This window comes from Aulonocara stuartgranti (assembly GCF_965226115.1).
Source record: "Aulonocara stuartgranti genome assembly, chromosome: 23".
Taxonomy (NCBI): domain Eukaryota; kingdom Metazoa; phylum Chordata; class Actinopteri; order Cichliformes; family Cichlidae; genus Aulonocara; species Aulonocara stuartgranti.
The window spans coordinates 25,057,796-25,118,743 of NC_138958.1; the positions used below are offsets into that span (position 1 = coordinate 25,057,796).

At 41.2% G+C, this 60,948-nt stretch overlaps 2 protein-coding genes across 9 annotated transcripts; both read right to left on the bottom strand.

Annotated features, from left to right (window-relative positions):
• Nucleotides 1–10,110: 10,110 nt before the first annotated feature.
• Nucleotides 10,111–20,596, bottom strand: LOC309700013 (leucine-rich repeat-containing protein 3-like). 3 transcript variants are annotated; one of them, XM_082523347.1, is made up of 3 exons: nucleotides 20,039–20,596; nucleotides 15,869–15,944; nucleotides 10,111–14,857 (listed from the first exon to the last, which is right to left on the bottom strand). In XM_082523347.1, the coding sequence occupies exon 3, from the start codon at nucleotides 14,557–14,559 to the stop codon at nucleotides 13,771–13,773; it is 789 nt and encodes a 262-aa protein (XP_082379473.1). In that variant the 5' UTR covers nucleotides 14,560–14,857; nucleotides 15,869–15,944; nucleotides 20,039–20,596; the 3' UTR covers nucleotides 10,111–13,770. The 3 variants fall into 3 exon arrangements, with proteins under 3 accessions (XP_082379473.1, XP_082379475.1, XP_082379474.1); XM_082523349.1 differs by having other exon boundaries at nucleotides 20,102–20,139; XM_082523348.1 differs by lacking the exon at nucleotides 20,039–20,596 and adding an exon at nucleotides 19,519–19,782.
• An 11,301-nt stretch (nucleotides 20,597–31,897) lies between these two features.
• LOC309700709 (poly(rC)-binding protein 3-like) lies at nucleotides 31,898–59,841 on the bottom strand. Of its 6 annotated transcripts, none has more exons than XM_082524460.1 (13): nucleotides 59,735–59,841; nucleotides 49,746–49,914; nucleotides 49,586–49,609; nucleotides 49,453–49,485; nucleotides 49,246–49,362; nucleotides 45,262–45,393; nucleotides 44,822–44,950; nucleotides 41,675–41,818; nucleotides 39,347–39,388; nucleotides 37,336–37,411; nucleotides 36,784–36,839; nucleotides 35,944–36,113; nucleotides 31,898–35,196 (listed from the first exon to the last, which is right to left on the bottom strand). In XM_082524460.1, exons 2-13 carry the CDS (start codon nucleotides 49,818–49,820, stop codon nucleotides 35,142–35,144), a joined length of 1,053 nt encoding a protein of 350 aa, XP_082380586.1. In that variant the 5' UTR covers nucleotides 49,821–49,914; nucleotides 59,735–59,841; the 3' UTR covers nucleotides 31,898–35,141. The 6 variants fall into 6 exon arrangements, with proteins under 6 accessions (XP_082380586.1, XP_082380582.1, XP_082380585.1 ...); XM_082524456.1 differs by having other exon boundaries at nucleotides 36,784–36,842; XM_082524459.1 differs by having other exon boundaries at nucleotides 37,336–37,414.
• Between the last annotated feature and the right edge of the window lie 1,107 nt (nucleotides 59,842–60,948).

Genomic DNA, 60,948 nt, shown 5'->3' on the forward strand with positions numbered 1-60,948 from the left:
TGTGGATGGGACTAGGATCCACATTCCCTGGTTTAGGAGGGCAGCGCCTTAACTATTAGGTCACTGGTAATGTATGAGCATCAGACACCCAGTCACAGATTTAAAAACTTCAGAAGTTCAAATTCATTCATTCAGAGTTTTTTCTTTATCTTACTCTGCCTCATCGCTCTCTCACCTCACAAAGCACATTTCCACTGTTTCATAGCTTTCAGCCTTCACCCCAAACCGAGCATGTTTGTGCAACACAATGAAAATAAATGATTTTTCCTCCCATTCCCCCTCCATTCCAAATCCAAACATCGAAACACTAAATCTTCTTTTTTCACAACTTTCTGTTGCAATGTGAATGTTTTTTTGGATTTTTTTTGGGTCTTCCTTAATTGCTTCCTAACTAATTAAAAACACTGAAATGTGCCCAGGAAATGCAGTCTGAATGGACGGGAAAACAAACATGTCATTAATCTTTGCTTTAACGCTCCTCTCATTAGCATGCGCTTCCTGTGCTCTATGGAAGAACAGACATCACCGTGACACATTATGCACTCCATGAATAGCCTGACAACAGGAGTTTGTATTCACTGAGGCACATTGTTTGTGTCTGTGCATGTGCTGTTGTAGGTCTACTAGTTTGCCCACACCATTTGTCCATCTTCAGAAACAACATGAACAAAAATAAATGCTGCTGGGAGGCCGAGTAGTATCTCTGCATGTGTGTGTTTTTATATATGTGTGACGAGAATTTCAAATGTTCAAAAGGAAAAAGCCAAAGTGCATACATTAAATGTGCATCAAGTGTAGCTGTTAAGCAGCTACACTAATTAAAGGAAACATTTTTTTTAAGGATGCAATTGAATAACGTGTGGGAGCAGAGCACTCTTGTGGGAAGCACTACGTGAACCCTGGTAAATGTCTTCAATGACAAGATAATTAAATGATGTTTCCTGTGGCTGTTTAAAGGTACTTAATGCAATTTTGGCAACCAGAAGGCAACGTATAAGATCCACCTTCTAGTAATTAAGCCCGCCGCCGCCGCCGCCTTCTTCTTCTTCTTCTTCTTCTTCTTCTTCTTCTTCTTCTTCTTCTTCTTCTTCTTCTTCTTCTTCGCCGCATCCAATATATCCATTCTTCTTCTTCTTCTTCTTCGCCGCATCCAATATATCCATTCTTCTTCTTCTTCTTCTTCGCCGCATCCAATATATCCACTCTCCTTCTTCTTCTTCTTCTTCGCCGCATCCAATATATCCACTCTCCTTCTTCTTCTTCTTCTTCTTCGCCGCATCCAATATATCCACTCTCCTTCTTCTTCTTCTTCTTCTTCGCCGCATCCAATATATCCACTCTCCTTCTTCTTCTTCTTCTTCGCCGCATCCAATATATCCACTCTCCTTCTTCTTCTTCGCCGCATCCAATATATCCACTCTCCTTCTTCTTCTTCTTCTTCTTCGCCGCATCCAATATATCCACTCTCCTTCTTCTTCTTCTTCTTCGCCGCATCCAATATATCCACTCTCCTTCTTCTTCTTCTTCTTCGCCGCATCCAATATATCCACTCTCCTTCTTCTTCTTCGCCGCATCCAATATATCCACTCTCCTTCTTCTTCTTCGCCGCATCCAATATATCCACTCTCCTTCTTCTTCTTCTTCTTCTTCGCCGCATCCAATATATCCACTCTCCTTCTTCTTCTTCTTCTTCTTCGCCGCATCCAATATATCCACTCTCCTTCTTCTTCTTCTTCTTCGCCGCATCCAATATATCCACTCTCCTTCTTCTTCTTCGCCGCATCCAATATATCCACTCTCCTTCTTCTTCTTCTTCTTCTTCGCCGCATCCAATATATCCACTCTCCTTCTTCTTCTTCTTCTTCGCCGCATCCAATATATCCACTCTCCTTCTTCTTCTTCTTCTTCGCCGCATCCAATATATCCACTCTCCTTCTTCTTCTTCGCCGCATCCAATATATCCACTCTCCTTCTTCTTCTTCGCCGCATCCAATATATCCACTCTCCTTCTTCTTCTTCGCCGCATCCAATATATCCACTCTCCTTCTTCTTCTTCTTCTTCGCCGCATCCAATATATCCACTCTCCTTCTTCTTCTTCTTCTTCGCCGCATCCAATATATCCACTCTCCTTCTTCTTCTTCTTCTTCGCCGCATCCAATATATCCACTCTCCTTCTTCTTCTTCTTCTTCGCCGCATCCAATATATCCACTCTTCTTCTTCTTCTTCTTCTTCGCCGCATCCAATATATCCACTCTTCTTCTTCTTCGCCGCATCCAATATATCCACTCTTCTTCTTCTTCGCCGCATCCAATATATCCACTCTCCTTCTTCGCCGCATCCAATATATCCACTCTCCTTCTTCGCCGCATCCAATATATCCACTCTTCTTCTTCGCCGCATCCAATATATCCACTCTTCTTCTTCGCCGCATCCAATATATCCACTCTTCTTCTTCGCCGCATCCAATATATCCACTCTTCTTCTTCGCCGCATCCAATATATCCACTCTCCTTCTTCTTCTTCGCCGCATCCAATATATCCACTCTTCTTCTTCTTCTTCTTCTTCTTCGCCGCATCCAATATATCCACTCTTCTTCTTCTTCTTCTTCTTCGCCGCATCCAATATATCCACTCTTCTTCTTCTTCGCCGCATCCAATATATCCACTCTTCTTCTTCTTCGCCGCATCCAATATATCCACTCTCCTTCTTCGCCGCATCCAATATATCCACTCTCCTTCTTCGCCGCATCCAATATATCCACTCTTCTTCTTCGCCGCATCCAATATATCCACTCTTCTTCTTCGCCGCATCCAATATATCCACTCTTCTTCTTCGCCGCATCCAATATATCCACTCTTCTTCTTCGCCGCATCCAATATATCCACTCTCCTTCTTCTTCTTCGCCGCATCCAATATATCCACTCTTCTTCTTCGCCGCATCCAATATATCCACTCTTCTTCTTCGCCGCATCCAATATATCCACTCTCCTTCTTCTTCTTCTTCTTCTTCTTCTTCTTCTTCTTCTTCTTCTTCTTCTTCGCCGCATCCAATATATCCACTCTCCTTCTTCTTCTTCTTCTTCTTCTTCTTCTTCTTCTTCTTCTTCGCCGCATCCAATATATCCACTCTCCCTCTGTGAATCTCCAAATCATCTCAGCCTTGCCTCTCTAACTTTGTCTCCAACCTGCTCAGTGCTCATGTACTTATTTCTAATCTTGTCCACTCAAAAAATCAAATCCAGCTCCTGTTTTTTTTTTTTTTTGTCAGCGCCACCATTTCCAAACCTCACAGCATAGCGTTCCTTTCACTTTCACTTCTTACCTTGTAAGCTTGCCGCTGACTTTTATATAACTGCCTCCAGACTGTTACATTCAAAATGCACATACAGATATTTGTATATATCGTTTTTATTTATTTTATTTACTTATACAGTATAATACAATCTTTGTGCTCTGTGTAAAACACTACAGTCTTTTCTTGTCTGATTTATATACTGAATGAAAGTATAAGAAATCTGATCAGTCAATCTAATAACAATCTTAAACAGCTTGAAGAAATTCCTGAAGGAATTATCTCAGCCTGTGTTCGAGTCTTTGTGTGTGTTCATCTCCTGTGTCATCCCAGTCAGTGTATGATGACACAGTTGTGGACCTCCCACTACAACCTTTTTTAGTGGCATATCATCTCTCAGCATTAGTGACATGCTTCACCTTGTCCCATTAAAACATGCTGTCTTGGTCCCGGTTTTTGTATTGACATTTTTGGATTTTGGTTTCACTTGTTCGATTGGCTATTCCTTTTATTTAAAAAGTCAGCCTTCTTTATTATTCTCACATTCAACCTGTCTGGCTTTAATTTCACTTTAAAGAATCTTAAAAATGAAAGCAACACAAACTTCAGTTCCTCTACTGGTCATTTGAGGCTACTGTCCAACTTTACAGCAGAAATGAACAGCTTTAAAACTTGATGAAAATTGAGATATGACTGTGGAGTTATGGCTGTGGCCATGATTGGCACATGCACAGGCAGCTTGAGCCAATCAAATCAATTTCAATTCAATTTTATTTATGTAGCACTAAATCACAACACCACTCACCTCAAGGCCCTTTATATTGTATGTTAAAGACCCCCTTTCGGCAAGCACTTGGCGACAGTGGGGAGGAAAAACTCCCTTTTTTAAAGGAAGAAACCTCCAGCAGAACCAGGCTCGGGGAGGGGCGCCCATTTCCTGCAACTGGTTGGGCGTGAGGGGAGGAAGACAGAATCAGAAGAGTATGCTCGACCTTATCCACTACTTCAAGTCAAAACTGGACATGAGTTAGATTATGTGGTTATTAATTTTATCACTAATTTATACCTGTGCATTACATTTATACAGTTTATGAGCTCACCAAAATTAGCTGGTCAATTATCCATATAAGGCAAGTCTTGTTGAAAAAACCCCGAGATGGTATGGGTTAAACTTATCCATGGAGGTACTTCGGATGTCACAAAATTACCTGGATAATTCAGTTTCCTCACTTCATCAGCCCTCAGGTTGTTCTGTTGCCATCTGGCTGCAGTTGTGTTATGGGAGCCTGTGCTACTATCACAGTGGTTTCTGAGTGTCTGTCCCTCTTTCACACTGCCATTAAGGAGATACTGTGCAACTCTCCATATATTTAAACATGTTTTTTACACAGATGAAAGTGAGAGTTTCTCTGTTGTCCTTTACAGTAGTTTGAAAAAATGTTTTCTTGATCAAGTTCGACTGTCAATCCATCAAAATCTAAACGCCTCTCGGTCACACTGACTTTTTGAAGTGCTCATTTACACACAGATGCACACACAAACAGATACTCGTTTGCAGGCTTCACCTTTATCGGTCAGAGCTGATGCGTGACGCTGCACTTTCACGGATCACTGTTCAAGGTTTATCTGCAGGGGTTTGTACTGGGGCGCCCTTGGGCTGCCTATCAAAACGTGTTTGAACGATACTCAATGTTTATTTTACTTGTCGTGAATGAACAATATGATGTTGTGCTTTTTTACTAGAAGGTTTTAAAATTTCTGTACTTTTAGGTGACAGGAGACATGTGGCCTGGTCAAAACACAGAGAGCTGCACTCTAAAAGATCTTTAAACATAGTAAACATACCTTGTGTGCCACAGACTGCTCCCAAACACGAGGGGACAAGTAATACCTCTAAAACACTTAAGTTGGCTTTATTAAACATTAGATCTCTAGCTGGGAAAACATTTTTAATTAATGATTTAATCACTGAGCATAGCCTTGATTTTATGTTTTTAACTGAAACTTGGTTGGACCAAAGTAACAGTGGAGCTGTTCTCATCGAGACGACCCCTCCTAACTACAGTTTTATCAGTGAGGTCAGGGCGAGCAGGAGAGGAGGAGGGGTTGCTGTCTTATTTAATGAATCATTTCAATGTAAGCAGCTATCTCCTGGAAGTTTTCAGTCTTTTGAATATGTGGCTTTACAGCTGAAGGCCCCATCCAAAGTTGTGTTTCTTAATGTTTACAGGCCTCCCAAATACTGCACAGACTTTTTTAATGACCTCAGTGAACTGCTGTCTGTGATCTGTGTTGATTTTGACTGTGTAATTATTGCTGGGGATTTTAACATTCATGTGGACAACCCTCAGGACAAAGGGACTAAAGACCTGAGTAACACTCTGGGCAACTTTGGGCTGACTCAGCATGTAACAGAGGCCACACATAATAGAGGACACACTCTTGACCTACTGATCTCCAAAGGCCTGAGCATTTCAAAGGTTACTGTGTCTGATGTGGGCCTGTCTGATCATTACTGTGTTTTCTTTGAAAGTAAAATCTCAGCCCACACAAATATATCAACAACAGTGATCACAAAACGGTGTATAACTGAACACAGTAGTGAGATCTTTAACCAGGTCTTCCCATTAACACCTGACCTGTCCAGAGGGTCAGTCAATGAGCTCGTCAATGCTAACATGTTAAATGTAATGGACACTATTGCTCCCATTAAGGTGAAGGTTATCTCTGGAAGGAAAAAGTCTCCATGGAGAAACTCCACACTGGTGAAAAATGAAAAAAGAGAGTGTAGGAAAGCTGAGCGCAGATGGAGAAAAACAAACCTCCAGGTTCACTATGACATCTATAAAGAGAAACTTCACAATTATAATTTACAACTGAGGAATGCAAGGAGGTCCTACTTCTCTGACATCATCACTAAAAACAGCCATAATGCTCGGGTCTTATTTTCTACAGTTGACAGGCTAACAAACCCCCCTGTGTCAGTGGCAGCTGAACTTCATTCGACCATGGCCTGCAATGACTTTGCCAAATTCTTCACTGAAAAAATCCAAAAAATTAGACAAGCAATTGGTACATCAACAGCAGATCCAGGATATGTACTGTGTCCACCAAAAAACCGTTTAAACACCATGAAACAGTTTCAACCTATTAACAGCAAAGACCTGGAGGACATCTTAGGTCAACTGAACTCCTCCTCCTGCTGTTTAGATGTCCTGCCAACAAGTTTTTTCAAAAAGGTCTCAAAGACTTTAGAGTCAGACCTGTTACAGATCGTCAACTTTTCTTTATTATCAGGTGTGTTTCCAGAATCACTAAAAACTGCTGTAATCAAACCTATACTGAAAAAGGACAATCTTGACAAGACACAAATGAACAACTACAGGCCGATCTCAAATCTCCCGTTTTTAAGTAAGATCATTGAAAAAGCAGTTTCTCAACAGCTCAGTTACTTCTTAAAACAGAATAATTGCTACGATGCCTTCCAGTCAGGTTTTAGACAGAACCACAGCACTGAAACCGCTCTGACCAAAGTGTTTAATGACATATGTCTGAATACAGACAGTGGAAAAATGTCAGTCCTAGTTTTACTGGATCTCAGTGCAGCATTTGATACAGTTGACCACAACATATTACTCAAACGACTGGAGAACTGGACAGGTCTTTCAGGAACTGTACTAAACTGGTTCAAAACATACGTAGAAAACAGGAAATACTTTGTATCAATAGGTAACTTCACATCTGAGCAGACAAGTATCACATGTGGAGTTCCCCAAGGTTCCATCTTGGGACCCCTTCTGTTTAACATCTACATGCTCCCACTGGCACAGATTATAAACAACAACAAAATAAACTATCACAGCTATGCAGATGACACACAAATATATATCACAATGTCACCAGGAGACCGAGGCCCTGTACAGGCTCTTGGTAAATGCATTGAGGAAATCAATGACTGGTTGTGCCACAATTTTCTCCAGCTAAACAAAAACAAAACTGAGGTAATAGTCTTTGGCGCCAAAGAAAAACGATTACAGGTCACCAGAGAACTTCAATCTATACATCTAAAAACCACAAACCAGGCGAGAAATTTGGGTGTAGTGATGGATGCAGACCTAAACTTAGAAAAACACATTAAGACAATAACAAAGTCAGCTTACTATCACCTCAAGAATATATCAAGGATAAAAGATCTGATGTCTCAACAGGACCTGGAAAAACTAGTCCATGCATTCATCTTTAGTAGGCTTGATTACTGTAACAGCATCTTTACAGGTCTACCTAAAAAATCTGTCAGACAACTACAGCTCATTCAGAACTCTGCTGCTCGAGTCCTCACTAAGACCAAAAAAGTGGACCACATCAGTCCAGCTCTGAGGTCTTTACACTGGCTGCCTGTCCGTCAGAGGATAGACTTTAAAGTTCTGATGCTGGCCTATAAAGCTCTGAATGGTTTAGGACCAAAATACATCAATGACCTCCTGACCCAGTATGAACCATCCAGATCCCTCAGGTCATCTGGATCCGGTCTTTTATCAGTTCCCAGAGTCAGAACCAGACACGGAGAAGCTGCATTCAGCTTTTATGCTCCTTATATCTGGAACAAACTCCCAGAAAGCCTCAGATCAGCTGAAACACTCAGTTTATTTAAATCCAGGTTGAAGACTCACCTGTTCTCAGCTGCATTTGAATAAAGCACCAAATCCACACTTTAAGCTTAAATTTCAAAACTTACATTTAACTACTGATTTTATCTACTGTTCTGATTTTATCTGTTTTGATTTTATATACTGTTGTTTGTTTGTTTGTTAATTAGTTAGTTAGTTTATTTGCTTGTTTTAATCAATTTTAAATCATGCTTTTTATTTGTTCTTGTTTCTAATGTCTCTGTAAAGCACTTTGAATCACCTTGTTGTTGAATTGTGCTATACAAATAAACTTGCCTTGCCTTGCCTTGCCTTGCCTTTTGGTGTGAAGCATCGTTGCACTTGTGTCCAGTCAAAGTTTTGTGATACAGTGAAATCACCAGGGAGCTGCTTTGAGTTTCAGAAGAACTTGCTGAATATGTCAACTAAGAACAACTTTGTTGCTGGTGTTATGACTTTCAATGAGTCCGGCTGGTAGCACAACCTAAAGTGCTCTCCAAGGAAGAATTAAATTCTTTTTAATCTTCCACCTTCCAACATATTTCATTGTAATATATATATATATATATATATATCTCACTCTCACACACACACACACACACACACACACACACACACACACACACACACACACACACACACACACCTGTTTTTTTTTTTTTTTTACATTGACTGCTTTTTCACAAATTTTCAGTCCACTCCTTCCACCTGACCATTCACCACAGCATGTGTGTGTTAGGTTTGTAAGTACAGCAGGTACATTCAAACTCCATTTCATCTCTCAGCATCAGTGAGACGTTTCACCTTGTCTCACAAAAACACGGTTTCTGTTTGCATTGCCCTTTAGTTTTGCAGTGCTTTGAGTTTCTTCTGCATCATTTCTTATCATGTTTTCCTTGTCAAGTTTTCACATTCTGTATAAGTTATTTGTCTTTGGTTACTTCCCATTTTACTCTGAAGGTTAGTAAGTATATGTATAAATATTAATTGTGTTTCATGTAGGCAGGTTTTATCATTAAAAATGTAACTACATAAAACCAAGAGCTCCATCTAAGACTCTAAAGGCCAGGGAAAGCCTCTTCTCTCTAAAAAGCGCATCTGAAGAAACCACAAGACTGGAACAATGTCTTATGGACAGATGAGACCAAAGTGGAGATGTTTGGTATAATGCACAAAACCAAACACCTCATATCAGCTGTCAGCACTCTGGTGGAGGGGTCTTTGAGCTTGTTTTGGAGAAAGAGGCCCTGGACACCTGGCAGTGATGGATTTGACCATGAACTCCTCTGTATACCAAAGTTGTCCATAGTCAAATGTGTGGATATCTGTTTCACAGCTAAAGCTTGTCTGAAACTGACCCCAAGCACAGCAGCAAATGAGTGAAAAGCAATGAATCAGAGCTGTACATAAATGAAAGCCCACAAACCTCAGTGAACTGAAGAATGAGACAAAATTCCTCCACTTATAAAGTTGCATAAAAACTCATAAAAACTTATTTCACAGGACTGTATGTGCAGGGAGTGTTTGATGCTTGTGAGAATAACAAAAGAGTATTGCACTTTGATTTTCAGGTTGTTAACATTTGAAAGTACAATGAGTGTCTTTGATTTTTTTGGTTGTTTTGATGCGAACTGTCTAAATGAACCAGAAGGAAAATAGATTCAAAGCTGTCATTTTCCATTTCCCCTCAAAAATCCCCACACACCTAAAAATCATTGGGAAAAAAAAAGGAGTAAAAATCACTTTGCAGGGGCAGTTTAAACTTAAAATGTAAGTTTGCCTCCTTAAATTTTATACGAACTTCTGCAACGGCACAAAAGGCACTCTTTAATCCCTAAATTTTTCCTTCCAAAATTGCTTAAAAACAGCTAAAATTACTTTGTAAGACATAGTGTCAAAGAAATGGAAGTGTGACAGTCAACTGATGAAGACTTCATTATAAGGGGACTTTTTATTTAGTCTTATTTTCTTATTTTGTGGAGAAAAATCTACATATTTCAGTTCACTGGAGGCTTGTTTAGATTCTACTGATAACAGACTTAAACAGCAAAGCAAAGGGAGAAAAGGTCTAAAAATTCATGAGTGCTGGCAAAGAAGAAACAGCAGAGAGAAGACAAACAGATAATTTTATTGACTTTCTCCTGTCTGAGGTGATGTTTTTAGTATTTAACAAACAAAGAAAGCTATTAATCGACACAGTGCGCCTCTCAGATGTCGACAAAAGCTGTTTTCTGCTGCGGTACTGAGCATTTCTCTCCATTTGACTAAAGCGCTTACACAGCTCTAATGAAGTGCCACTCTTAAAGTTAGCGAGACACACTGACCTCAGCTGTATCCAGATAATTAATAATATTCGCTTCAATATGATGTACACTGCAGCCCTCGGGACTTGTAAAGCAAAGTAATGTGGATCGTAATTAAAGTCCTGACTGTGTGACAGAAGGGATAGGTCGAGGTTTAGAGACTACAAGGTCAGCGATAGATATTAAGCAAAAAAAAAGAAAGTTAAATGCACTTTTCTAGGGGCTGGATATGGTACAAAAGTCTTGAGCCACCCTCGTTTCTTTCTATTTCGCTTCCAAGCAGCCAGATTTTCTTCTTGAGCAATAGTTCTCCAGAATTTCTGAAGGTCTTTGAAACTATTTCTTTGGACATTGGCTGTTTTTTCACTCACTTTCAGTCCAGTCCTTGTGCCTGATCATCTTCAAAGGACTGTTAATGTTTGTTAAGGCAATTAACACTGACGTATGAATCATTTAAGCATCAAAAAAGATTTCACCTTAACACTGAAAAATGGTTTCAGTGGAAAGGTGGCTGGCAAGAAACTCTTCTTAAGGAAAGGAAACAGGGAGAAAAGCCTGATGTATGAAAATTACACAAGAACTAGAGTGAAAATCAGTGATAACGGGGCTGATGGACTGATGAATCTAAATCATCGTCAGTATGTACAGAGAAGTCATAACTGGATAGAAAAACACACAGTGGAGCACTATCAGTCATGGATTGGCCTCCCCAGGGCCCGGACCTCAACATTATTGAAGCAATGTAGGATCATGTTGACAGAGAACAGAACAAAAGGCAGAAACATCCAAGAAGAGCTTTAAATGTCCTTCAAGAAGCCTGGAGAACTATTTCTGAAGACTACTGTAATGAACCACGGCAGACCCGATGACATATTTATGCTTTTAAGCATCTCTTTATGAACACAGTTGCTTATAAACACACGAACAGCCACAGCTCTCCCACTGCCAACCGCACACATCACCAACCACAACAACGACATGATAGGACCCCGTTCAGTGTTTTAACCCAGAGAGGCGTGATTGCAGATGCTCCGCAAGTGCATCTGCCTTCCCTGCCCTGGCACCACCGACCACGCCCCGCTACAATTCCTTAAAGAAATTATAAGAAAGCTGCCTAAGACAGATCAGACTGTGCTAAAGAATAAAAGTGGTCACACCAAATTTTGACTTTCAGGCTCATTAGGATAGTTGATACTCTGTTTTTGCTGGCCAATAAACTGTTACACCCATTTTCCATTTTCCTTCCAAAATATGAAGATGTATTAAGAGGGTGGCTCAAGACTTTTGCAGTTTGATAGAAACCACATGAATCGCATAAACGACTATGTAGCGGATAAATGGATCACTACACTGTGGATACTGAAGCACCCTCCACAATGGCTCGTTAGATTTATGAACTTGAGCCGTTAGTAGGATGAAACTATTTCTGGGTTTTAAGACGTATTAATATTCAGCTCCATCTAGATCTATGCAGCTGAAGATATATGACTTCCATATTTGGAGCCAGGGGTATTTTTCATCGTAAAATCTGTACGAACAGATAACAGGATCTCACTGTGAGGAATGTGTTATGCCTGCAGACTGTTTGAGCAGATTGGCGGAGAGCTTTCAACAACTCCCTTGAAACTGAGTAGGGAATACTTTCAGGTGTGACTACCTACAAATTGCTACCCTGTCAGTGCACAGTGTCTCTCAGTTACGATCTACCCTTTGATTATTACTCGTTACTTAAAATAAATGAATAAATGAATAGAACAATACACACATAACGGGTGAGATCACAGCTATGTCCATATTTTCTGGTTGATTTCTGTCCAACTATTTTTAATGAGCATCAACTTGTACACAAAAAAGGTCATATATTGAAAAATATGGTTTTATGTTAAGTCTAAATAAAATAATTATTCCAGTAAAAACCAGTGTGTGTGTCAACAGGCATGAAATTTGTGTGATGCAATCCAAATTAATAGATGAAAACAAACAAAAACACATGTTTTCAGGTTATTGCCTTATTTGTCACCACTTCTTTTTCTGCGAGTGCTACAAGTCAAGCCGCTCCTAATTGGTGTGAATTCCACAGTCAAGTAGTTGGAAGTGTAAAAACCTGTGGGTGGGGTCCACTTTGGTTAAGCTGCTTTCAGATGTCAGGCGCAGCAGGAAGAGACTGAGGAAATTAAAAAACAACAATCATGCACCCACCGTGCAGGGGAAGTGCAGATTCAATGAGCCTACATGTTGACAACAGATTAAATCATGTCGATATCGAGTTTGTTTAAAGGGGACCTGTTATTCTTTCACTTATATCCAGCAATATACACTGTTACACTTGTAAATGCTCATAATAAACATGGTTAAAATTTCAAGTAAATCACTCAGAACACAATTAAGGAATCCTTATGTACAAAATGCTCAGACTTCAGACTGCTCTAAATACTCAATTTTGGACTGTTTTTTCTACTTGTTACTCTGAAAGATGTCATACAAAGCCAATGTCCCTATTATATAGCACCAAATTATGACAACGCTCGCCTCAAGGCGCTTTATATTGTAAGGTTAAGAACCTATAATAATACAGAGAAAGCCACAACAATCCAGTGACCCATGTGAGCAAGCACTTGGCGATAGCGGGGAGGAAAATCTCCCTTTTAGCCGGAAGAATCCTTGAGCCAAATTAGTTGTGGCCGACTAGACTTTCCAGAATCTGAAATTTGATGAAACATTTCGTGTGTGCAGTTTAGTTAAGCAAAAATAGAGAAAGAGACGATCAGTTCAGTTCTCAAACTGAACTTTGTTTTTGTGGCAGGAATTTATCATATTTCTTCTTCCAAAAGTTACAAACTCATCAACATTTGAAGCAAAACGAGGGCTCAAGTGTGAAATGTAATTCTGGGCTGCCAAGCCACCTTAAATTGACAGTGCAGGGGTGTCACAGGGGTTCCTACAGCCATCAAATCCTCTCTACAACACCTATATCCTTTATGCATTGCATCATTAAGCATACATCATCTTAACATTAGGAGGGAAACATATATCAGTTTTAACAGAGATTAACAGCTACTACAGCTAATTTCTCTGCTGTTGCCCCTAAAGGTCCCCCTGCTTCTTCTTTTTTTTTAAATGCATTAAACAAAATCAAACTTGGATATTTTTCTGTGAAGCCATGGGAATTATTTGTCGAGGAGCTCATTTCTGTTTCACACTCAAGTGGCTCTCAGGTTCTCCTCAGCTGGTAGCTGAACTTCTATAACTTGGTGTGATATGCAAACTTTTGAGGTGTGTTAAATACACTGGAGTGAGAAATAAGGATCTGACATCTTTTGTTATTAAAGAAGTAAAATATCTAAGTCTGAGCTGTGTCTTTCTTTTTGTTTAAAGCCTGCACTTGATGATGACAGCAACATTTTAAAACCTCCTCCTTAAATCTTTGTGCCTTCACGCCTGTCACTTCTCAGTATTGCTCGCTGTAAACATATTCATCGCCTCTCTGTCATTTGTATTCATCGCTGCACTTTGATCCATATTCATCCTAAAACACGCTGCTCACTGTGTCGTAGTCCTTGCTCATGTGAGAAGTGCTGGGCAGTGATTTGAGGTACTCCATGTGCCTTCTGGCGTCCTCCTGATTGTGTTTGATGTAGTAAATGATGTAAGCTGTCACCATGGAGAACCAGCAGAACATGGCCACAAACATGGCTACGTCAGTCGTCTTGTGGTGGAAGTTGCAAAAGTTGATCCCCGAGTCCAGGACCTGGATCACCGGCTGTCCCACGTACTCCTCCTGCTCTGACGTGAAACAGCTGACCTCGTTCACCGTCTCAGGGTCGAGCCTCAGCTCCCTCAGTGTCTCCTGCAGTGAGCACTCGCAGTGCCAGGGGTTCTGGGAGAGGCGGATTCGGGCGCGCAGCTTGGTGAAGGTGTCCCTGGGGAGGCCGCTCAGATGGTTGTTTGAAAGATCCAAGGTCCGCAGGGCTTCGGAAACCCCCTGAAAGGCATCGACCTCCACGCTCTCCAAGACGTTGTGAGATAGATCCAGCTCCCTGAGGCGGTGAAGGTCAGCGAAGGCTCCTTTTGGGACGTGTCGGATCTGGTTCGACGAGAGCAGGAGAACCACAGTGTCCTTGGGTAAGTTCGGCGGGATGCTTTCCAGGTTGCGCGAAGTGCACTGCACCACCATGCCGTTCCTCTCTGTGCAGTGGCAGAGCTTAGGGCAGGCATAGGCGGTCATCATCAAAGAGAAGAGAAGTGTTCCCACAAAGAAAAGAGAACTAAAAGAAGAAGGGTTTATGGATGACCTGCACCTTTGAGAGGCCCCCATTAGCCAGCGTTAGGACTGAAATCAGTGCTGCTGGTATGAGGGTGTGTTGCTTTAGAGGCATGAAATACATTCAAGCAAAGGATGTGGCTACAGTTTCATTCTCAACATTCGCTTGAACATCGTTTATTCTGACAGTTAACTGATCCATCTCAAAAGAAGGCAAACGTTTGAAAGTTTGCATACTTGCTAAATGAAATTTCACAGTGAGGTATGGATGATGTAACCCAGAGACAGTACACGGTGGGAAATGTAGTCCATGGTGGGAGGGACACCTCTTCTCCGCCCGGCTGCAAGAAACCTGTGAGGAAAAAAAAGATGACAGTGAAACAAAGGGTGAAAAAGATATCGCGGCCCCTTCATCTCACAGCCTCTTTCCAGGAAAAGTAAATAAATAAATAAAATCCTCCCCCTCTTCTCCGACTCCTTCCTCCTTGGAGGGGGAAGTTGGTAAAGTTCAAGATTATCATAATAATACAAGGTTTTCTATAGCATGGGTCCCTCAACTCAAAATCTGTCCCCGCGAGAAAACGACAAGTCATTAAACAAGGTGTGGGCTCATCAATATGCATCAGATGAACTTTGAAAAACAGTGATTTGTGATTAAATAAGAAGTTGCCTGTAGTCTATAAGGTTAGCAGTGATGTATGTGAGAGCATCGAAGGTCGGGATGCAAATTAAAACCCTCTACAGGATGCACTGTATTCAGGCCGATGACAAGGTGCAGACTGAGTGATAAGCAGCTTTTTGATCAAGACTGTGAGTCTCAAACAAGCTGCTGTGTAATGGCTTCTGAATGATGTTCATACGATAAGCTAATGTTTCAGAAACTGCGGTGCCCTTTTGGAAATTACAGGGATATTAACGTGGGTGTAGCAGAGATAAGGATGCAGGAAATAAAAAAGGATATTACAGGTGTAGATGTTATTAAATGGGGGCATAATTTGGAGATAAACTCTCATAAATTTCAGCTAATTGAGTTTAAATTTCCTTTAAAGCATCTACCTTCTATTTTTGTTCTTTATTTGATATTTTACACGATAAAGTAGATTCTAAATGGCAAACTTAATTAATTTGTTAATGTTAATGTTAATGTAAAAAGTATCTGATTAACTGATATATTAATTAACAATTACAACAATAAATGCCCAGCTCCCCTTAGGAATACCATAGAAACACTTTTGCATACATTATTATTCCTATTCATGATAAAGTAATCTTATACTGATCAATACAGGCAGAAATTATTTTTTTCTATTTTGGTCTCATTTGGCTTAACTATTTTAAACTAAATTTGGAGTTGGTAACTTACCTGACAGCTTCACTCTGTCCTGCTGGATTTTAAACGGACCGGAGAAACATCCAGGAGTAAATCACCGCCTCATCCTCTGCAAACAAACAGACGTCTCCGCTCAGAATCTAGCTGAGAAAAAGCAGCTGCTTAAAGAGTCCAGCTGTTTAGTCAGGATCTCCTGTCTGTGTATTTGCAGCAGCAGCAGCAGCGGTGAGTCTCTCTCTCTCTCTCTCTCTTGCTCTCTCTCTCTGTGTGTGTGTGTGTGTGTGTGTGTGTGTGTGTGTGTGTGTGTGTGTGTGTGTGTGTGTGTGTGTGTGTGCAGAGATGGAGAGGTGAGGTAGCACCGCTGGAGCCCCGGTTCTTCCTTTGTTTGCTTCCGGGAAATACAGCACTTGGAAGACTCCGGGAAAACGTACACAACACAGAAAGTTTTTTGTGTAGTGTACAGTAGCACTGTATATTACCGCTTTGTAGGCTGACACACTAAAGTTGATAATCATTTCATGATAGATTCTAGCATTTTTTAAATATGGAAGAAAAAAATCTGTCTAATCTTTATGTAGAAATTTTGAGGGGTCCCGCCCACAGTGATAGAAAAATGTGTTTTCTTGTTTTCTTCCAACTCAAAGGGATTAGAAAATAAATTAATTCAGAATATATACAGTTGTGGTCAAAAGTTTACATACACTTGTAAAGCATATAATATAATGGCTCTACCGAGTGTCCCGTTATTTCTAAAACTCTGATTTTTCTCTAATAGAGTGATTGGAACAAATACTTCTTTGTCACAAAAAACATTCATGAAGTTTGGTTCTTTAATGACTTTATTATGGGTTAACAGAAAAAAGTGATCACATCTGCTGGGTCAGAAATATACATACAGCAGTGCTAATATTTGGTTACATGTCCCTTAGCCATTTTCACTTCAATTAGGCGCGTTTGGTAGCCATCCACAAGCTTCTGGCAAGCTTCTGGTTGAATCTTTGACCACTCCTCTTGACAGAATTGTTGCAGTTCAGTTAAATTTGATGGCTTTCTGACATGGACTTGTTTCTTCAGCATTGTCCACATGTTTTCAATGGGGTTTAAGTCAGGACTTTGGGAAGGCCATTCTAAAACCTTTATTCTAGCCTGATTTAGCCATTCCTTTACCACTTTTGATGTGTGTTTGGGGTCATTGTCCTGTTGGAACACCCAACTGCGCCCAAGACCCAACCTGTGTGCTGATGACTTTAGGTTATGTTGAAGAATGTGAAGGTAATCCTCCTTCTTCATTATCCCATTTACTCTCTGTAAAGCACCAGTTCCATTGGCAGCAAAACAGCCCCACAGCATAATACTCCCACCACCATGCTTGATTGTAGGCATGGTGTTCTTGGGGTTAAAGGCCTCACCTTTTCTCCTCCAAACATATTGCTGGGCATTGTGGCCAAAAAGCTCGATTTTTGTTTCGTCTGACCACAGAATTTTCCTCCAGAAGGTCTTATCTTTGTCCATGTGATCAGCAGCAAACTTCAGTCGAGCCTTAAGGTGCCGCTTTTGGAGCAAGGGCTTCCTTCTTGCACGGCAGCCTCTCAGTCCATGGAGATGCAAAACACGTTTAACTGTGGACAATGACACCTGTGTTCCAGCAGCTTCAAATTCTTGGCAGATCTGCTTTTTGGTGATTCTTGGTTGACTCTTCACCCTCCTGACCAATTTTCTCTCAGCAGCAGGTGATAGCTTGCATTTTCTTCCTGATCTTGGCAGTGACGAAACAGTGCCATGCACTTTATACTTACAAACAAATGTTTGCACTGTTGCTCTTGGGACATGCAGCTGCTTTGAAATGGCTCCAAGTGACTTTCCTGACTTGTTCAAGTCAATAATTCGCTTTTTCAGATCCATCCTTTGACTTTCCCATTGTAGCGTTTGTGGGCGTTTGTATCCAATGAGCCCTATTTAACTGGCCTAAGAGAAGTCACCAGCTGTCGTCACTCATAATCGCTCACAAGCAGTTAAGAGGCCATGCTAGGAAGCTCAGTTCACTGACAACTTTCTAAGTCACCAAAATTGCTAATTCATGTTGCCGTATGATTATTTTTGACCCAGAAAATGTGATCACCTTTTTCTGTTAACCCATAATAAAGTCATTAAAGAACCAAACTTCATGAATGTTTTTTGTGACAAAGAAGTATTTGTTCCAATCACTCTATCAGAGAAAAATCTGACTTTTAGAAATAACGGGACGCTCGGTAGAGCCATTATATTATATTCTTTACAAGTGTATGTAAACTTTTGACCACAACTGTATGTATATATATATATATATATATATATATATATATATATACATATATATATATGTATTAGGGGTGCAACGATACACAAAATTCACGGTTCGGTTCGGTTCGATACTTTGGTGTTACGGTTCAATATTTTTTCGATACAAAAAAAATGTTCATGCCTTTTTAATTTGTCATTTATTAAAATTATAAATATATATTTTAACTCAAAAGTACAGTTTTTAAATTTAACCCTAACCCTTGTGCGTGTTTTTTATTTTGACAGCGAATGCGCACCTGCGGACCACTTATGTGCAGCCCTGGTTATTTAGCTCATCATATTGCAGCCACAGAAATTATTTTGTCCATGAAACCATAAAGCTGCACTTTCTTTTTGCCTTATAGTCTGATTTGTCATAACTTCTCCGTTTTGTGGTAAGCTTTTCTTTGGCTGTCACTTCTTCACCCTGACCTGTCTTATTTGGCTCAGCAAAACTGAAATGCTTTTACACGCTCACTCACATAAGCTCAGCGATTCTCTGCGCGATCAACCTCTCACATGTTTAAGCTTGCTGCGGGAGATTTCACTTGTCATGTTTGCATAGTAAGCTAACGATTAATAAGACGATGTCAGAGGAATTGGTGCACAAATTATCATCACTCACAGATCAGTGCTGTCGCTCTCTATACACAGTTCGCATGATTGCAAAGTGAAAGCAAAAAAACAAGCGCAAATTCAAACGCGATTTCAATATGTCACATATTGACAGTGGCTCACCGATGCCAATGACATAATTACCCAGCTACATTTCTGAAAGAATGCAAAAGCATTGACATATATTTTTCCTTCCTACAATAGCCCGACGGGCAGGGAAGAGGTAGATTTTGGTAGCCCGACTGAAAAAAATCGCTAGCCCCAGGACGTCGGGCTAGCGATATTGCAAGCCCTGTATCTGATTGAGGAATCACTCATCTTTGGAAAAGAGAGTTTATTACAGAGAAATGTCTCTTTCCAAAATAAAAGCTATACTATCCGCTTCTTGTGGGCTATATTCTCAGCAGCATAAGGAGAATCATGTGCTAACAGCTGTCTAAATGACTCGGCTAAAGTTAGTAGCATGCTTGTTGTTTTTGTCTTTGCACTAGGATGATGTCGGCGTAAATGTGCAGTCATATTTGTTGTGTTCCCACTAGTGCTTTCAGGTTAATCTCGTTGAAATGACCTTAACGCCACAACACGGCAAATCTCCGTTAACGAGCTACCGCCGATCGCCCCGTGCATGGGACTAGACGGCCAACACGTTAACGAGCTAACTGCGCTAACACACTAGTTCCCACCCATGTAATTGAGCATTGCACGGCACATCCAACATACTGTTTTACTTTAGTCCATGACTCGCTTACCTTCATGTCACATGAAAACCAAAATAATTCCAAACGCCAGATCTGAATGAGGGTGGGGGAGGTCCATGTTACAAGGAGAGCTTAACTTCTGTCTTGCTAGCTTGCCCTGCGCTCTTCCTTCTGACTATGCTGTCTGTGTTGAGCGCTCAGTGGATCTGCGCTCGACAGTGCAGCCTAGGCGGAGCAGTCGAACGCAGATTCACTGAGCGCTCAACACAGACAGCATCGTCAGAAGGAAAGTTGATAAAATAAATTACAAATGTTGTATTGTTCGATACATATGCGTACCGAACCGAAAGCACTGTATCGAACGGTTCAATATCGATACGAATATCGTTGCACCCCTAATATATATATATATATATATATATATATATATATATATATATATATATATATATATATATTGCTAGGGCAATGCTTCATGGGCCACATGCCGAGCCCCCAACCGCGAGCAGTTATGCCTACCACGCCAGTTAAGGTACCGAAATACAACGGGCTAACCCCGTTAGAGCCCTACCTCTCACAAGTGCGACTAGCCGCCAGACATAGTGGCTGGAGCGAAGAGGAGACTGCTACACACCTAGCGCTAGCATTAGAGGGAGATGCACTGCAGGTACTCCTTGACCTAGCCCCGGCAGAGCAGCATGAGCTCCAGGCCCTCACCGCGGCACTCGAGAGGCGATTCGGGCAGCGGCACTCCACTGATCAGAGCAGAGAGCAGCTAACCAACCGGAGCCGTCGACCAGGCGAGAGCCTGGGCACCTTTGCAGCAGACGTGTTGCTGTATGCTCGTCATGGCTACCCGGAGTTTCCAGCAGCAGCCCGTGAGGAGCTAAGCCTGTATGCTTTTCTGCGAGGACTTTTCCCAGAGCGACTACGCCAACATGTCCGCCTGGCCATGCCTCAGACCCTCCGTGAGGCGCTCCTTGAGGTTGAAAGGGCCGAGCCGGTGCTCACCTCGCGACCTAACCAGGAGGTGCCCCCCCCCCAAATTACCCCCAAATCAGAGCCGCAGACTGCGACGGGGAGGGGGAGGTCGCCGAGATGTCCCAGCTGCAACCCTCGGTGCCCCGGAGGCATCCTCGTCGACCGCTGCTACCGGTGCGATGAGCCTGGCCACGTGGCGCGTGACTGCCCAGCACCAGCCCCGAAGACCGGAACTACGCAGCCTCAGGGAAATGAGGAGGGAGCAGTGTAGCGAGGGGACCACCGCTCCAGCTTCCTGCCCCCCTCCAAGGACGATGCACAGTGGTGGGCCGAGTTGGGCACCTCAAGGGACTCTACCTGAGCTGCTGTGTTGAGGACCTGCCATGCCAGGCCCTGGTGGACATGGGGTCTACCATTTCCCTGATACGACCTGGCGTGCTCCCTGAAACATCCGGGCCACTGGTGAAGCGTTGGTTGCCCACAGACACCCAGCTGATGACAGTGACGGGGGAGAAAACCGTTATGCGGGGGAAGAAACCGTTGCGGATCCTAGTGAAGGATCTAGAGCTGGTGCACGACTTCTGGCTCGCCGACATTCAAGACCAGTGCATCATTGGCCTGGATCTGCTGAGCCACTGGGGGGCCTGCGTCGACACCGCAAAGCTGGCTATCACTCTTGGCGCAGAGACTTTTGCCCTCCAGCAGGGCCAAAAGCAGGGAGCGGGGACCAGACGAGACAGGCGTCAGGCAGCTGCCGCTCAGCAGATTTCGGATGCAGGTGGCTCCGGGTCATCTCCACTTGCCTCAGCCTCAACCTCCCTCGACCGAGACCATCGAGGCTGTTGATGACCTTTGGCAGTGCAGCAGCGTAGGCCTCAACGTTGACCAGCGCCAGCGGTTGAGGTGCCTCCTGGACGAGAATGTGGACATCTTTGCCGCCAGTGACAAAGACTGTAGGCAGACGAGTCTGGTCCAGCACACCATCGACACCGGCTCTGCTCAGCCCATCCGTCTGCGCCCACACCGGCTGCCCCTCTCAAAACGGCAGGTAGCGGAAGAGTAGATCCGTGTGATGGCTGCGGCTGGGGTGATCGAGCCGTCCAATAGCCCATGGGTGTCACCCGTGGTTCTGGTGGGGAAGAAGGATGGCAGCCCGAGGTTCTGCGTGGACTTTCGCCGTCTCAATGCAGTCACCAAGAAGGACTCGTACCCGCTGCCGCGGATCGACGAGGCCCTAGATTACGTTACCGGCTCCAATTGGTTCAGCTCCCTCGACCTACGCAGCGGTTACTGGTAGGTGGAGCTAGCCCCCGATGCAAGGCCTAAGACTGCATTCACCATTGGACAGGGGCTGTGGCAGTTCAGGGTCATGCCATTTTGGCTCTGCAATGCGCCAGCGACGTTTGAGAGGCTGATGGAGAGGGTGCTCGTGGATATCCCTCGTAGCCGCTGCGTTGTGTACCTGGATGACCTGTTGGTGCACGGTGGCGACTTCGACAGGGCACTGTCTCACCTGAGCGAGGTCTTGAGTGCCATCCGACGAGCTGGGCTGCGGCTCAACCCCGCGACATGCCGGCTGTTGGCGAGAGAGACCACGTTCTTGGGCCATGTGATCAGCGCTCGAGGTGTCGCCACTGACCCCGCAAAAGTGGCTGCGGTCCGGGACTGGCCGACTCCCTCAAATGTCCAAGAACTGCGGAGCTTCCTGGGCCTAGCCTCCTACTATCGTCGGTTCATCAAGGGGTTGGCGACGATGGCCAGCCCCCTCCACCGCCTGACTGATAAGGGACAGCTGTTTGGCTGGGGGGAGGCCTGTGCTGCGGCTTTTGCACAGCTGAAGGAGGCCCTCACCAGAGCCCCAGTCCTGGCCTACCCCGACGCCCGGAAACCTTTCATTGTGGACACTGATGCTAGCAATGTAGGAGTCGGGGCGGTCCTTTCCCAGCAGGACGAGGCTGGAGAACGGGTGGTGGCATACTTCAGTTGTGCCTTGGGGCGAGCCGAGAGGAACTACTGCGTGACCCGGCGGGAGCTGCTCGCCGTAGTGCTAGCGGTGCGGCACTTCCAGCCATATCTGCACGGCTGCCGGTTCCTCCTGCGCACTGACCATGCATCTCTGACTTGGCTCCTGAACTTCAAACACCCAGAAGGGCAGGTGGCCCGCTGGCTGGAGGTCCTTCAGGGCTATGACTTCGAGATCCAGCATCGGGCAGGTCGACAGCATGGCAACGCTGATGCCCTCTCCAGATAGCCCTGCATAGCCGCCGAGTGCCGCTACTGCCTGCGACAGGAGGAGCGGGCCCAGGAGGTGCTGGGGGTGGCTACTGCTCAGGCCACAACCGGCGGAGGGGGGTGGCTCCCATTGACAATACAGCAGCTGAAGCGTGAGCAGGAGGCCGACGCGACGTTGGTTTAGGTGGGGGCCTGGCTAGAGGCGGCGCAACGCCCCACCTGGACGGGGGTGTCGGGACAGGAGCCCGAGGTGAAGGCCTACTACTCCCAGCACAACAATCTGGAGACCCACGACGGCCTCCTGTACCGGAGATGGCGGGCCCCCGGTCAGTGCAGAGATCTCCTGCAGCTGTTGGTGCCTTGGTCGCTGCGGTCGCAGATGCTTGAGCTGGTCCACGGCTCGGTGGGGGCAGGACACTATGGGAACGCCAAAACTCTCCGCCGCCTCAGGGGACGGTTCTACTGGCCTGGCTGTCGACGGGATGTGGAACTTCATGTGCACTGCTGTGACACCTGCACGGCACAGAAGGGCCCAACTCAACGCTCCACTGCCCCCCTTCAGCAGTACCTGGTGGGGGCCCCAATGGAAAGAGTGGGAGTGGACGTCCTAGGGCCTTTCCCCGTCAAAGAGTCAGGGAACCGGTATGTGTTGGTGGCTATGGACTGTCGCAATGACGACGGCCGAGAAGCTGGTGGAGGAGATTTTCACCCGTTTTGGGGTCCCGTCTGAGCTCCACAGTGACCAGGGGCGTAACTTCGAATCGAAGGTCTTCGGGGAGATCTGCCGGTGACTGGGGGTGGAGAAGACGAGAACCACACCGCTCCACCCACAAAGCAATGGCTTGGTTGAGCGCTTCAACCGCAATTTGCAGGATTTTGTGTGGGGTAATGGGGTCGTCGGGGACGACTGACCCCTTAGGTGGGGGCTATGTAGCGGGTCAGGGCTGTTCGGGGTTCTGTTTGTACAGTTATGTTTTGTCTATGTTGCCATTGTGACGGGTGACGCCCTCTCACTGCGACGGTGTGTCCTTCCGGTGTCAGAGGACACCCTGTGTGTTGTTGTTGCCGCGCTGAGCAGTTAGCTAGCGGCAGTGTTCTTCTGCAAATGTTAATAAACAGCTGTGCTCCCTGGCTAGCTCATGGGAAGCAAGACCAAACGATACCTCCGTCTCCTCCTTGTCTGAGCTCGCCACAATATATATATATATATATATATATATATATATATATATATATATATATATATATATCCCAAAATTGCTCAAATGTAGTTACTCATCTAAACAAGGAACAGAGGAAGGAAAACTATTGTAGTAGCTGCCCACTTTATTAGGGAAATTTGCTCATGTGTAGTTTATGATGTAAAGCTGTAAGTTTGTAAGTTAACACTCAATGATCACTTTAGTACATACAGCTATTTGTGTTTAGCTGAAGGGTTAGCTCAGATTATTAAATACAGGGTTCAATCCACACGCTGGTCAAAAAGTTGCAGTGAAAGACTTGTTTGCTCTTCTCTTTTCTTTGGTTAAATATTTGCAATTAGTGAATCACACTCACTGGCCACTTTATTAGGTACACCACGGCCCATGAAGCTAGCCAGTTAGCTCTGATGGCTAGAGCCTGATGCCAGAGCCAACACTGAGGGGGTTCATGGGTTCAAGCTCAGGAACAGCCAACAATGTCAGCATGTCTTCTTGTAAATTATACTCTCTGACCACTTCATTAGGTACACTGGGGGCATGAAGCTAGCTGGTTAGCTCAGAGGGTTAGATCGTGGTGCTTCAATGTCTGCAGTTTGTAAGTTACAGGCACTGGCCACTTTATTAGGTATACCTGCTGATTTATAGCTAACTGGTTAGCTTAAATGGTTAGAGCGTATTGCTAATAAAAAACAATACACACACTGGCCATAAGTTTATATAGAATGACGTTTAGGCACTCGCAATCACAATGAAACAACTCCGTGCATTTAGAAGTTGTCAAGACAACCTGCATGAATCACTCAATCTCAGCAGGAGCAGAACCAGTGCTGTCAGCTTAGAACAGGAAACTCAGATCACCAGCTCACCAAAAATGAAGAATGGAAGATTGGAAAACATGAATGCATGCATCCGTGTTGTAAATTCTGAATTCATTTTGGGGGGTTTTATGCAGAGAAAGCTTCTGACAAACTGCATATCTACAAACGTTCTGCTTATCATATGTGGCATTCACTCCACTAAATGATTGGCTGAGCTCCTAAAAATGAGTTTTTGCAACTCCCCTATTGTGTAAATCAGTCCACGTGCATTATCTCTTTATTTCCCGGCACCTACTGATGTATCAAATTCAAATTTCAAGCTTGCTTGCACTTTTGAATGACAGCTAAACCTTTTCTTTGGGACATCTTCTCTCCCTCTCTGATGTATATTTTAACCCCATTCTGTATTTGTTTGATTATTAAAAAGAAACAACACTGCAATGAGCACTTTTGCAGCCCCAAAAGGCACGACAAACTAAATTAATGAGTGTTTTGTACTCTGCCATTGAAGTTGCCCACTTATTAGCCCACTTAGAGTATACTGAGCATCCATTTTAATGAAAAGGAACAATAAACTTTTTATTCTCTTCATGAACATCCCATTTAAAAAAGTATGGAGGTCCCTGCGCCTTGTTTTGTTAACCTACTGCCACCCTATTGTCCCCGTGCTCTGTGTGTGACTGATTGCTTGCCCTGCATGCTGCTCTCTGTCATTCTTCATAAACATTGATTACAATTGTCCTGCCCCGATGGAGGACTTCAATGCTGTCACACTGGCTGTGACAAAAGACCTTTTTGAAGGTATGGTGGACATGCAAAGACTGCCTGAATGCAGGCAGCGCTTTGCAAAGCATCTGTATGATTAAATGGCAGCCATGTGCAGAGTTCAGCCCCGTCAATTTTGCTGAAAGGCAGAATCATTGATTGTATTGACCAGTGAAGCATTTCAGTGTGCATGAGTTTGCTTTTACTGTGGCTGCATCCACAGCCCGTCCTAGGCACGCTGATAAATGCTGTAACAGCTCAATGGCGGCTTTTTGTTTATTTTTTTTCTTTGCCTCTTAGGTGATAGATTTACTTCACATCCGCCGCCATTTAAGCTTAGTGAAACTTGCCAAGGCATTTGTTTAACATCCTTACTCATCTTGTCAGGCTCCTGGCAAAATTCCTGCATGGTATCCTGTCTTAAATAAATTCAGTCCTCCTCAGGATCACAATGATATGGAGCCGGGCAAGTGTCGGATAAGCATTAGAGACAGAGTACTTCTGTCATGTTTCACATTTGCTGTATCAGTGCTGAATTGCAAAAGATGACATTACTTCCTGTGAACAAAGATACTGTTTTTGACACCTCTTGCCTGGCTTGTTATAGATGACATTGTAAAGTCACTCTCTGAAAGCAGCACCGCACTGCCCTACAGTATATATTGACCTCTCCAAAGCCACACTCGGTACATTTGATAATGATTTCAGGCTGCAGAGGGTACATTGGATTTTGCTCACTCTGCTTCCAGTTGCTTTCAGTCACAGCATGTTTTAGCTCTGTGACCCTGTGACAGAGGACCAGGACAGGCGAGATCCTGGCTCACAAAAGATTTGGAGCATCTTTGAGATCTGTATGTCATTGCTGTCCTCATTGCTTTGATAAAAAGTCGTTTGCATTAGAGAGAAGGTTGTCTATAAGCAGCTTACAGCATTGCTAAGTGAGAGCATGGACAGGCTCCAACATTCATACCCTGAGCCAACACTGGGGCAGAGAACTTTAGGACGAGGCCAGTTGGACAAACCTTTATTGAATCTTTATTAAGGGTAAATTAAGTGAGAAGAGCACAGAGAGACAGACTGATGAAAGCAGGATTAAAGTCCAGCTCTCAGAGGGTTTGGGGCTACTTTTGAGAAAAGAAACAAACTCATCTCAAGGTTTGCATTTATCATACTAAAGAAATGAGACATCTCTCTGAATTCGTCCATCTATCTGTTCTTTTCTTGCTGAAAAACATTTTATCTGATCCATTTCAAACTTGGCAAGTGTAAAGCTGGGGACACGAGAAAGTAAAGTGCTGAGTTTGAGGTCATTTGGCTGAGTGGTCCTCATATTTTCAATAAAAGTTTTCCATTAAAGTGACCGCTGACTGCTCCACTCTGTGTTTAGGGGGAAGCACAGACATACAGGCATGCTTATTTGGCTGTCTTTGTGATTCATTGACATTATTGCACTTTCAAGCCTCTTAAAACATTTGGATTTATTTTTAATTTTCCGTAATCCACACAGGATATATATATATATATATATATATATATATATATATATATATATATATATATATATATATATATATATATATATACATATATATATATATATATATATACACATATAGATCCTTGTCTTCTCTTTTTTTCAATAATTTTCAATCAGGTTGAAGTCCGGGGTTTGTGAAGTCCATTTCAGACGTTTTGTTGGCCCGCTTTGTCTGTTCCAAAATCAGTTTTGATGTGTTTGGGATCATTGTCCTGTTAGAACACCCAAGTGTGTCCAAGTTTCAACCATCTAGCTGTTTGATTGATTTGAGGTGAAGTTGAAGAATTTGGGGGTAGTCCTCCTTCTTCATTAGTCTATCTGCTTTGTCCTGTGTACCATATCCCTGGCAGCAAAACAGCCTGAGCATGATGCTACCAACACCATGCACAACAGCTGATACAGTGTTCTTAGGTTTGAAAGTCTCACCTTTACTCATACTTCTTGTCATTGTGACTCAAGACCTCAATCTGACCATAAAAATTTCTCCAGAAGACATTTGGCTTGTTCTTGTGACTTCCCACTTGGTCGACACCCTCTCTGGATAGTGATGCTGGTGTTCCACAAGTTTCAAGGAGACTTGAGCCTTGGTGGTTCCTGGGTTGTTCCTGAATCTCCTAAACAGTTTCCTCTCATCTGAGGGTGACAGCTCTTCCTCTAGACCTTGCACAAATGGCGATACTTCCAAATAAATTGTAATTAAGTATAATTGTTTGAAGTGATGATCTTGGAATCTGCAGCAGTTTAGGAATGACTCCAAGAGACCTTCCCGACTTCTGTAACTCTAATAATTCTCCTTATTAGATCTTCACCTTCCCGTTGTTCTGAGTATTGGTCAATCCAATGAGCGCTGTCAAATAAATCCTTTTGATGCTGCAAATACAAACTACCAGTTAGCTAATAAAGATTGCTAACAAGAAATTAACAGGCCATGTCAAGTTAAAAGTAAATGTAGAACCTTCAGAACCACATTTTAATAGCTCTAGGTGAATATATGCTTTTGACCCTTTGTAGATTAGAGAAAACCAAAGATAATGTATGCAAACCCAATTCTTGTTTTTTAAAGTCATTAAAGATGTATGATGCACAATCATTCCATGCTGGAAAAGAACAATTTAAAGAAATCATTAAAAGTCCAAAAATACCATCACATTCATGCCCAAGATGAGTGCATGTAAACTTCTGATTAGAACTGCAAAGTTAACTATCAAAACTAAAAGCAGAACTCATATCCTGATCAAAATCCAACTTTAATCAAAAGGCCAACCCTTAACCTTGAAACAAAACAATTTGAAGGGTTTGAAACGTGTGGAAAAAATGAAATCCAGCCGCAAAGTTATAACTTTTAAAACATGACTCGACTGTGGTGGTCTGAGACTCAGATCTGTTCAAAGATAGCTGGACATTTAATTTCGTTTATCTTTTTCTCTCCGGTTTATTGAGATAAATGAGATAAACTCACTTGTTTTTTCTGGATGACCGGTACTGGAGAAAATTGCAGCCTGCAATCTTCCTGGTCTGCACAACCACGACTTGAACAGGAACAATCTCACACATGCACACATTCACTGAGTTCATCTGCTGTTAAACTGTTTGTACACTGCATGTGGCACACTCAGAAGAAACCTGTGAACTGTGAAGGACATTTAGTGTGCTGGTGTTACATGTAATTTTGTACACTTAATTAGATTCTGTGATTAGACTCGAGAAACATGATCAAGTCCAAATAACTGGGTCCAGCTCTCACCTGTGCATTAAATCTGGTCATCTATATAATATATGAAATGAATATATAGAAGGGAAGTGCAGCCTGCAGCGTACTTCTGCATGTTTAGAGCAAAGAGACAAAAAAAGGGAGCTATTCAAAACGAATGCATGGCCGTGTGGCACTGGTATTTTGCGACCATGTTATAAAGCTAAACCTGGTGGATATACTGTCCTCTATACCATTTTCAGGTAAAACATCTAGGAAACCTCTGTGTTTCTAAGTTGAGGAGGACTGAAAATAAAATAAAAAAGATGAGGAACAATTACCATATTTTAAAAAGTGTCACCTTCCAACTGCTTTGTAGGCAACTTCTTCACTTCTTTTTGTTTCACTTTGGTTTCATCGCTTCAGCGCTGACATATATAAATCACTATCCTTTCTCTCAGAAGTGCTTAGGTCTCCCTGAAGACTTTCCTGATGGTACAGTGTGATTGTCGTGTGTCAGGAGGTCCTAAGTCAGGCACACTGTCAGCAGCACAATAAAATCTGCAACACACTGCAAAGCTCTCCACTGGATCCCTGCCTGTGATTATAGCCTGCCCACTTCTAAATTTCTCAGGCAGCTTCTTGGCGATCACCCAAAAAATCTCAATTGGGCCTTAGTCCAGCCGAGAGCCCAGGAGCTATTATATTTTTCTCTAAAGCTGTGGCATCAAAAGCATTAAACTTATATTTTCCAGCATTGTCCTGTGCTTAGTTTTAAGCCTTTAGTGTTCCCACTCTCCCATGCAACATAAAATAGGACCAATTTTCTGTCATTTCAGATCTCTTCAGCCTTAAATCTTGGAACAACGTTTTATAGAAGAGTCATACAAGAAATTAAAACTGACATCCTGATTTTATATGCTTCCTGCATACAAGCGTCCTACATAATTTAGTTTCAGTGGAGATCGCTGTATGATTTACTCCAATGGGGTGAAAAACTCAGTTGTTTGGGAGCTGCCTGTGAACTGTCTGCAGGTTTGGATGTTCAGCTTGCACTCTGAAAAAGCAATTTGCAGGTTCAAAGACAGCTAGCTCATATCAAGATGTTACATTGAAGGGAGTCTTTCACTGCAGTGAGGAAGGAATCTTTGAATCTCAATCTGCTGCTGTCTAGAACAAATGCTGTCCATACATATGATATATTAATGAAAGAGGAGAAGCTGTACATTAAAAGAGGTACTGTACTAATCAGATGCAGGTATGCCAATACCCTTAGAAAAAAAGGAAATGAATTGACTGTCAGTAAACTATGAGAACAAATGTGAAGTACACGACTTTAGTTGAAGCCACGTAGAAATTCAGATGTATGTTTAGCCAGATCCATCACTTTTTAGTGCACTGGGTACCCCTTTAGCAGTGAAGCTGCAGATGAGAGAAGATTTCCATCTAACATGTAATTGTTGGTGTTAAAGAGTATTTTAGGAGTGTTCTAGACATTACTCTGTGTGTCTGCTGATTAAATTTAAAGGCGTACACAGCAAAGATTCCTGACAAAGGAGTGGTATCGGACCCGTTTTCTTACTAGGGGTGGAGGGAAACACTTTGCAGAGGAAAACAAAGGCTTCATAGGAGATGCATGAGCCTCATTTCAACATTTCAGAAAGAGATATGTCTGCTGCAGCATGAAATGTGAAATTACAGAAAGCACTGATGTAGAAATCATCCAGTTCCCAGGCTTTTAAAGCGATGGCTTTAAAAGCCTTGATGTGTCCTGTCTTCAGAGATGTTCTTCTGCATACCTGGGTTGTAACAAGTGTTTATTTACCACCTTACCAGCTTGAAGCAGTCTGGCCAGTCTGCTCTGACCTCTGACATCAACATGGTATTTTCACACAGAGAACTGCTGCTCACTGCTCACTTTTTTCAGATCATTCTCTGTAAACTCTAGAGATGGTAGTGTGCGAAAATCCCAGAAGATCAGCAGTTAGTTCATCTTGACTGTGTCTACGTGACTAAATGCACTGAGTTACTGCTATGTGATTGGCTGATTACACATTTGCCTTTTTTAAGCAGATGAACACCTATTAAGTGGCCAGTGAGTCTATATTAGCATTTTGTTGAGCAGATAACCAGAAAACATTGTTAAAATTTGCATAAAATTTTAATGGGAATCTGGTTAATGTTATGAAGTGTGTAACTAAGGTACTGGACTTGCACCAGATCTTCCACATTAACTTTATACCTCATCATACTTCTTTGTTTTTGCCTATACATGAACTCTTAAAGACATTTGATGACCTCCCCTGTACCTACAATAATCTCTAATAATTAATTATGGTTTTGACACCTAGGTCTATGTCAATAAAGTCATATTTCAGCAACCATGAGAACAGTTTACTGATTTTTCCAAGGGTAGCTACATAGGCTGAAACCACTGTCCCAACTTGTAATGCACATCCAGTCATTTTGTTCTATTAGCAGGACTGAAATATGATTAAAAACTTAGTTTAGGAAAGAGCTTCAATGGTTACTGCAAGTAAGCTTTCAATGGGCAAAGAGTGAAAACCTGAACTCACTGTAGAAGCTTTACCGGCATTAAACTTTAAACACAGGTTCGTTTGTTTTGTTTGTTGTTGTTGTTTTGGAGAGAGCTCATTGCGGTCCAGCCAAGCATACATTAAACTTCATACATCCACACAGGTTTTTAATACACCCCTCGTTGATCGTAATTTATCCCAAGAGATCTCTCATCCCGTTGAGTTATGATTTTATCTTACCGTCTTTGTAGGTGGAACAAAAGGAGACTGTGATTAAGATAATATTTTAATTCATTCTTTAATTAGGATGAATTAAAATCAAATTATAGTCAATGGTTATTAAGAAATTACAGTTATCCCTCATTTGGCTGCAGAACTGTAAGAAGACCTCACAGGGTCCCTCTAACCTTACTTTAGAACCATTTCTCTAAACAATAAGCATGCTGCAGCTTTGGTAATAATTAGGTGACTTTCTTTAATCTGATTTATGCAAAACCTAACCTTCAAAAAAGGACAGATGAGCTTCCCATTAAGATCTCATCATCTAATTATCGTAATTTCATTGTGGCACAATAATTAGCTTCATTCAAGAACTTTCAAAATGTCTCTATGGGATTTTTATCAGCTGTTGTAGAAAAAAATAATTGAGAAAGACGTCAAAAGGCAAGTCACAGAAAGAAAAAAATGAAACTTTATTTGTTTGTATACTTACCAACACTGTAAAATTAAAACCTATGTAATTACTCACAACTAATATAGATCTGCACATAGCAAATAAATCAATTGAAAATAGTTACAAAGTTCTATCATTTTGTTCCCCCCCAAACTGCAATACACACAAAGAAAAGCTGAAAAACGAACAAACCCCCCAAAAAACATGTCTAGCCATTCTTTTTTCCCCGCTGTTGCCACCAAACGAAAAGTGGATAAAACTCAAAAAAACATTTTTTTAAACAAGCTACACCGCTCTTCTGTATCTATACTAATAATAAACTGAATAAATAATTGCACATTGCACCCTATTATTGCATTAGTTGCAGTTTGTTTCAAAGTCGCAGTATACTCAGGCATATACACAAATGTAAATACAGTTTCAAACACTGAGTAACACATGAAAATTGATGTTATTGAAGTCACACTGCCATCACTTACAAGTCAATATTCCTGCTTATTAATCAAATTCATAAAACACAACAAGATTAAATTTGTAAAATGCACACTCCGGCTGTCTAGTCATTGATTATTCACGTTTTAAGCAAACATTTCAGCATGCACTGATAACTGTTTTATAAGAGCCACAATACCCTTGAGGATATTTTTTCACCATTACAGTGTTGTGGGCAATTTTAGAAAGAATATCCTCTTAACAGGTATTAGCTAACAGTTCTAAAAAAAAAAACCCCAAAAAAACCAAGTTTGCCAAAAAACAAAATTTCTTGTAATTTGACAAACATTCCCATTAGAATACAAGCTATGACAAGTGAAAACAAAAAGAAACACGAATCCCAAATGTCATTTCTATCACTACTACTTGAGTTCACATCAAAATGTAAGAATTATTGCAGAATTATCACTGACTATGCCTCCTTCAGTATATTGATACAGCATTTGGTCCATTTATGTCATCAACACACCTAAAAGTCTTAGGAATAGACACTTCTGGTAAATATGCTTATTTGTGTACTTATAGCTAGGCTAAGTTAGCAGTAAGCTTACTTAACCTAGCATGAAAAACAGAGACAACTAGATTGTCTATGGTTTCTTGTGGGATGAACTACAGGAACCACTGGTACATAAAAAAAAGAAAAGGGGATCTGAAACTTTAGCTTGGCGCCAGTTAGCTTAGCTTAGCAAAAAGATTTGACCATTTCTAATAGTATAAATAAGGTGCTGCATACAATTTAAAAGTCTTTATGTGCTTATAAGCTTCATAGACTTGTGCTAGTCAGTGTTTAGCATGCAAACATCAATTGTTCAATGTAAAAAGGCAGAAATAAGCATATTTCCCTAAAAGCTTTCCCCCAAACTGTTAAACTTCTCCTTTAAGCTCAGTGTAGGCTACTGGCAATAAAACAAACGTTCTGTGAATGCAGAAAGTTTCTGTGTTGGATGGCAGATAATGTGAGTCGACAATAACATTCAACAGCTGTTTGTTAGCGTCAACGCTGAAAAGAGCTTAGCTGAAACTCAGAAGTAAAGATGACCCAAAGCTGTCTATTATCTTTAGCGCATCTTCAGCAGAAGATGGTGGGAGAAGTTGAATTACTGAATCATACCAAATATCACCCACACCTCCCTCTCATATTAAGTACAATACAACAAAACTAACTTAGCTTAATGTTCATGATCAATGAATGAAAATTCATAAGTGCATCAACACACCATAAATAAATACATGCTGGCTTTACTAGAAAACAGCAAAGCAGGAATTGTCATCCAACCTGTCCTCTTTTTACTTTTAAAATAAAAACAATTATGTTGCTGACACAGTCGCGACAATAAAATGACATTCAAACCTAAAGCGTTAAAATCAACCGCATGACAATGAAAAGAACATGACGAGATGAACAATCGTGAAAAAGAGACTGAGTGGTCACGTCCGCCCAGGCCCCACGGGTTCCCCCCAATGAACCCCTGAACATTCCTTGGCCCAAAAAATACCATCTGGCTTCGTCCAAACGTCTAGGCCTCTGTGCCATTAAAATTCGGCTTCTTTCCCTCCAATTTCTTAGTTTAAATTTTTTAGAAACCTCTCTCAGCCTAGCAAGTTTTTTCCAAAACAAGGGAAAGAAGCCGAAAGGTTTGGACGCAACGCTTGGCTTTTAAGTCCAACTAATCCTCCCTACATCAGAGGCAGTCCAGAGTAAAGTGTTGAGTGGTCTATTGCATGAGCGCCGCGTAGTCGACTAATGTGCTAAGTCACAAGAGTCCTCATACAAAAACAAATACAGTAGAATAATAAGTTAGTAAACAATCATTTTAAATTTCAGTCAGTGTTTTAGCCACTGGTTATTCACTAATTCCCATTCATGCATCTATATACTAATATTCGGTGTTGATAGAAGGAGGCTGTGTCGGAAGGTTTTTTGTCTGGACAGGGAGTAGAACTAGACGTGAGTGGCCAAAAATGCTGAAAACAGTTTGCGGAAAAGAACAGGAAAACAAAGATATAATAATAACATCTGAAGTACACGGAACAGGCTTACTGAAATACGCGACAATACAACACTGAAAACATGCAATATAATGCAAACCTAGGAAATTAACATGAGAAGGGAGGCTCTAGGAGTGATACCATTGGCTTGAAAGGGTCATGTGATGCAGCAAAGAGTCATGGGTAGAGATTCGACAGAGATGCAAATTAGGACAAAAGCAGAACAGTCCAATTTTTTTGTCTTTTCAGAAATACATTATCAAAATTTGATAATTTGGCTACATCCCACCACGCACTCTACCGATAGCATCACTGAGCAGCTGTTATATGCAAATAACTATGTCCTACAAAAAACGTTCAGTCTTTTACTAGTACTTTTTTTTTTACTTTTAAATGATGTTCTATGACGCAGCACTGACAGAGAGAAAGCAAAAGCAAGAGATAGAGAGAAAAAGAAGAAAGAGTAACACAAGTTGTTCCTAATAAACATTCAACATGCTTCAACAGTTCTCTAAAAAATCTAAGCAACAGAGAATTTCTTTTTTGTTATCCATTTTCTTTTTTTCTTTTTTTGTTAATTTAATGTGGCTCTCTGAAACAAAAGTGAGCACCCAATCCTCCCTGAGGTGCTTTGAACCAGGGTGGGGAGGTGGTCAGGGTTTTCGGAGAGCCAGAGCCAGAGTCCGAAGGGCTTCATCAGGGTTGTCTGCAGTAGTCAGTCATTGGAAAGGGCCAAACGGAGGAGCCAGTCAGGGATCTCAGGATGTGGTCATGGAAGTTGGGTCAGTCCACATAGCCGCCACGTCTCTGAACCTAAAGGAGAATGATTGGAAATGATTTTCAGTCCAGTTCTTGTGTAATTCAGCATACCTCACCCCATTTCCCCGTTTCCTTTCCTTAAAAATGGCTTATTGACTGCCACCCTTCAACTGAGACCATTTCTAAAGGTCCAAATGTATCGCTCAGGTCCTGTATCAGGTGTTTACTGGATTTTTTACAGTTTCTTAAGGACATGATTTTCAGATATTGTTCATCTGCTGTAGATAGTTTTTAAAATTTTTACAGATGTATTTGAAGTTCAGTAACTCAAAAGTACTATTTTATGCATTTTTATGTTTTAAAATACCATTTTATATTTATCTTTGGTATTTTTCATAGATTGAGTTATAGAAATATTTGCCTTTGTGATAGGCTGCTAGAAACAAAGAGCTTAAATATACAATTTAAAATATAAAGAAATGGGGGATGGCTCAAAACTCTTGCACATTACTATTTATTTATGATGTAATTTTAAACAGTTATGGTAGTAAAACATGTGATGTTACAAAGCAAAACATTGATGGAAAGGCAATTAAAAACAAAGAATAAAATAAACAAACAACACTCACTGAGAGCTCATTAAGAGAAGAAAAAAGTGCTTTTGCAAAATCTTGACAAAGTGAGAGCAGCTAATTAGGCACTAATTCAAAAGATATCATCCATGTTCACAAGGAGGAAGTTTTTCACATTTTTCTCTTTGTTTGGACTATTTTTGCAGTCAAACAGTCACTGATCTCTGACCTTGCATTGATGAGATACTGGGCCAGGCTGATGTTGGCGGGAGTCCCTGTGATGGTAATCTGGCGTTCCGATGACCCTTCCATGGCGTTAGCTATTTTGATCTGCGCCCCAGACATCTGACGGATCTCGTTGATTTTGGTTCCCTGGCGTCCGATTATGCAGCCTATTAGCTGGGAAGAAAAGAGGATGGGACATAAAAGAGACATTTGATTGATTCTCAGTGGAGCGTGTGAGTACTGGCCAGTCTTTGACAGCTTTTCAACTATAACTTAGATGCTCCTTATTTAGGTCCAACAAGTCTTTTCCATTAAGGACATTCACTTTGCAAAGCTAACTGCCTTTGGCTGCACTTTGTCTATAATTGTTGCAGTTGAATTGCTGTCACATTGCATAGCTGGAAACTTCAGCAGGAAGCCATGTGAAAAGATGATAAAACAGAGCATGTCTGGGAGTTTGTGCTTTGATAACCAGTTTTACCAGTTTAATGCAGACTTTCTGTTGTTTTATTTATTCCTTTGTAGCAGTTTTGAGCATTCACCCCGATTATAGCTTTAGGGAGTGACAAAACAGCAGAAAGTGGGCCCAAATTACCCAAACTGCTGAATAAGTGTGACTGAAGAAGACAACAGTATTTCTGCAACAGCATTCACAATATTGACTTGCCTGAAGCCTGATAATGGATAACCTGATTCTCTGTCAGATTTCGTGAAAAATGTCTCATTTTAAACCACTGCTGTTTGCAAGTTTCGTTAAACCTTTTCGTCAGGAAAAAATGAAAGTGACGAATGGTGAGTGAAAGCGCATTGTTGGGTGTCTGCATATCATGACAAATGTACTCACATCATTGGGAATGGTGAGTTCATGAGTACTGGCCTGGTTACTGGCATCCAGACCTGCTGCTGAACACAGGAAGCAGACAGAAAGAGTGGAGGAAAGGGAAAGGACATAAAGTACAGTTTGGCACGTTAAGGAGGCAAACTGCGATTATCTACTATAAAATACTATGTTATCTATAAACCAGCAGCAAACGCATGTCACTGGGAATGTGGCTCAGCCCTATGCAGAGCCTATGCAATACACAAATTTGAGTTCTAACTTTTGAAGAAGAAAAATCCAAGACAACTGCAATTCTATACAATAAGGAAACTAAGGGAAAAACAAAAAACAAAAGAAGCCTCAACATCAACAAGAGCAGACCACCAGCAGGCCATGTCAATGGCAGTGAACCACAGAGACCATTAGGAGGAGAACAACGAGAAGAAGAAAGAAAGGACAGAGACAGGAAAAGAAGAGAAAGAGAAAAAAAGGAGGAAGAGAATGTGTTCGTCTCTACAGGTAAAAACGAGAGAAGGATCTTTGGTGAAGAGGGTCATTGTGTAGGTGGGTACGTACCGGGGAAGGCAGGGGTGGTCTGTCCGAGGGGGGTAAAGGGGGTTTGCTGCATAGCCAACTGGTGGAGCTTGCTCAACTGCTGAGGGGGGGAGGAGGAGGACAGCAGAGCTATGAGGTCATCGTTAAAAACGCACTCTGACACCCACACGCTCACCAGACACATACACGCACGCACAAAGGTCAGTCCGAAATGCTACAAGAGTAAAGTAAGGATCTGAGGAGAAGTAACAACACTGACAGGTGAAGGACAAAGACAGAAAGAAAAGAGAGAGACCATGAAAGAAAGACAGAAGAAGAAGAGGAGAACCTCATGAAGGACTTGGCCTGAGATTGGAGCATTTGGGAGGATTTCATAAGCCCCGCCCCTCATTGTTACTGTTGCTACACATGGAACAGTCTATGTTGAAACTGCAGTTTAGGGAATAAAATGTCACTGTGCTGTTCTGGCCTGGAATCCTGCACTTGCTAAAATAATTGCTGCAGTTCTGAAATAGACCTTTGCAGTTGTTAAACTAAACTCTTGAAACTCTGCATTTCTAGAATAGAACTCTGCAATCAATCAATCACTCTGCACAGGTTCACATTCAGAATCTGGTGACCACAGATGAGAGTTTTAGTAGCAGAAGCATTCTGGTTGCCATATGTAATGTGCTTCTTGTCTGATTTTTATTTGCCTTTTTTTTTTAAAGCAGGTGTTGTTTGAATGCAGATAAACAGTCTGTGTGGAGAGCAAAAGAGGGTATGAAATTATGAAACTAGTGACTATCACTTAAAGCCATACAAACTGAAAGTGATTTGCAGCAACTTGCTGAGCAGAAACTGCAGAATTTGAATGACATTCCACGACTTCAAGCACCTGCCAACGACACTACTGGTGACGCGAAGTGGACAGGACCTGGGATAAGCTTTTCTCAACTTCCAAGTGAGTGATTAAAGCTACAAGCAATGAGAGAGAAAAATACCTTTGAGATATGACCTGGTGGTAACAACATTAGAGGATTATCTAGGCAACTGAAGCCTTGAATGTCCACAAGCGAACAACCAACCAGCTGAGTTGGGGATCTTGTTAGGATGACTCCTGGATACCTCCTGTAATGCGTTGCCAGTAAATGGATATCTGGAATAGGCTGCATAGGTAACTGTGATCCAACTTTAGATAGTCGAGGATAGTGGATGGATGGGTGGATGTTTGCCAATGTAATCCCCTGATGTCACCTTCCCCTAATGCCTAATATCACCTTTTCATATGTCAGTCAATGATATTGTTCACGCTCACTGACTGTCAGTAAATCAATCATGCTCATGAGTTTACATTTTCTAACAGCTGTAACTTTACATTTTGAATGTTTACCACCAACTGGTCATGACAGATGGCTGCTGCTCCTTGAACCTGAATCTGCTGGAGGTTTCTTCCTTTTAAAAGGGAGCTTTTTCCTCCCACTCTCACCAAGTGCTTGCCCACAGGGGATTATCTTTAAGATAAATAACTCAAATTGGAGGTGAGTTGAACACTGAGAGTTTCAAAACCTTCTTGTATTCAAAGTCATCTTTACCATCAAAGCAGCCGTTTTAATCAATGAAAATTCCTCATTTTGGGATTCCATACAGTTTCCTTTCTACTTGCAAAAACAGCATTTTTCCTCTTCTTCGTCTTGAGCTTGTTTGAAGATGCCAACAAATGGAAAGTTTAATTAAAGTTAGTTAGTTTAATTAAAATTAAATTGTAAAAAGAAATGGAGTGGAGGTCAGGAGCCGATCTGAAGTCCATCAAGAACTTCAAGACTAATCTGATAACTTCTTCAGGCCAAGCCCCATGAGGTTTAATGCCAATCAGAGGGCACAGAGGCAAGAATAAGAAAAGTTAGAAACATAGGAAATAACATATCAGAATAAAAGCTGTATTAATATTAACAATTAATATTAATAAGGGTGGAAAGAAAGTAAGAAAATCTGGATGCAGCGAGACAGAGTTATAGAGGGTGCAAGGTTGACTGCCTCGCGGGGCACTCACATCTGGATGTGGGATGGCATACTGTCCTTGAATGGTATACGCCTGCAAACATGAGGAGAAGAGCTCACTGTTATGATCCCACAAGACACATTATTCAATAAGTTCTGAAAAGCTAAATAAACAAAAGTGGACTGAAACAAAATATAAATCAAGAAAAAAATGAACTGTCGACATTTCTACAGCTCAAGGACAACATAGACTTAAATGTTTTTTTATATCTCATGAGTCATATTACATGTAAGACATGCATTACAGATTTCCTGTCAAGTTCTCCTACAATTCATCAATCAAATCCAGTTGAACTAAATAAAAAAGGGACAAATCAGACAGCAGGAAGGTGATTGGGAGGGTGTGGAGTAAACCAGAGGAGCGACCCTGAGGGGAGTAAGGTGTCGTGTCCTATTGGACATGTGGTTTATAAGAGCCACAGAGGTCAGAACTGAGCAAAATTGAATTTTATCCCACAAGATACAAACCTGATTTTTAATATAAGAATAAAAACACACCAAGTCTGTGGCTTCTGCTTTAGATATTTTACTGCCTTTCTCAATAGTCTGACATCAACCACTAAAATCTAAAAACAAACAAACAAATTATAGATGCTATACAGGAATGTAGTTAAAGTGATTAATCAGTTAGTCAATCCACAAGAACTTTGCCTGCAACTATTTGAATAACTGAATATTTTAATTAAAAATCTGCCTCCGGACTCCTGTTATGGGTTCCTGTATTAAGTTTTTCCACTCTTAAAGGTAATTAAAGGGAAGTATTGAATCTTTTGAGTCAAACCTGACCTGAATAACATAGAGCTGAAGCAGTTTTTTTATTCATAGACTTGTCAACCAGCAGTAATTTGCACAGCTGAATATAAATATAGCCAAGTTTCCACAAATTCAAGCTTTTTGGATGTGAATATTTATTAATTTAGATGACTCTGAAGATTTTTCCTTCACAATTTTGCCCTGTTTTATAATTGATGTAACCACCAAGCAGGGGTGCCAGTTTAACTCACAGTGTTTCTCAAGTGATTCATATACCTAAGGCTGTTGCAGAGGTACAGGTGTGAATCTGCCCCAGGCCATTTGCTGGGTGTTTTCACCATTGTCCTGTTATAGCAGAGGATAGAAAGCCTCCAACCTACTGATCAGCAAAGCTGAGGGGAACATAGCCTATAGTAAAAAAATAAGCTCTAGTTAATTGGAGCTAAAGTAAAGAAAAGCAAGACCTGTGTTTGTGCGCGTGTGTCTTAATAATAATAATACTATTAACACATATCAATATAAATTTTTTTTGCTTTAAACAGACAGATTTCTAAATTATTGGTGTTTTCTTCCTTTTGTTATAGATGATCTAAAAATGTGTTTAGCACTCTACAAGTGGGCCAGACACACCTCACTTGTAGCCAAAACCTACAGCTCAAAAGCAGTTTTTGGATTACTCTAAAAACAAAAAAACTTGCTTTCCATTAGCCGCCTCTGAGCAGAGAAGCCCCACCCTACTGTTTTTTAATGAGGAGTGGCCAATCACAAGATAGCTTGCTTGACCAATGGATTTCCATAAAAGGAAAGGAGCTGCACGTGTCTCAGTATAAGATAAACTGGGATTATTTTTAACTGTGAATCATACAAAGCTGCTCTATTAGAGTCCAAAAATAAAAAATTGTACTTTGAAATGAATAAAATATAATTAATATAAGCTGCTGCTTCATTTGTTGTCCTGCCATACTACTCCTATCCACTAGCTGCTGCCACTGAGTTTCCCTTCCCCTGCAGACCACCTTATATAGCAACACACCTTGCTCCTGTGAGCCTCCCCATTGTGGCTGGCTCTGTTGCTATGAGCTCCTTTACTCCCTATGTCTGTTTATGGCTGAAGTAGAATTACAGTAGTATATTTGTGTATTTTTACTGCTGTTGGTTCCAAACTAAGAAAAAGCTGTGTTTCCAAGAGTATCTACTCTAGAGGATTTTTCCTGTCTTGGTCACTTGGTTACTGTTTTAGGCTTTAGACTAAAGTTTAATTTCCCCAAGCTTCATCAAGCTTAACATTTGTTTTTCCTGATTTTCTTTTAGACTTTTAAGCAGAGTATTTTCATCTAGAAGCACCAGCATCCATTTTCACTAAATAAAAGGTAAGTCACCTGATGGATCCTCTGACTCAGATGAGCTGAACGCAATTGATCTCAGTTCTGGTTCGAGTGGCTGGGGGTGATGGATGACAGTTTTAAAACAAATAAAAGCAGTGAGGGTTTCATGCTAGTTGGGATTTGGGTGGGTGAGGGGAGTGAGGAAGGGAGGAAAAGTGAGTAAAACCTGGTGCGACACTAACAGGCAGTGGCTGGTGCTGCAGTAAGAGGCTGAGGTTGGCTGTGGACGCCCCCAGTGGGTCTGCTCTTACCTGGCCACCTGAAAAAATGACAGGGGTGGAGGCAGGCTTGGGGCGGTAGGGGATGGTGGCACCTTTCGGTGGGGACTGAGGAGAGCAAAGGAGGAGAGAGTGGGGGGAAGAAGAAGAAGGGGCGGGATGTGGAGAGAGTGTTAGAATGGGAAGACAGAAAATAATAGAGAGAGAGAAAGAAAGAAGTTGCATAAAGTGAGACCAGAAGGGAGAGTGCCTTAGGGAAGACAACCTGTGGACACCCACACAAAAAGTGCTCTTCACTGTGCGTTCATGCTGACATTACATGTCCAAATCGTGGTTCAGTGCACAACTAAACTTGGATTTACCTGGAACACCACTTTCAACTGGATAATGATGACTCAACATATTGTTATTTAACTTTTGTTTTTCTTAAGTCTAGAGACTTACAGTCATGTCACAAATGTCCTAGTATCCATGGCTGGTGCCATCATGAAGGCCCAATGGAGAACTGGCTGTGCAGATAGTTCAAATTAATGGTGCAAGAAAAAGAGAGACACCTAAATACCGTGTAGCCCTTTGATCCAAAGCATTTTTTTTTTCCATTTTCGACACAGAATTACAAGAAGGTAACAATACTTTTGTCAAAAACATCAAATATATGCCTCCTGCTTTGATCTTTTGGGTGAATTTTTCTTACTGATACATCAGGCTTTAACCCTGTCATGCATGAATTATGACAACCTCAATCAGGATGACACATCAGTGTCCAGTGTAGTGGTTAATGTGTAAGTACACACTGACACAAATACAAGAAAACAGTCTTTGAATAGCTGTCCACTGTAGTGACCACTGTGCGTGAAAGGGTTAATGCTATTTATGCTGTTCACAGGTAAGTCCAACACTTAATTATCTCAGCAACTATGAGACAGATTGCTGTGAAAGTTTGCACCAACATCCACCTTCATTAGAAGATGATATAAATATCATAAGTTAAAGCTTTCAGTGATCCAAACTAGCTTAAACACAATCCTGAGTTTAATCTTGGATTTAATAAACTACACTTCATGGCTATAAAAATTAAATCTGTAATTGTAATATCTTTAGGCTGACTCTAAAACTGAGGTTGGGTGGGATTTTAACACTTGACTTGTAATAAGGGGTAAATGTGAGATAGTGATCGATTGAGCTCAGCAGTGACTGCCCACTTTTTTAAGAAGTCCGGTTCCAGGAGTGAACTTTCTCTGTTAATGTTTCATAAGATCCTTACATAAAGAGTTTTAAGCCTTGATCTAAGCCATGACCACTGTAAAGCCATGCTGACCATTAGAAAATTAGATTTGGATAAAAAAAAAAACCCAGGAAAATAATAATAATAAAAATAGACAGAGGTACAAGACTATGTACATAATTACTTTTTAGGGTTAGGAAACAACTTATCCCATAATGCACTAGAAATGGGATTGGCTTCCAGCCTGTCTAAATCTCCTCCTTTTCATTGTCACAGCTTTCAGAGTTTGTAAGGTTGTAGTATTGTTTTTGATGGTGCTTAGTTCTTGGCTGCAGTCACCGCAAGTTTTACACTCACTAACCAACCTGATGTTCGTAGGTTTAAACAGTGACTTTCACAAAACAGAGAAATTGCTGTTTCAGTTCAGGAAAGTGGAAGAGTATTCTTTCCCCCCAAAGTTACGACTAAACTGTGTTTTTGCCTAAACAAAGTTGATCTCATATGTCAGTACTGGCATTTCTAAAGGCCTATACAGAACAGATGGGAGAAACACCCTTCAGCTCTGTTATGAGTGTTGCTGTTGCATAGTTTGTCCACCAGAGGGCACTCCACAACTTCCCTCTTGGCAACACATGTTTGGAACACCACAAAGAGATCAACCAGCTGACGAGCAGAATCAGACCAAGCATAATAATTCATGACTTGTTGTGACTTTTGAACTATACTGTCATATTATCTCAGTAAGGATTCATAAATAACGACACATAACTTCGTAACTCTGTTTGAGTTTCATATCTGTGAAAGAAAATTTATTGTCCAATATACTGGGTTTCTACCAAATACAGTATCGGCATTGGTACTGGTATCAATATCACTACTGGTATTGGCCTTAAAAATCCTGTATTTATGGACTATAGGTGTAATGCCGAGTTATGGTTTCTAAAGGAGAGATTATCATCGTTTCACAGTGTCGCAGGTTGTAGTAAGTTGACTCACAGCATTATGGTAATAATCGAAATCCCTATGAACAATATGAATGGGAATGGGATTTTTGGAAGCTCACTGTTGAGCTCTATAAGGTTTCTTCACTGTCGGCTTTACCATACAATTCAAGTGAAGTAAACCTTTCCATTGTGACTGTGGTATTACTAGATTGCTGTGTGGTTTATTTTCTGGTTTGGAGGAAGTCTGTACTTCAGTTTTTCCTGAGTGAAATTTTAGTGTTTTATCCTCAAGTTAGCATTTATTTAAAGCTATCCATATTTAAGTCCCCGGTCTTTGTATGAACTGTAATAACCCAGCTAATTAGCATTAGTTCACAAATTGGCACTACACCCCAAATTTGAGGCTTCAGAATAGGAGTTCACAAAAACAAAGAGTTTCTTTATGATGACTGTGTACATCTTTTATGTACAGCTTATGGCCTGAACCTATTTACAGATGTGTCAGTTCGTTATCTGTAAACAAAAATCACCCAAAAGTCCACACACGAGGTCTTAAGGCTGCTGTTTTCGACCTATGGAAACCTGCTTTCCTCCCGACTGTGCAAACATTAAGTCAGTGCAGGACATTTGCACGTCTCTGGCGTCATGTACTGAGTACTTGGTGTCGCATTTGCCATCTAAAAGGCAAAGAAATGTGTCTGCAGCAGTGCAGTAATGTTAATAATCCAGACTTGCAAACATAAACAATATAAAAACATGCGGATACATTAAATGTGAAAAATTACATTTAGAAACAAATCTTTGGATACAGCAGAAACTCTAGGAGTAAATTACTTTAAAAAGTGTAGTCAAGCCTCTGAATTCTCCGTATCAAACTAATTTTCAGCTACATAACATTTCTTTCATGTCCCCTGTGTGGCCACCCCACCCCCCTCACCGTACCTCGAGCAACACCACACATATCTGTTTGACACACTGGATGATGGCCTCGGGGGCCCCTGAGATTGTCACCGCTCTCTCAGTGGAGTTGGGGAGCATGTCTCCTGCCACCTGGACCTGAGCTCCTGTGGACTGGAGGCAAGAAAGAAACATTTTTTTAAAAATTAATATCATCTCATTACATGAGCCTGCATCCCTTCAAACTGAGCAGAAACCGATATGGGAGAGCAAAATGAGCTCTTGGAGCAGTGCACACCGGGTATTTTGCAAGACTGAACACTTAAATGGAAACTACATGAACCAGAAATGTGGGATTTGGGAAGCTTACATGGGAGCTATATGAGGGATAAATACAAGCATATCCTCTGGCAGTGTCATTATTTTAAAAAACATGATTGATTTTATGTTTATGGACATCGTTAGGATGAAAAATGTGCCGCCACCTCTCTCATTTCTTTGATTTTGGAGCCTCCTTTGCCGATGAGGGATCCACACTGGCTGGCTGGGACGACGAGCCTCAGGGTTACGGGGGGTTTGCTGGTGGCTGGGCTGTTGCTCATGGAGTTGATAATATCCTGCGGGCAAGGAAAGGCCACATTTTGTCAGATGCGATGACTTTCATAGTGTTTTTCTGTCTGTGAAGTGGAGGCTTTGTAATAAATCTACCTTCATGGTTCTTAACTCACCATCAGCGCTTTGAGAAAACTCTTTGCTTCGGCACAAAATGACCTTTAAAAAGCTAGAATGATGTTTACTTTTTGGCAATAACATCTCTTCATACTTTTAAGTTGCTGCTTTTATTAATATTGTTCTAATAAACAGGGTTAAAGCCTCTGTATTTCAGTATGATGCTACTTTAAAATTGACCATTTTATCTGTTGGCTATAATTATAATATTTTCCACCTAATCTATTTTATAAGGTACTGTACAGCCAGTGTACAGCAGTAGAAACTGACCAAAGCAGTATTATTAATATGATCCTATTTAATAATGAAGCACTAACAGAAGGTATCCTGTTGAGATGACAGTGCAAAAAGGCAAATTTGGCTGCCAGAGCCGTAAGAGAGTTTACTTAAATAAACCAGTGCCACTGAAGCATAAAATCCTGATACACTGTCCAAAAATCCTATTTCAAGAAATATAATTAAGTCTAGTTATTGCAAGAGAAAGCTCGTCCTTTGCATTTAGCTAAAATTAACTCCAAGTTGTTTATCAAGTAAAGGAAACTGAAAAAGAGTTTATCATAGAACCATGTAAATGTATGATTGCCACACATGGAAGTCTCGATTGTTTTATTTCTGCCGTCATGATCTCGTGTATTACCCCGGTTTATTATGTAATAGCATAATTAACATGCACCATTATGCCCTTGTGGCAGAGACAGCTGTGGTTGCTGTCACAGGCTGGGTCTCCGACCCAGCACTCTGAGTTTTCTTTGTATTTTTTGATATGTTATTAGTTTGTGTCATTTCCTATTTGCCTTTAGTTTAGGCAGTTATTGTTCCTGGGTTTTCTATGTTTTGGGGTTTTCTATTTATTTCATCACGTATTAGGTCTGTTAAGTTGTGTTGTCATTTCCTGTTTTATTCTGACAATGTCATGTGTTCTTTGTTCATTGTATTTAGCTTTCCTCTCCTGGTCCTGTCATTAGGTTTATGTCTGTCAGCTGTTTTCCCCCATGTGTCGCCACTTCCCCTGATCACCTCATGTCTGTATTTAAGCCTTTTGTTTTCTTCATGCCATTGTCAGTTCGTCTGTTTATCTCACCAGAGTCACAGTCACAGTCATAGTCTGTTTATTTTCCACCTCAATCATAGTTATAGTTTTTGGTCTTAGTACCTTTAGTGTTTTGTTTCTTAGTGTTTTGCCAGCTTAGTGTTTTGTTTCTTAGTGTTTTGCCAGCTTAGTGTTTTGTTTCTTAGTGTTTTGCCTGTTTGCTTTGGTCTCTTGGTTCATTTCCTGTCGTCATCGCAATAAAGGTTCACTTTTCTGTTAATCATTACTATTCCTCTGCTTTTGGGTCCTGTTTCCGCACACATCGGCGCACCCCGCCGTGACAGATGCAGGATTTTTACAAGTTTAATGGGCAAATGCATGTCCAAATCATGTGCATATGACTTCTTTTGAGGAGAAAAAAAGGTGAAAGGGTGAAGGTAGGGGCTTTTAATGATACAGTGGTCCCTTGTTTATTGCGGGAGTTACGTTCCAAAAATAACCTGCGATAGGTGAAATCCGCGAAGTCGCCAACTTTATTTCTTACAATTATTATAGACGTTTTAAGGCTGTAAAACCCCTCACTACAAGCTTTATACACTTTTCTCAGACAGGCATGAACATTTTCACACTTTTCTCTTTTGTTTACACACTCTCAAAGTTCAAACCTTCGTAGAAAAATAAGTCCAGTATTATAGAATGAAACCAAAGCACCCGTGGCTTCCTTTGACGGTGCAAAACGTTTCGTCGACATTGTTGTGTTTGTTGTGTTTGTTGGGGAGAAAACTTACAAACATACAGTACAGCACTTCAGAGTCACACTGCTAGCGATAGAAGATTTATGTAAATTTGACAAGCCGAACGCATTCTGTACTGTACAGGAGACACTGCACAATGGTCTACAGCCAATCAGGACGCAGAACACAATGTGCCGTAAAAAAACAAAAACAAAAACAAAACATGGAAAATTGCACAAAAAAATCCACGAAACAGCAAGACCACGAAAAGTGAACCGGGTTATAGCGAGGGACCACTGTACCAGACTTCAAGTGTTTTGGCATTGAGAAGTCAAATTTCTGCAACTTTGAAAAGTTCTATGAAGATCTGCTGCTGGGATATGCGATTGTTGTTTTGCATATTCTTGCTGAAATAAGCAACAACGTCGGTGAAAAACACTTTGTCTGGCTGGCAGCGTTGCTCTAAAACCTGTGTGCTTTGTTTAGCATTAATGGGGCCTTCACAGATGTGCTGCATGCTAATACCACGTCCGCTGGCAGCAGTTTCAAGCCTCACCTGGCTGGAGCCTTTCTGTGTGGAGTAGATGATCTTCCTGTGCCTAAATGTATTTCCCACAAGCTAGCTGTGAACAAAGTTCTACATAATAGTGCTTTGAGTAAAGCCCTGTATAAATGCATATAAATTGCATTGTTGCAGGCACAACACTCAATTAGCATCACAGATTCTGGCTTTTAAACTTATCATTGATAACAATACAGATCTTCTTATCTAGAGAGCGTGACATCCATGATTCCTAAAAAATAAAAAATAAAAAGCTTCTCAGTTTGCCAATTTAATATGCAGTCCGTGAAATATTTTCACTTAAATAGAGCATTTAAATGATTAACATTCTGTAGTCCCTGTTCACCTATAGTACACAGAGCAAACACAACATTTATTTTAATGGGGGTTGTAAAAGTACAAAGTACAGTGATTACTACCACCTGTCATTAAAGGAGGAAAAGATAAATATTTCAGAAATCTGTCAAAAACGCGTTTAAAACTAAACGTATCATTATTGAGCAAAGACTGTAATATTTTTTTTAAAAAATGTGCTTTGCCTTTTTTCACCTTTTTTTGTAAATGGACTCCATTCATGGATAATTGATTAAGAGTGATGAAAATTCTTATTTTTAGCATTAAAACTATAATTTAAATTAAAGAGCCTGCACATGCTGGTGAATTAACCCTTACAGGGACATAAACCTTACATGGGGTGGGGTTCTAATAATTTGGTAAGCGTTGCATGTGCGTACCTTCACACTTACTATACAGTGAATTCAGGCATAATCGATAACACCTTGACTACACTAATATGTGAGTGTAGCTGAGTTGCAGAGTTAAACAAAATCAAGTGACTTGTGTTTGCGTCGTAGTACGACAACTGACCCTGAAATCTCCACACTTACTTAAAGCTGCACTTGTGTGCAGCGCCTGAATAATAAGTGGTTGAGTCTATCTATTGTATTATGGAGACACTTGGCTCGGTCGGGCTGAAAGTATGCTGATATGGCACCCAAATCAAAACACAGCACTGGCCCATTTTCAGAGGGTGTTGCAAGGTTAGATCAGCACATTTCTGTCCTACATATCAGGGCCAAAGCTGCTTTGTATTCCACCTGGAAATGAGTCAGTGCAGGTGCTAAAGCCGGCCTGTGGTGCTGGATTCTCTCATAAGTACGGTCGCACTCAAATGCACATAAAGCCTTTACGCCATTACTTTACATACAGTTGTAAGATTCTTGAATGCAACCACTAAGATGTTAAAGTAAAAATGTTGCTACATTTGCTAATTTTTCTTTTAAAATGTGCCATTTCAAAAAAATCTTATAGAGGAAAATGGTTCAAATTTGATTTGAAATCAGTGCTTAAATAATACCAAGTTTATTGTTGTTTTAAAAACAGATTCTTTGTGGTGTAAAATAATGAACGGTACCTCTTCAAACTTGTAGGCTATCATGGCAAAGGCCTTGAAAATGGCATCTGTTGGCCCGGTGATGGTGACTATCCGTTCAGGGCAGTTCCCCTCTGAGATGTTGATACGGGCGCCGCTCTTTAGAGCGAAAGAGAGAGCAAAAAAGCATTAAATACGTGATTATAGGACAAAAATAATTAACAAGAGTTTGAGAAAAATTCTTCTTACGTCTTCACGCATTTTCTTGACTGTCTCTCCTTTCTGAAAGCAAAGGGGAGAAAGAGCAGTGAGATGTTTTGTGCATTTCCCACCGGCGTTATCATGCTTTACATGCTCTGCTTGTTGTGCTTGTGATAAATACCTTTCCTATGATGCTTCCAACCTCCTGCAGAAACAACAGAAAGAAATGTTAGATGCCATGGGCTCCTTGAAATTAGTCTTTGTTTTCTTTGCTCTTTTTACAGATAATTGGAAGCAGAAGCAGAACAAGAAAAGACAAGTTTGAATTCGTGTGTTTGTACCTTGCCGTGCATCAGCAGCCTGATGGTAAGGGTCACATTCAGTCCACCTTCTGATTGGACCTTAATGGGCTCCATGTTGGGATTGGATGTGAAGGAAGGGGCGTGCTCACGTGACAGAGGAAGTCGAGGGCCAATGCGAGTGTGATGGTAGAGTCAGCCAACCGGTCACCTGCCAGGTAAAAGAAACGCAGACATGCAAAAATGCTTGATGCTTTCATTTTAATTTATTCTGCTTCAGTTAGTGTAGGGCAGCCATTCCCTAATTTAAATTTGACCTATCAGAGCACTTTCTACAACCCACACTGTAAAAGAAACAGAAAATGCCAGTAAATTCTACTTTTTTGTGTTAAAATTTGATGTGTGTTTAAAAAGTACGTAAAATCTGTAAAAATGTATTTTTTATTTGTATTTATTTATTTAAACGGGGCAATTCATGTTTAACGTGGTTTTAATACTGATGTGCTGCACGTAGAGTTTATAGCTGTAAACATGTATCCTTTGTTGGGCTCTTACATCCACAGTGAACAAACAAGATTTACAGCAGTCAGTTATTTAAAACCACAATACTCCGTAAATACAAACTGTGGTTGATACACTACATTATTCTAATATTTGTAAGATGGAAATGATGTTTTTTTAGTTGTGGAGGTAACTTTTATCCAGCCTTTGACCTTTACTGTGAAAAATTTAACATCTGTAATGAATTTGATATGTGAAATTCCTTTAAATTAAACATTACATTGTACTATATTTTTGTACTTATCATCCTTTTACGATCCTCTGAGGAGTTTTAACTCTTTCTGTGCCAATAACAGGTCAGAGAAATTAAAAATAATCCTCAGAATTATATATCTCTATCTATCTATCTATCTATCTATCTATCTATCTATCTATCTATATATATATATATATATATATATATATATATATATATATATATATATATATATATATATATATATATAATAAGAAACTAAATATGTAGTAATAATATAACGAAACGACATGGCTTAGTTTTTGTGGTTTTACACTTTTTTAAAAATATTAACTCATAATTTAAAACAAGCCTAACTGCAGTGCCTTCTTGGCCCACTGGGGGCCGCTGTCGGACAGAGATTCAGTGCAGCACTTTTTTTTTTTTTTTAATGGATCCAAACCATGCAAGTCTAAAGCTGTAAACATTTGCAGTCTTTGCCTTATGCTTTTATAAAAATGTAGGCCTGCATGAGAGCTTCTCTTTGGGACCCAGCTCATTATGCAGACTGTGTAAAATCACCTGGAAATGTACATTTAAAAATACTACAAACATGGTTACATTCAGTATTTTTCTTGACTGTGTGCCTAATTTGTTCTTACTAAATTTGGGAATGTCGTAAAAGAAAAAGAAAGATGTAATTTAACAAAATGGATGTGAACTGCAGTTTATAGCAACCATCACTCAAACAGCAGCAAAACAAAACTGGATTTGTTGTTGACTATTTTTAGCTGTGGATTAATCCACTCTCAGTCTCTGTGGGACTGAGTGAAAATAAACAACAGTGTATTTGCTCATAATAATGAAGAAACAGGTCAGTGCAACGGTGTGGCTCAATCCTGTGTTTTTAATAGTCTTAGAGGTGTTATAGGAAGATTATCAGGGTTTTAATGTCGCTGCTTTGTCTTTTTTTTTTTTAAGAAAAACTGGATTTTGCAACTTTTTTGTGCAGGTTTTGTGACACATACCTCAACTGTATTTAAAAATGACCAGTAACCACTGCACACACAGAAGCAAAGATGGGAGAAGGGGTTAAATAATAGAGGAGCATCTTGTTATTCTCCCCTTAGGTATTAAATATATCGGTAATACCACAAATATTACAGAAGACATGGAAGTGGATGGATAAGTGGTCTCCTGATCCAATGCAATAAAAGCAGTTGAAATGTAGGTCAGCATATGTCTCCGCAGTCACGAGATGAGCCATCAAACGGCGAGCGCCATATTTATTTTTATCTAGCCCATTTCAGCCAGATCGCCTCTAATTCTGCCTGACAAGTGATGTAATGACTCAGAGAGGACTCGCAGTGATGAGAGCACGCACAAGATGGCGCTATGTACCTGAACGTGGCTCTGCAGGATTTCTTTCTTCTTCTTTTTTTCTTCTTTTTTTAAAATCCACAACTGGAAACTGTGCCTGCTAATAAATAAATCAGGAATATCTTGACGGGGAGAATTGTCTGATATAACAAGATTTAAATGATGATAATCCAATTTTTTTTCCAGAAGGGAAAGCCATTTTTGTGAGCCTGAATTATTAGGAAATCTATTAAAATAAATCAGAGGAATAGAAGTGTTACGCACTGCAGATGGAGAGAGAAAAAAAGGGGGGGGGGAGAAGAGAGATGTCCCTTTTTTCAGATCAAATTCAGAGACAGGAAGTACAAGACAAGTTAACCTTCCCAAGTACGCTTTAGAAACCTCTGCTTTAGTCAGTATGAATATTTATTCTGGTGATTGACAATGCAGTCAAGAAAAAGACAGAAATATGGATGGGAGAGATCCTGAAGTGGCTGACCTTGAATACAGAGACAGTTAATGTCACAGTCTGCCAATCACAGTCATTATTGCTGTGTTTTCTCTCTCTCTCTCTCTCTCTCTCTCTCTCTCTCTCTCTCTCTCTCTCTCTCTATATATATATATATATATATATATATATATATATATATATGTAATGTGTTCTCTGGCTCCCTTCCTGTCTGATTTCTAATCACTTGATGTCATTTGTAGCTGTGAATCATTCAAATGAGTGTTGCTTGAAATGGTGACCCGACCAGCTGTGCCTGCTGGTGAGATGTTTGTCGAGGCCTTCAGTCGACCGAGTCGCAGTTGTTACGTGGCAAGAAAATCTGCTTTTATGATGCCTCGCATTTCAGATGAGGCGGCTTTATTCGGTGCTCTGAGCTAAAGGACGGTATGTGACTCCCTTTTTAAAAATGTATGTAAAAATGTGCACGATTTGTGTAGTTTCTTCAGGGTTTTAGCTGTTAGAGGTTGTACATTTTTCCTTTTTGGCATCACTTTATGTGGAAGATGTTATGTTGAAAAGTTTTTGTCTTTTTGTTGGCTGTGAATATGTGAAATAAAAGTCCAAGTGAGGGAGTCAGGGTGCTAGAGATTAGAGAGGTACAAAAACCAGAAGATTTTTTAGGTGATTTTCATATAAAAATTGACAAAAGCAGGAAATATTCACATTAAAGAAATGAATTAACTCCAAACCCTAAACCTTAACAACATGAAGTGCAGAACATGGCTTCACGTCTCTCATTTTGTTTGACCAGCAGTCCAGAAACTGAAATATACTGAGTTTATGATAATAAAATTAACCAAAGTATCATTTCATTTAGCATTTCATGCCTGTAAAAGCATTTATTTATTCCATTATTTATTTATTTTTTACTGTCTTAAACTGAAATTTCAGGCTTGGACCTAAGACTCATGGTTTGTGCTGGGGAAAAGAAACATGCCATGAACTGTGACCCCACAGGGTTTAATAATTGAATATATCAAAATTGATTAGTAGACTAAATGCCTCATCTTTCTTTTTGTAATGTACAGTTCTTATATCCTCTAACCTAGACAGACATATGTTGAAAATAATGCTTTTTTGTGAAACGGTAGCCGTAGATTCATCCTTTAATCTACGCTGGGATGCTGGTCGGAGGCCAGAGGAGGGTCGAGAGATAAGGACGGGGATTCTGCTGCCAGCTGTCTCTCCAATCTCCCAGAGGAGACCAGATTACATAAAAAGCTTTAATCCGGGTTTAAGACCCAAGCCAGCGGTGCAGGTCCTCTCCAGGGGCTTGGAGAGAGAGAGAAGGGAATAAAAAAAAGCAAAAACATTTAAGATTGACAACGGGATTGAAGATGAGCGAGGGAAGATCCTCATCCCTTTCTAAACTTCACATCAGGGGCAGGAAGGTGCTTAAAGAAGGGTCTTTGCTGGGAAGATTGATCTTTCAGATTAAATATCATTTTACATCCTTTCTTCTTTTTTAAATATTTCGGACAATACAGCTCCCCTCCCAGCAAGAAAAAAACCCCCTCCTCGATGGAGGAGCCTCCTTCCCTGTGATTAAGACCGTGAAACCTCTCTGTAGATTTAGGTCAACAAAAATCGAGGCTGCCTGAACCTCAGAGTCGAATGGGGTCACAGTGCTAAGAGCTGCATTTCAGTAGTGGCTTTCTCAGACTGTATTCTACTCATGTTTCCTGTATAATAATAGAATTGGGTCAAGGCCTTGTGAATCATTGGTGCCAATGGGCAAAAACCTTGCAGCTTTTTAAAAAAAAAATTCCAAGCCTGATAAAAACTCTAATTTAAAGATATCCTGATAAAAGCTAAAGAAGGATTGGTCTCTGATAGGAGTCCCTCCTCCTGTGTCCATCATTTCTGCTGTTGCACTGATTTATATACTTTTATTTTTTATATATAATTCTGTTCTCCTTGTCTCCGTTGCTCAGGCAGGAAGTTGGAGAAGGGGAATGCAGAGAGGGAATTTTTCATGACATCTGATGGGGAAAGTGGGTCATGCTCGGTGTTGCAGCACTGCTAGCCTCCTCCTCTATGGCGGCTATTGAATTAATCACGCTTTACGCTCGGCTGGACAACGCAGTGCACAAAAATGCCCCCCACACACACACCTCCGCAAACACACTCTTCCCAACTCCCCTCTCCTCCCATCATCTCACGCTGCGACTGCTCGGCACTCGCCGCAGAAAAGGCTCGAGAGCTGCTCTAGAAGAACTCGAACTCCTCCTCTTTTATCTCCCGCCAACAATGAGGAGACGCTGTTGTTGTGCAGAGCCGGTGTTGCGTGAATGATGGAAAAACACTCGCAGAAGTGAAGTTAAGGGGCTCTTTTTGAAAATTGTTTTAGTAAGGAGGGAAGCTAACTAACATTAACTGTATTATCTATTCTTAATTGGAAATTATTTGGCAGAGGTGGTTGCAGATCAAAGTGGACTTGGTGTGAGGGGTCAGAATATCAGATTTCTGCATAAAATGTTCAGCTTTAGGCCATTTTTTATAGATTAAAGATGCAATGTGAAACTTTATCTGGCCAGGAAACTAATGTAGTGCCTCACATACTGATTTAAAATGTAGGTTATTGAATTCAGAAGCTGTCGGTGCTTTGCATTTCAAGGGCTACATTATGGATGAAGTCACTCTCTGCGACTTTCTCTCATTCCACCCTCGGCCTCGACTGTGAGCTGTTTTTATTTTGCGGGGCTAAACTGACAGTGCAAACCGTCACCGTGACATCCGCCATAATGTGAAAGTCGAAGACAAAGAGGATAATTAATCAAACTCCTCCCTGTGGAATAGAAAAACAAGGCACTAACTGCTGCTGTTTCGTGTCACGAGAATAACAGAGGAGCAGAAAAAGAAAAATCATTAAATGGGCGGCCGGTAGTCTAATCTAGGCCAAAGCCTCTGTCATCTGTTCCATCCTAATCCACATATCTACAGATATGTCATTATGACGTTTCGACATCAAACAGAGCCTGAGCCAAAGCTGCACGGCCGAGGTTTGTGAAATTGAATCTGCAGCTTGAGACGGCAAGATTTTTACTGATTAGGTGGCAAGTTTCAAGCGAGTTGTGTGCAGTCTTCTGTCATTAAAAAGTGTTCATGGGATAGTTAATTAATTACCTTTAATATAATAATGCAAATATCTGGACATCTTTGTTCTGATTACCATCCAATTTCTTGTTTTGTGTTCATTTATGAGGTCTCCCCGAACTCTTTGGACAGCTGCACTCCCAACACTCCCAGCACTCCCATCTCTGCAACAGGTCTGATAAAGGTTAATTAATAGGGCCCGTTATTTTTACTGTACTTGTTGTAAACAGTGGCATCAGCACAGACCTGTCACCAGCTGCAGCGTTATTTTCATTGTTAGGTGTTGCCACAAATTCAAATTTTTATTTTTAACCAACATATTTTTACTATTGAATTTTACCATTTACAAAAGCTGCCGTAAAAAAGATAATGCACTTTTACAGTCTGCTGTCACTCTCGCTCTTGCCAAGGGCAACAACAACATATGCAATTGGTCCTTTAGTCGCCAGTCCTAGTTTCTCAAGCACTTGGTGGGTGGAGCTTATGTGGGTCGACCACCATATTGATAACCAAGAGAATATGACTAAAGCAGATTCTCTTTCCATTAAAATTTAGGGGTATTTTTTTTTTAGTATTTTATGTCATAAAAATTAAACTGCATTTGGCTCTAAGAAATTTTGACAAGATTTGTTTAAAATTTTCTGACTTCTGTTAGCTCCACCTCCAGCACCAACCATGCTAACGTTGAGCCTGCAGCCCCATTCGTATCGTATTTGATGCATGAGTCTTTGAGACCTCTACATCAGTGTGATCTTTTCTTCCTTCTGAAAAAACAAAATTAATTTCACAACAATGCCAAACTGAACAAATATGATGCAAATTAAAATGTACATATGCTATTTAATGTTTATTGTATTAATTCATTTATATTTAATTTTTCAGAAGGTTCAGTAAACACTTGCGTTTCAGTTATGGGGTTAATTAATGCAGTGGTGCAGTATTCAATGATGCTGCAAACACCTTGACAGATGTGTGCAGGTGCATGTCAAGCAACCAAGAGAAAACGTGTATCCGTAATGTTGCCAATATGTTTGCCCAAAACCGGGTTGTTGGGCAGAGGGTGACCTCATTGATCCATATGTTTCCTGTGGATCTGCTCAAATCACTGTTTGGCAATTCTCTTCTACATTTACACCCACAAATCTCTTCTCAGTTGCAGTTTGTGATAGTTGAAGTAACAGGAAAATGGTGGTGTATAATTGCTAGCTGCTGTCAGAAATAGTAACTGTAGCAAGATCAAGTAGAAGAAATGGAGAAGAGTTGCTCTAAGTCCTGAGGTTTTCGCCCTGCGTTTCCTGGTATATGAGCAGCTCTCGTCTCGTCTGGCACAGGCTTTTGTTGTACGCGGCTGAGTGGGGGGGCGTCCGCCCAGTTAGCCTTCCTGTACGCCACTATGACAGTGCTCTCAAGAGCTGTCAGCCCACATCAGCAGCCCAGCATCCTGATACCTCAGCCCAAATCACAATCAAAACTCTGGCCACCACATCTTCACCGCGACCAGTCAAATCAGAGAACAAATTGAGCGAGGAAGACGTGAAGACCAAGTATCGCCAAGTGGCTTTAAAAATACCTCACCGCCTACTCTGCGTTCCCTTAAAATAGCCCAAGTGTCCTGGGGTGGATGGGGAGGGCGAGGAGTAAGCTTTACAATGCAGGCGCACCATGTTGTGATGTGAATGCGGTGCTAAGAGCCCAGCGTTAAGTCGGCCATTTTAGATTTGCCACAATTTGTAATCTGAGATCACTGCTTGTCACAAAGTCATGGCTTCCATACGTGGGGGCTTTCGCCGAGTGGTCGAGCAGAACGGCTTGAAATCGCATCCTCATCCAGGTCCTCATCCTCTTTTCTTTTTCGGCCTCTGTCACCTCCCAACAGAAAATTTCTGAGTGTATCAGACCTTATTAATCTGAGTGCCAAACAGAAGCTTTTCACCCAAACAAAGGAGTTATTCATCGCCGGTTTCCAAGTGCAACACAGAGAGCCGCTTCTGAAGTAATGGCAAATGACATTTTTGGTCTATGACTAGCTGCAAATAAGGCCATCAGCAGTGCTAATATCTATGTGACGATAATTGGAATAATGATCTTTTGTTGGGGGGTCGCACGGGGGCTGATGTATCAATTCCACTGAGCATCATTTCTACTATAAATTCGGGCGGTCCGGCTTCATCGTTAGCAGAATTTAAGCAGGTTTTCTTCCACTTACTATTGTTTTCGTGCTCACTGCTAATTCTCGAAACAATAAAATCGCTCATGCTTGAATCTAAACCAAGACAACGAACACCTAAACAATGTGAATCAAGAGACGCCTGAAAGCAAAATCGACTGACCATAAAATTCCCCAGGGAGAACCAAAATATTTCCTCCCGCATGGGTCATCTTATTGGCACTCACTGAGGCTAACTTACAAAAAACGTAAACTTGAAAGCATCAAATTAGGTAACAATAGGTCGATAAGTTGCACCATGTCACAGCTCATTATGTGCGTAATGATTTAATCCTGGCTGTGGGTAAGTTATGAAGTTAATTAATTATTGATGGCGATACCCAACTCGGCGAGGAGCGGCATTTTTTAAAGTTTCAACTGTTTAATGTGCCTGGAAGTCAAGCAATCAACTCAAGTATGTATTTAACTAAAGTAGAGAACAAATCATTTTTATAAGAATGCAAATTATTCATTATTATTATTGTAAAGGAAAAGGCTCACTCTGGAGCTTTAACAAGTTTTTCCTGAATAGAAGCAACAAGAAGAGGGTTTACCTTTATGCAGTGCAGGAGACAGTCGCTGACGACCACTTTCGGCGTTGGACGATTAAAAATTGCAAAGGGAAAATTATTTTTTTTGCCTTTTGCTCTGCCCAGAACAAACTCTTACACCCTATTGGTCCTTGCCGACAGGTCACATGAGCAACCAGAGGAACACGTGACGGACCTCGAAATTATATGATGAAACAAAACCGACTCCCCCGATGAGCTCAGTTTGCGTTTCTGCGCCGCTGTTTGCCGCACTGTTTGGTGTCAATTGTAAATAGGCCGTATGATGAGGCATAATCTGGGTGACCATCACCCACCACCCCATCAACCCCCAACACCCCCCACCCCCCTCTTTCCGTCAGCTGCAACAAAATAGGGACGTGCCCAGTGAGGCACACGGGCATCACCGGGGCATGTCTGGGGATGAGGCTGGTCTGAATCAGAACTGTAGCCTCCGGGGTGTTCATCTGTGCCAGGGGAGGGTCGAGCACCCACCAACCCCCCAAATCTCTGAAATCCACAAAGCCGGCGTCCTTGTCGTTGCCGATAACAATCGACACATGAATAACCCAGCTACATGTTCAAATAATCCCAACCTCAGATTAAAACAATGCTGCGGCACTGCTGCCAAAGTGCTTGTTTATGAGGGACTCAGCTCAGGACAGTTGAGGAACTTTGTCGGGGCTTGACGCAACCAGACACCTCAAAGCGATCGAGGGCAAAGCAAAATGCACCCGTGCCAAACTGTGCACGGCAGCGTGGCGGACCGACAGACTTCGTGGACTTGCGCATCCTCTGCTTTTTAATCTGCTTCTGTGAGTGTGTGTGTGCAGAATTACAGAGCTTTTGGATGGAGGCATCCCGTCCAGATTTTCAAATCCAGCACAAATCCAGCCCTCATGTCAGATGGACAGTTGTGCAGAGCTTAATCTGACATTATTAGGGTGGGACGGCAGCAGCGGCAGAACATTTAAGGGAGCTGCCAGGAGAAAGCAAAACAGTGGGGTTATACTGTCTGGATTAGGGGCAAGTGCAGACAATGAAGAACATGATTCACCTCTTTGTCTGTGTTTTTTATTTGACACCGAAGCGCTCCATTGGAAAAACTGATTATGTATCAAATTACAAAAAGCGGGTTTTTGTGATGAGGCTTTTAATTTTTCTTCCTATAGACCACTAAATGGTAAACATGCCTACCCACCTACCCACCCGACTGTAAAATGGCCCATGGGATAAACTACAAATAGAGCATTAAATTTGCTCCACATTGAATCATACGAGGCAAAGAAGGAGAAAGAGTGTGGGGTAAAATGGAGCACCACGTCAGAGGAAATCTGCTCATTATTTGACACCCCCCCTCCCCCCCAAAAATGTCTTGGCTCATCTTCAAAACTCCAAAAAGATCCAAGAGTAGTGGTAACCATCAAAAAAAGCTAGTTTATGTAACACCCTTGTATAATTAAGTCTAATCTTTGCTGCTTCTAAGTACGACAGTCCTTTGAGAATCTGTGGAATGTTTTGAGATGGAGTGTTAATGGCCACAAGGACCAAAAGGTCAAAGGTTAAACTGCTTACCGGTTAAGATGTAGGGATGCTCCTGATCAGGGCAGAGCAGGTTGGGTGCAGTCTGGGAGTTTAGGACCAAGATGGCAGATTTTGGGCACACTGAGAGTTGGGACAGCTCCCAAGGCCCTATAAGTAGAGTCAACCCCCCCGCCGCCTATGGCCTCCAGCAAGGTGATGAACCCAGGCTGATCCAGTAAATGTACCCCCACCCCTACCCCCAACACTCCTGCCAAACAGAGCCTGTCCTCATATCCACCCACATCCCCTGTCAGGGTACCAGGGTCCTAATGGAGGCAGAGAGGCGTGAAGGAGAGAGTGAGAGAAGATCGCACTGACAGTCAATCCCACTGATTGTTGATGAGAGGATGAAAGTGGTCACACATGTGGGGAAAGAGATGGAAGAGCTGGGAGCATAATTCAACTTTTCCATGTTAGTTGTGAAACTCGGACTCATAAAGGGTTGTCCTGGTGGCTCAGCAGTACCAGTGTCTACCATCACTGCAATTATTAAGTCACAAAATACAGGAAATTCCAAAATGAATAGTGTTCTTTTGCTGTTTCAGTGTAAATTGCTACACCTGTTTTTCTTTTTTGGGGGGAAGAATACAAAGAAATAACAAGTGACTCGAGACTTTTGCACAACACTAAGTTGCAATATGCAGCTTATTGCCTCTCATGTTCCTTGAGTTTCCAATTCACAGACTTCAGTCTAGGCCATCTTGAGCTAAAGTAGAAAATCAGCATAAAAGACTAGAATAAAAGTGCTAAAATGACTCCGAGAAACACCACAACTTAGAAATGTAAGAATCTCTTTCATGCGGACAATAAAGAGGCAAAGTAGGAGAGTGACGATTCATATTGACTTTGAGCTACGCCTGTTATCCCTTCCTCTGCAATCAGTATTGATTTTCCGTGAGTAACAGCAACAACATGTAACCACTGACTGTCATAGACTTGGGCTACAGCCATTCAACTTTCAAAATATCCTCAAAATCTACACCGTCTGCTGATTATTGGAAATGAAACAAGTAAAGAATAAATAAATTATATCAAAATATTCTAATAAAACTTGTATGTGTCATAAAGCAATATTCTGGGCCTCCTGCATCTGTCTGTATGTGTTGTCACTTATATGCTGATAATAATCCTTATATGATATTTTTAAAAAGCCATATGGCTGTTTAAAGATGACTGCAGGCATGGTTTAGTCATGTTTATGAGAA

Excerpts from the sequence above, each read along its gene's own strand:
- LOC309700013 (XM_082523347.1), bottom strand. The coding sequence starts at position 14,559 with ATGGGGGCCTCTCAAAGGTGCAGGTCATCCATAAACCCTTCTTCTTTT.
- LOC309700709 (XM_082524455.1), bottom strand. The coding sequence starts at position 49,820 with ATGGAGCCCATTAAGGTCCAATCAGAAGGTGGACTGAATGTGACCCTT. Across the intron at positions 49,610-49,745 it reads GGCTGCTGATGCACGGCAAG|GAGGTTGGAAGCATCATAGG; the intron begins GTACAAACACAC and ends TTGTTTCTGCAG. Across the intron at positions 49,486-49,585 it reads TTGGAAGCATCATAGGAAAG|AAAGGAGAGACAGTCAAGAA; the intron begins GTATTTATCACA and ends CTTTGCTTTCAG.